Below are 72,089 nucleotides of genomic sequence, written 5' to 3'. Positions count from 1 at the left end.
CCAGTCGCCGTCTCTGAAGGGCTCAAAAATGTTGGGTTTTGGGCAAAAGAGGAAGAGACGGCGACGTTATAGAGGCGATGACTTTGGCGTTCATAGAGAGATTTTTATATATGGGTGTGAATTGGTTGAAAGATTTTTGCTTGGCCAAAAAGAAAATATGAGAGAGATTAAAGGTCGGCGAGATTCGTAATGGGGTTTCTAAGAAGGGGGAGATTGGGGAAGGAAGGAACGTATGATATCACATGGAGTCTAGGGTTAAAGATAAGCTTGAAAGTCAAATCGGAAGGATCATTTTGTCCTCTTCGGATACAACTTTTTTATTCTATTAAAAAATAATTTATATTAAATATAATTATCTAGTGTTCAACACGATATAAATTGAAGTTTGGGTTCGATTTTAGGTTAAGAAGATGGTTTCGTTTATAACTCGGTGTGAATATAAATTGAAGTTTGGGTTCGATTTTAGGTTAAGAAGATGGTTTCATTTATAACTCGGTATGATCATTAGAGCATCGAGAGGGCTTTTCTCCATAACACAAACCATCAAGACCTTACTTATTGGCATATTCATGTTCACTAGAATTGGAATGTCGGTAATAAGCTTGCATACATCATACATAATAAAGAAAGTAAATAGATATACAAAATGTATAATGACTAGCAATAGTAACAAGATAGATCGCTTCAAACGTGTAGTGTCAAAGTGTTGGGCTAATCAATGGTATATGAATCTTAGCGCATCACGAGAAGTAACATAACCTAGCAATATGTTCGGTTGATATGTGATGTTCAACCTTACTACTACAGCTACATGTTCCTCCAACGTAAACTAATAATATCATGGATAAAAGCATAGGAACCCTAAGAGATTGGCGATCATTTACACAACCATTTCAATCAACAATTTTTTTCACATTTGAAAAAAAAATACAATTTTTGAATAACAAGCCCATATCTCCTCATGCCCTTAAGATTAAAGTGATAATATATTTCATCATAAAACAATATTGTGTTTTGATAAATTTTATAATTGAAAAAATTATCTTAGATATGTGTTGTTGATTTTCTAAACTAATCGTTGCTCGTTAACAAGTAGAATAAAATGTAATTGAAGAAATAAATGTAATCTAAGAGCATTTTGTGTATTTACAATAGATGTTCTAAATATATTTCTTAATATGTTGAAGTTTAAATTAGCAAATCAAATTCCTAACATAGTTCCTTCCATATCAATAAGAAAATCATATATTTTTCTATTTATATCATATATTTCATCAATATTCAATATGTATTGATAAATATAATGTAACTAATTGGGAATTAAATTTTTATAGAAAATATTTGTTATGGAAACGTAACTATGCACGTTAATTTTGAGATGTTTTGGTTCTGATTGTAGCATGATAAATTATTAGATGTAAATGCTAACTTGGATGGGTTTTCTTTTGTTGGGATGTTTTTCTATTTGTGCAATGCATCTGATCTAAAATTTTACGTAAAAAATTTTAAGTAAATAAGATTCTATATTTAGGATCGACCAAATATTTATATAATATGTTTCATAGATGATGGTAAAATGATTTAGGTTATATACAAGTAAAAGAAGTACATATATTAAGGTGTTATTTTGTAATTTTAAATAAAAAGTAATATTATTTTAGAATTATAGTTAGATAAATAAGGTATTTTAAAGGGGTGTGAGAGAAAGATTTAACCTTGTAGATTCACGTTCAACATCTAATGATGAAGTTTAAAAAGAATTTTTTCATGTATTATTGTTCTTGTGAATCTAAAGAAAGTGATTTGTGTAATAGATAATTGTTTTATGGTTTAGATTGTATTGTTGTTGTATGTTACTTATGTTAGCAACAACTTATGTGTTATAGGTATTTCTTTACTTTTAATGGTTATATGAGTAATGGATATTTCTTTACTTTTAATGGTTATATGAGTAATGGATATTACGTCAGTACAAGATGGTGTGCATACAGACTTAAATAGTAACAACACATGTATTAAAAGAGTAGGTGAAAATAAATTTCTTAAAAAATTATAACAACTTCTTATTTAATTAATAAATATCAGTTTATAACGAAAACATAATAAACAAATACATTTTATATGAAGGTTAAAACCAAACTCCATTTTACACCTTTATTACATACACTTCTAACTTTTTGTAGAAACATAATTTATAGTTTAAATGGAGTACACTAAAATCATGGAATTGTTTGAATTGGAATAGTTATAGTTATATAGATACTTTTTGGTATGTATGATCGTAGATAATGTTCTTAGGTACGTCAATAAGTTAAAAATGCTTGAATAATTCATTATGCCTAAGGCCCTATGTAATTTACCTTTTAATGTGTTAATTAAGAGGTTGTCTCTTATTCAGTCTAGTAAGAGTGTTTGATACCAACACTTTAGCCTCGTATCAGTTCCTAAAGCCTCTTACCCAATCCTTTTAAAAACGATGTTGATCGAATAAGTTAACAATCATTTCCTTTTTTAACCCTAAGGATACATCGCTTCTTCCTTCCATCATTTTTTGCCTCGATTGCTTCGACATCCACTGGTGTCTTCCTCCATCTGTCAGTACTTCTTCCACCATATAAGTTGTCCATCCCCGCAACTCCATCGTTTTCTACCATGTATATATTTTTAGATGTCAATGTTAGTATATAGCGTACTATGTGTAGCCTATAGTCGGACTTCAGTTGAACCAATTCACAAACTAGACGCATATGGACCTCCAGTGGCTGGCCCCATAATCTTTTGTAGTCTTGCAGGTGCACTTCACTATCCTACATTTACCATAACTGAATTTGCTTTTGCTGTTTGACATATTTGCTTATACATGCATAAACATCACAACTTAAATCCATTCCACTTCGCATCATAATAACTTTACCAAAAAGCATAACAATATTTCGATACATCCTTATCTTGCATCTCCTACTTGATCTGCTCCAGTTCTGGCCTTAAAATCTACGTTCAATATGTGAACAAGTCAAAGTCACAAATGAATTGTTAATTAACCAAAATATACATATATAAACTACCCTTAAATAGCAATATCAAGCATTATGTCAGGAAAGTCTGATGGTGATGAAAATATAACAATGTTTACGAGAACTCGATCCCATAAACAATCAATTTTAGTTGATGCTTCTTATCAAAAAGTTAACATGCATGCCAAACTAAGATATATTGATGTTTAACAAGACAATAACGTAAGCCGCACAAGGACAAACTAAAAGGATCAATGTTGGAAATTTTATATAAATATTTTTACATCAATAAAACTTAATCGTGCACTATTTTCTATCACAATAATAGTTTGCTGCCCAAAACTACCCCAATGAGATATATTTGTTGTAAACCCAAGGACATTTGAATTGTTTTGTAAGATATAGAAATATAATATCGAATATAATTAGAGCCACAAACAAACTTACCATTTAGTATAAGTGTAAAATCCTTCAAGATATTAAGGTTGCAACTTTCATAGATTAATGCGTCGTTGTCTTCATCATTATCTTCTTATTTATCGAATATTTTTGCAATCATCGATTGTATCAACCTCAGCTATGTTCCATGTTCTAGATATCAGTTATATATATATATATATATATATATATATATATATATATATATATATATATATATATATATATATATATATATATATATATATATATATTAGATAAGCTTTCTTATTTATCAAATATTTTTGCAATCATCAATTGTAGCAACCTGGGCTATGTTCCATATATCAATTTTTAATTCTACAAAAAAAAAAAAAAAAAAAAAAAAATCAATATTGAATAAATGAGAACGCACAAATATATATACAAAAAATGATTATGAAACTGCAACCTACATGGACGAATGCTAGTGACTTGGATCAAATGGTGAATTGAGTCCGATTCCATTTAAGATAAACATATTTTATGCCTACGCAACCACCCGGGAAAATGTACGGAATGCCATTTTTAGTTAATGTTTTGTGGGTATTCGTTATACCCACACTAATCACTATAGTGGTGGGTGTCACATTATCATTACACTCCCTACCACTAATCATGGGATACCTACCACTAAACACACCACTATTTTTTATTTTTTTTATTTAAATTTAATTTTAAAATACATTGAAACACAATAAAACATATATTTTTTTTTATTTAAATTTAATTTAAAAACACAATAAAACATATTTGTTAAAAAATAGTTTTTTTATTTGATGAAACAAATATTATATTAATTTAAAATACACAACATAAAATAAAAAAGATAATAATAAAAAAACATAAAAATGCAACCACAAACAACTTAAACTAGTTTTTAAACCTTATTTTTAATGACTAAAATTTTGGGACTCTCTTAATTTTCGTCAAGCTTTGACCTGTTTAAACGGTATGTGTTTCGTGTTTTCATATTGGTGCACGGTCATAGCAAACGGGTTGCATTCGTCTACGTTGTTTATAACAAAGTTATAAATGTCACTGAATTCAAGGCATTTAACCCTCATGTCGCAAAACTTCGAAACTATTTCATTAAGACTACGACTTTGGAGGCATTTCTGAGTCTTTTGAAACAGCTACCCATGCTAATGCTAAGTTCTCTTCTTAATTTTCTGACAAATTCATCCTTTTAGAAACCATTGGTTTTGAATTTATCAAGCAAAAGAAGTGTGTGATTATGAGAAGAAAAGAAAAAAATTGTGTAAGTAAACATAAATGAATAAGTGTGGTATTTATAGAAGAAGTTTAATGTTGTTAGAAAGATAAAATAAAAAATAATAATAAAAGAGATCAAATTGGCCGTTTCCATTCATTGTCGGAGAACGAACGCCTACGAACCACACGGATGGTGTGCACGGTCATGGTCACTTAGACCACGAACTTGTCCCTTACGGCCTAAAGAATTCATTTCCATTTTTTTGTTTAAGGATGATATTTTCCATCCTATAACTAAGTGAAGGAGTTGAAATAAAAACAAAGCCTGAAAATATGGCACATGCAGGTCTCGTACCTGCGACCTTCACCTTATTAGCACGGCGCTCTAACCAGCTGAGCTAATAGCCCTTGCTGATCCTGCATTCAAAATCATCAAAATATTTAGGGTGCGTTTAGTTGCGGAAAAATGAGCCGTTTTCCAGAAAAAATTTCCAAGAAAAATGAGAATTTTGAAAACGCGTTTAGTTCGTCTATTTTTCTAAATTTTTCACGGAAAATGAAAATTTTCCGTTTTCTAAAATTACAAACAAGTTGGAAAATTTTGGAAAACTGATAATCATTGTTTTCCATATTTTTCTAATTCCAAAATTTTTCTATAAACACACACCCATTTCACCTCATCCACTTTTATCTACCCCCACCTTAACACCCCTCACCCACACACACACACATATATACCCACCCCCACACACACACCCGCACACACACACATCAACCCACAAACACACACACATAAACACACACACCGACCCACACACACACACCAACCCCCCCACACACATACATACCCACCCACACACACACCCACCCGCACACACACACACACACACCAACCCACACACACACACATACATACCCATCCACACACACACCCACAAACACACACACATACATACCTACCCACACACACCCACCAACATACACATGCACACACCAACCCACACACACACACACACTTACACATACATACCCACCCACCCCCCACACACACACACATACACACCCACCCACACACACACACACACCCACAAACACACACACATACACACCAACCCACAAACACACACACATACATACCCACCCATACACACACACGTACATACCCACACACCCACACACACACCCACACCTACCCCCACCCTCATAGACACACACACCCACACACACACAAACCTACACCTACCCCCACAAACACACATACACACACAAACACACACTCGCACCCCCACCCACCGAACACCACCACAACAATCATCGACCTACCATCACCACCACCACCACTAACCCGTCACTAGCACCACCACCATCACCACCACTGATAAAATTGACGCCGCCACCACCATCGCCTGTCATCACCACCATCGCTGCCGACCCGCTACCGTCACCACCCCCACCCACACCCTACTACCACTACCGTTTTTTAAAAATGAAAACCGATAGAAAAATAGACATTTAAACACGTTTTCTAATTTTCTAAAACTGAAAATGAAAAATGAATAAGTTTAACTAAACGCGTTCTCTAAATTTTTCAATGAAAAATGAAAACGGAAAACGAAAATCGAAAAGGAAAAACAAAAAACGGAAAATGAAAATTGTTTTTCCGTAACTAAACGCAACCTTAGTATTTCAAAATCTTTTACACCGAAGTCTCATATTAGAATCAGACACATTTTAGCAACAGATGATAAACTTGTGATTTGTGAATAAAGTGTTCTTAATAAACATTGTATTTTTTTTTTTTTACATCGAAATAAATGTTGTAATATCGGTAATTTTACAGGACAAATCATATACATCAATATTTTATATTTCGGATTCATGTCGTAACGAGTATGTGGTTTGTGCAGAGTCATGATTAATCAGATTATGGGTATGTGGTTTGGGTCGAATGGCCTGGCCATTGGAATGAGGTAACACATGGCAATGTCACAATGTGTTTGGATATTGACTATACTTTTGTTTTCATCACAAAAGGTTCATAAAAAGTTTAGTGAGAGGCCCCCATATTGAATAATGTGAGCTTCTGTCGTATAATAAAATTTATATATTTGAAGAGTTATTTTTTGTTTTTATTTTTTATAAATTGCATTCACATATAGATACTATAGGATCATAATGTGTTTGTAGGACTAAGTTCAAACACATCACCTCACATACATTCGTGAGTATCTTCTCATTTTATGCTTTATCATACATTTAAACTTTATTTTTTAAAGAAATATGAGTTTCACTTGTTATAACATGAATAATAAATTAATAAGCACGTTAAACAGATTTATGGTTAACAACAAGAAGGCCCTCTCGCAGTCGGCAACTATATTTCATGATATTTTTTATGTCATAACAATGGAAAATGACGTTGTAGCCTTTAATAATGATTATTGAATTTGTTTTCAGTCTGTATATATTGCTATCAAACATATACAAGAGAATTCATATAATACAGGAAGGAATATACATCAAATATTATAGATAAATACAAATATGCACTCATAAATATCTAACTAATAGCTTGTGACATCTCCATTTTCACGATCAGAAAAGACCGATTTTGTTTATGCTTTATAAAAATCAGAGTATCTCTTTTAATAAAAACGTTGCGAAATTTGTTCACAGTAAAACATGATAAATACGTTATCAAAGCATTTCCGAAGAAAAATATTTTTATTCATTTTAAAACATTTGGGATGTCATCATCAATACAGAAACATAAACATAAACATAACTTACATTCATTATCACTAGTGATTTATATCTCCTTGATCTCTCAGTGTAATGTGACTTCATATCAACACCTATGATATGAATAAACTGAGTGGGTCAGGTTGGGAAACCTGGTGAGTACATAGGATTTTCAATCCACAATAATATAATTATTATGTTTAAACAATCAACCCAATTACCCATCCCCATTATCTTTCTTACTCTTAAGAGTCTACCCTAAGAGTCATTTATCCTGCATTCGTTCATTATGAAGTCCTTTGCTTCCAGGGTTATAGGACTGACACTAAGTCCATAGCTGCCAATGCTCGTTCGTAAAGCACTAATTCCATAGTTGCTAAAGTTCATTCATCGGGTACTAAATCCATATCTACCAGTGTTTAGGTACTAAGTCCATAGCTACCAACATTTATCTATCAGGTACTAAGTCCATAGCTACCATCATTTATTCAATAGGCACCAAGTCAACAGCTACCAATGATCACTCATATCATCTTTTATCTCTCATCATTCATCTACCCATGTTATACCCAACATATTTGTAGATATAAAATACGTATACACTTTAAATAATTTAAAACTTGTATAAAATCGTTCATCCAGCATAAATAGTAAGTATATGGATAATATATACACATAGCACGAAGTGTATATAAAATATTTCATATCTATCTGTAAGATGAAAGAGACCATCTCACACCCCAAAACCGAGAACGGCGAAAACGTTCTGGGGCGGAGGATGTCATGTAATGTATCACAACAATGCAAAGTAGTAAACAAACAACAACATCATCTATTGCATTAATAGTATAATTTTAATTACAATTGTGTTCTTTCATAAAATGAGACAACATAATGAATCATCAAAATATAAGACGAGTCTAAACTGCTCTGTCTTCACAAAACCTGGTCGTCATACCTGTCTATTTGTGACCTGGGAATACAAGTTATTTTGAAAGCGAGTATCAGCCAAAAAGTTAGTGAATTCATAAGTATTAATGTGTCTTTGATTTGTAAAACTGTAAAGCAATGACTTGTAAACCTTTGGAAAAAGATTGTATAAGTATGATATGTTTGAAAGCAGTTGAAAGCATTTGAATACCCTAGCAAATCCCTATGATTTCTATTAGTATAAAGAGTAGCCTTCTTGGACCGTGAACACCCTTTACCTTGTGTTCTTGACTTATTTTCTTGGTGTTTAAATGTAATACTAGCTTAGAATTACTCAAGGATGGAAGCACTTACTAGTAGAAGGCTTGATTTGAGCTAAAAGGCCAAGAACACTTAGTATGTGTTCTTGGTGTTTTGGAAAATCTAAACAAAAACCGGAATTGAATGGATGAATAGATGGACAAACACTAGATTAAGTGTTTTACTAACTTGAAATGGTTAGAACACTTACATGATTGAAGATTTGGAATTAAATCTTGGATGATACTTGAGAGAGTTTTTGGAGTTTACTCTTTTGACTATTGGGGAGTAAACACAAATGACTAGTTTTTGGGGAGTAAACTCATACATATGTATGAGTTCATGGTTTTTGGGTGAATTCTAAACCCAAAACATAAAAGTTTGGTCGGGTGTTTCTAATACGTGAAGTGTTTGCGGTTTTCAAAAATCAAAACCCGAGACGACACTTTCTTTCACCCGTTCGTTTAAAAATAATATTAAAATAATCAAACGAGCTTTATATTTCTTAAAAATAAGAAATAATGATATTAATTTATGATACGGAGTGGTTGACTTTTAGGGTTTGACCAAAAGAAAATTTCGGGTTGTCACAATCTTGGTCCAATAGCAAAACTACTCCAAGCTAACACATACTAACATAGATCTGGACCCTAAACACTCCATGAACACGTAAAGCTTCCACCTTTCACTCCATGCATGGCCTTTTGGAGCTTAAAAGGCCAAAATGACACTCTATGGCCTGCATGGGGCTTTAATGGTCATAAAGTTTACACATTTATGGCATGAAAACCCTCCATGATTTCAGATCTGAAAGCATACTCACTTGGGACGTTCATGTCTCCAAGATCAAGATTCTTGAACCAAAACCCTCAAAATGGAAATAAGGAGATCTAGTGAACTAATAACCAAGTTAGAGATTTGATTACCAGAAAATGATGAGGATGGAAGGAAGTCTCTGGATCTACTATCTTCTCCTTGAACCATCTAGTTCATTCTTCGTCTTCAAGCTTCAAGAACATGCAAATATTACTAAAAAATGGCTCACACACTCACACAAAGCTTTAGGGTTTCGTGGATTAAGGTTTGGGACTTGGAGGCTGGAGATGAGACCATAACCCCGAAATTAGGGTTTCATTCCGGCAGACCTACTCGCCGAGTTGAGGGCTCTTAACTCATCGAGTAGATTGCTTAAAAACCCACGTCCAATCTTGTTTCTACTCGACGAGTCTAGGGCTCCCAACTCGTCAAGTAGCTCTACAAAAGTGAATAAATTATAAATAAATACGTATCATGAAATAGGCGTTACATTTCATATGTCCCAGCTTTGGAAGTGTGTGGCCGATGAGTACGCAATTATTCCTCTGGAAACAAAGGAGTCTACGGCTGTATACCCCTCAAAACACCCCAAAAGGGCCTCCAAAGTGAGAGTCTAGTTCCGATTCTTGCTGAGCAATAGTCCCACAAGCTTCCCTACCATTCAAACACACTTTTGTGCACTTTTTACCATGAGTGTACGGTCGTACACTCTATGACCGCACACCCATGGCCGCACACTCCTCATTGTGGTCGTACACACCCCTTACATGAATCACATGTGATTCTAACACTTAGTCCAAGAGTTTCCTAGTCCACAAGGGTGTTTTCTTGCACGTAGTTGCTTCTAAACACTATATTCATGCCACAATATGCCTTTATATGTCATTTATGACTCTTTTGTGTCTCGGGACTTCATTCGTGGAACTTCTCATCCTTACGCGCATATTCGTTTGAATCACCCACATAAGGTGAGTTCATACCCCTATAACCAATCTTTTATTTGTTTTCAATGCTTTTAGGGGGGGGGGGGGAGGATACAAGTTGAACACAATGTAAATTGTGTAAATGTTTTGCTATAAACATCTTTTAAAGGATTGCTTATGTATTATTAAGTGATCAAAACGTTTCAAAAACTCTTTTAAAGTTATGTTACTTTATAGTTTACAAAACTTTATTTTTAAAGCATAATCATAACTTAGTAGATAAAATGAGTCTTTTCTTCAAGTCAGTACCAATTCAAGTAAACATACTAGTAAACTATAATAGGTATAGTTTAGGGGCTCAAAGCATACTATAACAAGTACAGGGTGGAACATACTATAACAAGTACAAAAGGAATACACTATTACAAGTACACGGAGGAACATACTATTACAAGTACAGGGAGGACCATACTATAACAATTACAGGGAGGAGCATACTATAACAAGTACAGGGAGGAACACACTATAACAATAACAGACGAACAATTCAAGAATTACACACTTATACGATGTTCCTAGTACTCTAGGAAGACATCGTATCCTTAACTCATTGTTTGTAACACATTAAGGTGTTAATATATCTTTTCAAGTTTACGTTAACACCAGTACGATTACACGTACCGGGGTTAGCAGGCACGAGGTGATAAAACATAATAATATATCTTTCCGGGTTTGCGTTAACACCGGTACGATTACACGTACTGGGGTTAGCAAACACGAAGTGATAAAACATAATAATATATCTTTCTGGGTTTGCGTTAATACCAGTACGATTACACGTACCAGGGTTAGTAAGCATGGGGTGTAGGGATGACAAAAAAACCCGAACCCGACGGGGAAACCCGAAACCCGATCATTTCGGGTCGGGTAACGGGTTTTTATCGGGTTTTTTATCGGGTTCGGGGCAGGGAGTGGGTTATCCTCGCCCCGACCCGCCCCGCCCCGATTATATATATATATATATATATATATATATATATATATATATATATATAATATGTTCACAAAATTTTGCTGTTAATTGTACACGTTCAAATATAAAATACTTATCATGGACAATTTTTTAGTTATTAACAATCTGATGTTAATGATCATTTTTATGTGTTTTGACGTATTAAACAAAACTTAAATCAAATAATTTTTTATATAACATTCAGTTTATTTTATTAAAGTGATGCATCATGTTTTTAATTTAAAAGAGTTGCTAGAACATGTATATTTTATAAGACATTAGGGTACCCTAAAAGAGAATAAAGATTTCGTTATCAGTTGTTGTAAACCCGATAAGATACCCGAAACCCGACGGGGAAACCCAAAACCCAATGGGGCGCCCCGATAAGATACCCGAAAGTTATCGGGACGGGTTTGGGAATCCATGCCCCGCCCCGAACCCGCCCCATTGCCATTCCTAATGGGGTGATAGCAATATACTGAATCAAAATTATTTATACAGAGTACATTTGTAAAGTACCTGACAATAATAAATAAAACATACAATTATATACAAAACTCACATCAGTATCAAGTGAGGCGTCAAAGTACAAAGTTTCATTACTTTTAGTAGTCGTCCAAACAATAGAACATTGAGTAAACTAAACTAGAAACTCATTAGTAAATGGTTTAATCCATTTTATTAAACCAATATAACTTAAAGGACCTTAAGTGGTTAGCTCTATAATACCGTATTTTATACATGAGGGCTATACATATCATTAATATATGATATTATATGTTTGTTTGTTTGGTCATACTATTACACATGGTTATGTTTCAAACCTTCATTTATGTTAGTTATTTTAGTTCATTTTGTGTTAAATTGTGTTCGATTACATTACGATATTATATGTTTGTTTATGTTCATATATTTTCAATTATGTTTAGCAAGTTCATAAACATAAAGAACAAAACATTAACAATGTAATTCGTTAACAAATGAACATGAACAAGAAAATTTGTTTGTTTGCTCATTTGTGTTTGTTAATTTGTTCGGCTAACTTAAACAATCGAACATAAACAATCCTTTGCTTGTGTTTTTGATTAGTATATGACCCTAACCCTAAAATACATTTGAACCAACGTGGTGTTTGAATCTGGTGTCATCATTCAAAGGAGGGAACGCAAATGTTTCCTCACTCATCCTTGGTAAGATGTACCATTGTTGCACCTTTGACTATGGTACAACAAGGACTTCCTGAAAAAGTATCATTCATCCTTCAAATAAAGTTTTATTTATTATACCTTTTGGATCTTATTTGTGTTAAAAATGTATCAAAGTTATAAACCTTTATTCTCAACAATAACGACATAACTAGATAAGAGAAAAATGATAAAATATGGCATTATTTTACAGAAATCCGATCTTTGATTATATTCTGTAATCTATAGTTTATAATTGATATGTGTAGCCTCACAAATGGGACAAGACTTTGAGCATGATCTCTCTCATCTCAAATTGTCATTACCAACCCAAACCCACATGATTTTTAAGCATATGATTTCCCAGACAGGAAGAAGATAGATGAGTTGTACGTTAGAGCTCTCTTCATACATATCTCCGTACAAGTAAATAATGCATAGCAAGTATACAAGTACCATTATTCATATACATCTGTAGAGTACTGTTGGAAAAATTGTTTGTCGTTTAGGGGTAGAGGGGTAGTGAAGGTGGGTCCCATCACTGTCAAAACTGACAAGCAATGAAGTCATCAAACTCGCTTCTTGAAAACTTGCACATCTCCCCCTTCACCACCTTCCTCTCTCTCTCTCTCTCTCTCTCTCTCTCTCTCTCTCCTTGAAAACCTGCACATCTCCCCCTTCACAACCTTCCTCCACATCTCTTTCTCTCTCTCCGTCGTTCTCTCTTCCCAGTTCATCTCTCTAAAGATCCTTCGAAACCCAGCTATATAGATTTCCCCATTTTTGAAGAAACTAAGAAAAACCCATATCGGTAGATTGATTGTTAGATTGTGTAAATACATATATAGACAGTACAGATGTATTGATGAGTAGGGTGTCCACCGGAATGTTATAGCGGGGGTGGTGAATGGGTTGTGTAATTTCTCATCTCAGTGCGAAATTCGCCTTCTTTCCTCCGTCTCCGGCTACCTATCAGATCAAGAAACGAGACGACGGTAAACTAACTGCGATATACACATCCTCCTCCATGCCGCTGACATCGGCTGTCGGAGCCGTTGATGATGGCGGTGGTGGGGGTGGCGGTGGTGGTTGCTCGTTTGATGTGTTGTCGCTACGCACTAGAAGAGGCAACAAGATTGTAGCTTTTTATCTTAAGAATCCATATGCGAAGCTCACACTGCTGTATTCTCATGGAAATGCTGCTGATTTGGGTCAACTCTTTGACCTCTTTGTTCAACTCAAAGCAAATCTCAGAGTCAATCTTATGGGGTCGGTTTTTTCTCTTCTACCTAACTTTTTCCCCTAAATTAATGTTCCCAAATTATCGACATTTAGCTTACGAATGTTTGTTTGAATTGAATTTCCTGTTTAGGATAATGGAACTTTCCCTTTTTCTTTTTCTTTAATTTGCAAGAAATCATGATATTCTTTTCTTGAATCTTTGGTTATATAATCTTATCTAGCTTTCTGCAATCTCTAATGTAATGGGTACTTCTCTCTCTCTTTTTTTGTTTATTTTACTTTTACTTTAAAGAAAGTTTTCATCTTTATTTATGGATGTAGTCTCTTCATGATTTTGTTACAGTTTGTTTTGACCCCTTTAGATATAATGATCTCTTTGAATGTCAAATCTCTATTTGCAAAGCTGTTAATAACTCGTATAAAATTTGATGTTTGTTTTTTGTTTTACTTACTTACTTAGATCATGATATTGATTTGACTTCACTTCTTATGCTCGTTGATGTGATTGATTTTGGACTTTTTGGTTTTTTGTTCTTCTCTTTAAAATTTGATTTGGATTTGGATTTTATGAATGCGATATTTAGATTGATGCATGAAGTATCCTTTTCTCCTTTCATGTCAAAATAATGTACAAAAAACTAAAAGATTTCAAGATTTGTTTTCTAAAATATAGAAAATCTTTACAAGATCCTTTTGGTGGATAATATAGATATGTATAGCAGGAAAGAAAAAAAAAAAAGAGAAAGTCGTTAGCTTTTGTAGGATCTTACTTCTTTTCTCTGGTTCTTTGGCTATAAAGTATCTGGAAAAAGTGTAGAAACTGAAACCCTAATTTACCAATTAGGTTTTTTTACTTCTTTTAGTTAAGTATTGGAGATGAGATTTCTACAGTCATTTTTTTTCACTTTCACATTCATATATGAATAGTTTCTTTTTTGATTTTTTTTTTTTCATTAACAGATATGATTATTCAGGCTATGGCGCATCAACTGGAAAGGTAAACTTGTGAACAAACAACATCCAATTACCAAATATCAATAATTTGGGATAATACAAATGCGATTAAAAATTCATTTTTTTTTTTTGGGTTAAATAAATTTCAGGCAAGTGAGCTTAATACATATGCAGACATAGAAGCAGTATACGAGTGTCTTCAAACCGAATATGGAGTCAGCCAAGAAGACTTGATTCTTTATGGTCAATCAGTAGGAAGTGGGCCCACATTGCATTTGGCTTCTAGATTGCCCAGGTTAAGAGGCGTTGTTTTACACAGTGCAATTCTTTCTGGCCTTCGTGTTGTCTGCCATGTCAACTGCATGTTTTGCGTTGACATTTACAAGGTTTTTTTTTTTTTTTTCTTTTTCAAATTCTTAATCTTGTTTTTTGGACTCTTATTATCTTATATTTTGGATTTGCAGAATGTTAACAAAATCAGGAAGGTGAAATCCCCCACACTTGTTATACATGTAAGTCTTGCCCTGAATGGGAAAAATGATGTCTGTCTGGAATCTGGACTCTGGATAAAGTGCTTAAGGGATGACTGCTGAATTATTGTTTAGATGAATCTTTTCTTAATAATTTGATGATGTAAAAATGACAGGGTACGGAGGACGATGTGGTAAATTGGCTACATGGAAACAGGCTATGGAAGATGGCTAAGGACCCGTATGAACCCTTATGGATCAAAGGAGGTGGACACTGCAACTTAGAATTATACCCTGACTACATTCGTCATCTTTACAAGTTCATATATGAAATGGAGATCATGACCACAAAAACTCGTCTTTCAAAGATCAAATTATCACAAAAGACATCATCTGCTTGTGGTTGTTGTTCTTGTTGTATAAAAGTTGGGCAGCCAAGCTGCCCGAAATGCCCTAAACCTCGCTGCCCGGAGTGTTGTGGCCTGCCAAGTTGTTTGAATTGCAACAGTTGTTGTTTGAATTGGAACAGTTGCTGTTGCGGGTCGGTGAAACCGAAATGCCCGGATTTGAAGTTACTTAAATGCCCTTCGTGTTTGGGATGTGGATGTTTTACGTGTTTAGGGAAGTGTGTGAGGTGTTCGTGTTGGTGATATAGGTTTTGGGTGGGTATACATGTTATGTTAGGATTACGAGAAGGGAAGGTTATAATCGTAATTTAACGGTTTGTATAGATTTTCTATGGCTCATGAACAAGTGCATGAATATGGCAAAAACAATAGGTATTTAGAGCGTTGATGATAACTTGGTTTTCTTTAGATTTCTTTCTATTTTCTTCCAACAAAAAAATATTTACATATTTATGGTGATTCGTTCATTTATACCCACGAGTGAAACGTTTATAGATCATACCAAACCGATCATGTTTTCAACCAAAAACCATGATATAGTGGACAATCCGGCTAAGGTTATCTGATTTAAATGACTAGTTTTTCATGTTTCTTTTTTTTAGTCAATTCTTTATATAGGTCTCTTTTCCTTCTATCTTTAGTTTGTGCAATATTAGAGTCGTGATGAAAGATGATATCAAGAAAAAATCAGGTATCTTTTCATGGGCCAATGTTTCATATGATACGAGCTTGTTTTCCTTCAATTGGTGGTTGTCAATGGAAGTAGTCTCCCTACCCTCATCCTATATTTGACCTTCCCCTTATCTCATTTTTATGGGGCTAGGTATTTTGTTGCATTTTTAATAAAATGAGCTCATGTTAGTCCTTGTTAAGATGGATCATTTGATTGAAAAAAAAAAAAAAGTAAATGGCAACATTTATGTATATATCAAATAATGGTTAAAAGCCCAAACCAAATTAGCTGCAACTTGAGTTGAATGAAGTTGTAATATACTACTAATAATATGCAGCCACTTAATACAAAGTTTTCTACTTGAATGAAGATACATTATTCTGATGCCTTTTCTGAGCAGCCAGCTTATGCTTCATTGTTTCTGCATGCTTTGTAACAAGACCACCTGTAGAATCCAATGAGAAACTTAGAACTTAAAACTAACTAATATAATATGATGCTTTCATTATGATCTTGGAAGGCTTAACACATGAATTGAATTAGTCAGAGTTAGGGTTCATAAATCAGAATTTGGATAATGGGACTAATGTCTGGTTATTGATGATTGATTGATGGTTTTACCTGGGCGTGAAATAAGGTGAATACGTGAACGAGGTCCTTCAAACATCCAACTATCTTCATCCAACATTCTTACTTCCTTGTTCAGTGAAGCCATCAAATCAGATTTCAAAGCTGCAATTACAACACTAAATCAGCTTCCATATGAATGTTTCAAAATGCGTTATTGTTGACTCATATTAACCCTAGTATTTTCGAATTCAGAATTCACTGAGCTTTTGTTACAAAATTTAAACACCCACAAGTAAAATTGCAAAGAACATGATTGAAACCTAGAAATCTAGAAGCGAATTAAAACTTCTTCAGATAGAAATGGTTCATTAAAACTAAGTAATATGATCTGTTTGCGATAACATATAGACATGATTATAGATTTTGAACCTCGAAGAGCCTCATCTTTACGATCTTGGATAGTAATGAGATCGGTTGAGAAATGGACCTCATCGGCGGCTAGTGATGAAGACATAACGTTGGCTCCTATTATCGCCGTCGTCGATATCGACGACCTCGCCGGTGATGACGTCAGTGAACTGTTGCTCATCGGCTCTGTTCTCGATTTTCAAACGAACTGAAGTAAAACTTTGTTGGGGATTTTAATTTCATCTGAATCCCTTAAATATATATCCCAAATTCCGAACTAAAATATTATTAATCTTGTCCCTCAGCTTCTGAACGTTACAATACCACCCCCAAACTTTCTAGTTTACCAAGCATCTTTGAAGTTAGCTTGATGATTTAATTAGAGAATTTGAAAATAATAAATATATCTATTACAATAAACTAAAAACTAAACAAAAATTAAGAAATTCCATAATAACCATGAATCTCATAGGTCCAACGAAATTGACCTTATATTATTATTATTATTATTATTATTATTATTATTATTATTATTATTATTACAACAACAAAACGATACTATTCGGATAGGTTTGAACTGGTCAAACCTGCAAAATAATTTTTATTTCTGAACAACATTGATTTAGACATTTCGTAAGTTATATGGTAATTTTTCAAGTTGAATATGTGAAATTAGTGGTTATTTGGGAAAAAAACATGTTATTTTTGCCTAAAACTTCTTCTAATATATTATAAATTTTCTGTTTGAAACATATACTCCAAATAAAAACACAATTTAGATGATGTGTGTTTACATGACCACAATTTAGATGATATGTGTTTACATGACCTTTTACATATTCAACGCCTCAGTTTAGAAAGTCATAGTTAGCTCGTTTTTCGAATTTTTTTAACTTGTCATGTTTAGCAAATAAAAGCTTATTATTATTGGTGTGTTCGTCACGGACCGTTTGATCGCTTTTAGCTTCTAGTGTTTGACAAAACTTTTCATTCTGAACAAAAAACCTCGTTCGACATTACAAGAATCTAGGGTTTATTTTAAACAAAACTCTTCAAATCCAAATGCTACTTCATGTAACGTTTAACAAAACACTCATATTTGTTTAAATTATAAGTTACCTGCTAACAGTTAATTTTGCCGAACACAACCTTAGATTAACCTTCTAGGAGTTTTTTGTTAAAAATTTTCAAATATACCCTTTAATTAATTATAGAAATGCATTCTTTTAAATGTCATTTTAAGTCATCTTATATTTTTCAGATCACCTGCACCTAACATAGCCTTAGTGAAAGTTATGGATACACTTATTTATATTTGTTTTTAATTTATTTATTTACTATCAACTACTATCCTCGTGTGTCTATCATTCGGTCAAGAGATCTAACGAACTCTAAAGTATAACAAAAATTATCTTAAAAACACTCATATTCATCATCGATCAATAAATACCACCACTACCCTTATGTTTTTCAAACAGGAGTTTTAACTAGTAAAACTGTTTTTTCTTTTTTAGATTTTCACAAAACTATAAGACACAAGTCTGTAAAATCCAGCATTAGCCTCTCACTCTAAGGTCAAAATGGTAAAAACGACCATGACACTATTTTATCTAACCACATTTGTACATACTATTCAAACATATAACCTCAACCTTATTTCATATCAGAAGAAAGAAGTCCCATTTGTTGGGTGAGCTCCTGCAGCTCACCCTTGGCACTTCCATTTCCATTCATCGGAGCCGGGCCCATATCCTGTGGGCCCGGTTCCAAAAACTGCTCCCAAAAATCCAACTCCACATCACCACCAGGAGACAAACTCCCATTCTCCAAAATCTTTTCAATCAAATCCCCATTCACCACATCTTCCACCATATCAGCTAGACAAAACTCACCGGAGGCTGGCGGTGGTGGTGGCACCACCTCCTGAATCATAACTCCGGGAGGTGGAGGTGGAGGTGGAGGCTGGTATTTGACAATCTGTCCATCGTCTTCCTTAATCCTCCGTTTTTTATTATTCCCTTCTGTGATAAGCTTTGTAGCCTCGTTTTGTTGTACAAAATGTGCCAAAAATCCGGGGCTATTGACTGCTTTTGCTAGAAAAGACATCATTTGTTGTTGTCTTTGTTCCATGCCTTGAAGACGTTGAACCATTGATTGCATTGTGTTATCCGTGGCTTGTTGTTGTTGTCTTAATCTAACAAGCTCTTGCATTAACACATTTTTGTCTCTTTTTAGTCTTTCAACCTCTTCTTCTAGACCGAATTTTCCAACTTCTACACATGAGGTGACTGAAGGGGTTTGTAATTGTGTGTTTGGTTGGTGGTGGTGGTGGTGGTGGTGGTGGTGTGATGGGGCGGGTTTCCGGCGGATTATGGTTTTGAGAAGGTGTTTTTGACCACGTAAGAATCCTTCGTTTGCAAATTCCCATCGATCGGGGTCCACTTTCCTAAATCCCTGTTTTTCACCACAAAAACAAATGAAAATTGATTATAAATTTATACAATATGTCCTCAAATCAGTGAAATGTTATGTTCAAAGTAATTACTAAACATGAAATGAGGGGATTGATTTGTGTTCTGTTGTCAAACACAGATAACATAATCATAATATTATGACTAAATCAAATGAAGCTCTCGAATTGTTAACCTTGTGATAAGCAACTATAAGATAACCCTACAAAGTGGTTAAGCCAAGATTAATAGCATCAGTAATTTACTTTCAAATCTTCTTGAAAAACCTTGCTATTTCAACAAGGATTCAAAAGGGGTTCTAAGTTTTAACCCAATTCTATCAAAAATGAATGTTCAGAACCTCCTTAACATCTTCCAACAGAGAGATTTATGAAACATATACCTAAGGTGTCCTTTATTAAAATTAACATAGCAATTGAATAAGAATCAATGAAAGAGTAAGGGGAATAGAATAATACATAAGTGTTGAGCTGTCGTACGAAGCTAGAGAAATTGTTGTGTTTGAAGTTTTTGGGCAAAAGATCCTTAGCAAACTCGGCAGGGTCCCGAACGATGAAGCTGTTATTGGTAGCACTCCAGGAAACAATCATATCGGTTGAAGGATCATCCACCATATCGTATGTTTTCACCAAAAACGGTGGAGGAGCATTAGCGGTCGGCATCGGAGCCGGAGCCGGAGCCGGAGTGGATGAAGGCGGAGCAGTACCAGCAGCGTCTACAGCGACAGCGTCAGCAGCACCATTATTACTCTTAGCAGGTTCCATGGTAACAAATGCGTGGCTTCACAGAGGGTTTTGGAACGCCATTGATCGAATTTGAAAAGCCTACGGTAGTTGGGGAGATCTGTGGAAGAAAATTTGTGAATATGCGTTAGGGGTTTTGAGAAGTTAGAAGACGAAAGGCAAACGCAGTGAAGAACTTTGCTTTTAGACCTTGCACATATATGGTCGATCTCTAACTTGGTGTTAAAGTCTTTATTAGTATAATTTTTTTTTTTTTTTAATGCTCTTTTTTATCTTTGAGGTTTTTAACTAAAAAATTAAACTAGAATCCTAATGGTTTGTTGTATTCTAAAACTTAGTTATCATCGTACAATGCAGATGAGAAATACAAGCAGGCAATAAGTATGATAAGGGTAAATACATACAAAAATCAAGATAAGTTTAATTTTTATATCCAAATTATAAATAACCAAAATGATTGACATTTTATTTAGATTAGACATTAACGTTGTTAAACGAGTCATTTAGTTAGAAATTCTTAGAACACCAATGTTTTTTTAATGTTTTATTGTTTTTTATTGTAATATTGTCTTATAGTATTGTTAATGTTCTTGATTTATTGTTATTATTATTAAATAAAATTTTACTCGATGTACTAAACATGTTTTTAGTCGTTTGGTTGGGTGAAACAAGACCCATGTTTTGCAAGCGTAAAAATACACGGTCGTGTAATGCATATTTTGGATACAAAATTACTGTATGCAAACACAATCAAATCCATGCCAAATCTTCTCCTAAGCCCTTCTATGATGTTTAACAAGAATTGAGACCAATAAAATGTTATGTTTAAAAGTAAGACCTTAAATAGGAGATAGTTAATCAAATCCTTATTAACTTTCGGTGATCACTAAGTATTCCAATAACCTCGATAATAAAATGAGTTTGTTCTCCTACATAATGTGAGTTATACCAATAGTACATGTCCCTAAATCTTATTTGATTTGGAATGATTGATTTCAATACGAGTACAACAAGTATTTTACTATAAGTATTTTGTATATTGCATAAAATCTATTTTGAAAGAAACTTATTTCATCTCGAGAAATTTTTGGTTTGTGTTGAGACTATTTTTAAGTATCCTGCTTATACATACACATAAGATTGGTTGAGACTTGTGGCCCCTCATGACTTGAATATCCAAATTAAGAAATGAATGTCCAAATTAAGGGTTGGTGATCTCATATTAGAAGGTCTCATCCACATGAGGGACTCGCAACCCCTTGTGTGGGTTCTAAAGGTGGCTCCTTAAAACATAATTTTAATTGTATTTGATGATTTGAGACTACGAAATTGACTTAAGATTGTGAGTAATTTCATATGAATTGCATACTCTAATTATTGAGTTATTTATATATTTATGAAATGACTTAAAACTCGCTTATGTTTTGATGTGTTCCCTAAATCTATGTTATATTGTTCGTTAAAGATTTAGAAAACCATTTTAAGGGTTTGATTTTTGGGATTGGATGATTGCTCCCATCCTCTGCCCTTGAATAGTTGACTATAAGTATAGTCACTAGGCTTTCCTAGCAAAACATTTGTATTTCACATGCAATAAGTTTGAAACATTGGCAATACTAACTCTTGGATAATTAAAAGTCGTTAAATTTAGATATCGATGGTTGTAACTTGTTTACTTTAACCCGTTGTCTCTTGATTATTTTTGTTACACCCTTGTATGTATTAAAAAACTTTAAAATGTTAACAACTTGTTGGGACTTATGTGACATCCCCAAAATCACGGCCAGAAAAGACCGGTTTTGTTTATACTTTATTTCAAAATCAGAGTTATCTTTTAATAAAAGGGTTGCGGAATTTGTCCCAAAACAATAATATGATAAAGATTTATCAAAAGCATTTCCATAGAAATGTATTTCATTAAAAGACTCGGGATGTCATGTTCGTACAGATCAAAAGTATAAACAGTACAATATAAGCCTTACTACATTATTTCATATCTACAGGCCTATATCCGTAATCCCTCGTCCAAAACATCACACCTATGCTCATGCGCCACTACCTGTAATGCATAAAACTGAGTGGGTCAGGCTTGGGAGCCTGGTGAGCACATAGGGTTTTCAACCCACAATAAATAAGTTTATTAATTTCATCAATCAACAATAACCCGATTACCCGTTCCCGTTATCCTCACTTTACGTCCCTAAACACCTATCATAAGGGACCTAGCCTAAGGATCATCATCGGGACGAACACTACTGCTAAGGGGATTCCTCAACAATAAATGTCCTAATAGGCAACCATGTGGGGGATGGAGTACACCGGTGAACACATCGTTCACAACACCTACAGGTAGCCTGCTAGTGTTCCACTGGACTGTCTAGAAGAGTCCGTGGTCGTCATCTATACTCCGCTAGATGACTGGATCAACAACAACAACATCGAGGCCTCTCATCATTTTATCACACATCACCTATTACATCTACCCATGTTTTACCCCAACATTTTCGTAGATATAAAATACATATACAGTTTAAATCATTGAAAACATGTATAACAACGTTCATCTAACGTAGATAGCAAGTATTCAGATAATATGCACACATAGCACGTAATTTATATAAAATACTTCATATCTATTTGTAAGCTGAAAGTAACTATGCACTCACCGGAAAAGGTGGTGATTCCGAACTCAGACAGCGCTTCGCTTCTTAAAAAGAATTTTTTCTTCGACGAAACCTAGTATTATTACCACTAGAGTTTAGTTTATTATTCGTCGAGACTAATTAATAGTCTAGCTATTATTATTATTATTATATAAGCGTCAAAAAAATACTTATATAACCCATAATAATAGCCCAAGTATTTATTATAAGTTCCTAATAACGTTACTATAATTAAATAAAAGTTATATTAAAAATAGCGTAGGCGTAGCTCACTTACAGCGGGTTTTATAGAAAACCGGGCTTTGCTTGGAGCAGCGTTCCCGAGCCGAAAAGCTCTTCTTCTCAGAGCCTTCGAGCACTCCGGGGCTTCCGCCTCGTGCTAGGGAGGTTCCCTAGGCTTTTCGGGGGATTTCGGGGCTAGAGAGAGGTTCTAGAGAGAGAGAGAGAGTAAAGAGAAGAAAAAATGGGAAATGTGTGAAGAAAATGAGGGTGGGAGAGGTGGTATTTATAGGGTGAAATGTGGCTGAACTTAGTGTCACATGTCACCATCTGGTGGCAAGCCTTGGGGAGAAAGCAATGGCCAAGATTGTGCCACATCATCCATTTTCGCACAGCACACTTCCGACTTCTAAAATCCGTAACTTTCACATACGACCTCCGTTTTTGACGTTCTTTATATCCACGCGTAGGTAATAATAAGATCTACAACTTTCATTTTGACACCGTCAGCTAATTCTCGACCGATCTTAAATTTAACAGTACAAGGAGTTTATATTGTTAAACGTCTGCGTAAAATTAATAACTTCTACATACGGACTCTGTTTTTGTCTGTCTTTTTACCGTTGATTTCCTATTAATGAGATATTCAACTCTCATTTACGTTGCGTAAGCCAAAAATCGCTCGAACTAAAATTCGAGTTTCAGGCCGTGCACTGCTAAGCCGAATCTTAGAAAAATCATAACTTCTTCATACGAAGTCAGATTTGGGCGTTCTTTTTATCGATGTTCTTAGTTTAACATATTCTACGACTTTTGTTTAGATTGCTAAGGCTAAAAAGTCTTCTATCGTAAATTCACTATTTACGTCTCCCGGTGTCGTGCCGGTTTTGCCGTAAAACTTCGGCGGGCCATAACTTCTTCGTTATAGCTCGAATTTCGGCATTCTTTATATGTACGGAAACCTTGAGACATATTCTACAACTTTATGTAGAGATATCGGGATTATCTCACACTTTAATTTTGACGCTCATTTTTATTCTTTATTAATTATACATTTATAATTAAATAATAAACACATAAACACACATAATTCACATAATACTCAAATATTTCATATTTATTACTTCAAAAAGAGTTACAATAGTTGACCTAGACTATTACATTGACAAAAATGCTTAGCCCTGAAAACCCGAGCGTTACAACTTATATCCTGCAAGGTGTTTTTCTTAATATCATTATTTCATAATATGTATTAAAATTATACTTAATATGCCTAATTTATTTGGCCTAGGGTTGCAAAAAATCTACAAAAATCATTAAGTCACTTCTATTTTTTTGTAGAAAATATAATGACATTAAAGGTACTGAAATGGATAAATTAAGTTTATATATCCTTAATTGGTTAATCATGAGTAGTTAAATGATGACTTTATATTAGATTGTATAATATAGAGTTTGCTGATATTCTAAGAAGTTAAGGGAGGGTTATGTGATAACAAATTTTCATTATCAATGTGAGCACATAAATTACTTTGACTCGTTACCTTCTTGAAGTGAGTTAGTTGATAATTTGATAATAATTATTCTTATTGATTTTTGATGATTTTGATAGTTTTTTACTAATGATGGTTTTAGTAGTGAGTACTTTTGTTTATTTTTGATGATATTAGTAATGGATATTATTGTTAATTATTAATGATCTTGATAGTGAATATTTTTATTCATTATTGATAATATATATGATTTGGATGTAATTAATTGTTTACCATGATTGTTTTATGAGGGATAAATCTGAAATTTGATGAGATGATGATTTTGTATTTAATCCTACCTTATTTACTAGACTTTATATTCCAATGTATTCTTTTATATGTGTAATTTAAGAATGAAGTGTTATTAGAAGCTTTGAATATGGAAATATTAGAACTTAGAAGATTGAAAACCTTTGGACTAGATGTCGTAAAAGATAATTATGCTAACATTAAAAGGGAAGTGATTCGTACACAACAGTTTTTTGTCGTACACAACAATTTATGCATTATAGAGTTGTACAATACAACACTTTAAAGCACAAATTGTTGTGTATGGAAAAAAAATGTTGTGTACGAATCAGTTCCCTTTTAAAAATTCTATTAATAACAAATTGATATTTCATTATGTAATACTTTTGCTTCTGAAAAGGTGTTTATTTATTAAAAAGAGTTTTAAAATGGTTAATTTATTCAATCTATATATGAGATGTTATACCAATCAGATGAATACTGCCAAATAGTCAACATAAAGTACACCCAATATTTTTAGTAATTTTAAAACATCACACGGTTTGATAACCATTAAAGTAGTTATCATAAATCCAAAACATACAAAACATGCCCAAGGATCAAGTCGGGTTTACAATCTTACAACCAACATTTTTTTAGCTAGATTTAATCTCGATCACTCCATAACACCTTTTATTTTTCTTCCATATCCTAAATCTTATAACTACCATCACAAATCAAGTGTACGCTTAAAAAGCTTAATGAGTAATAATCCATACAAGTCTTTAACAACACTCAACATCAACAAGGCAGTTTAACTACATCAGTAATTATTTCACATTCTCATAAGTTTTCACACCAATCAATATCGACTAGACATGCAATAGGTTGTATCAAAAACCACCATTTCATACAAACTAGACACACAACAAGTCGCATAGTTGGATACCGACTAGACATACAGGAGGTCGTACCCACAACCACCATTTCATACCTTTGGATTCTCAACACCCAAGTCCGAAATCATTGTCATATAAAACATGTACAAAATGATACATATATCAAGTATGATCTAACATAGTCTTAACACCATGTATGATTATCTACTCACCTTAGTAGTTAGGTATGTCTAGCTACACTATTGTAATATCCCCATTTTCACGACCAGTTTAAAACTTTTTCTTTATGCTTATTAAATTTAGAATATTCATTAAATTATGGAATTTGTTCCCAAAACATAATATTGAAATATTTTCCAAAGAACATTTTTCATTAATATATAAAACCTTGGGATGTCATCATTCGATACAGAGAGCATGAGCATAAACTTGTTTTAATAGGCCTTACGACAATTTATTATATTATGGATTAATAACTCCTCAAATCACTCATCATCCTTGTGTTACATGTGATACAAAGAGACTAAGGTAGTGTTTGTTTTTTGTCTGCAGATCTGCGAGACGTCTTCTGTCTGCGTCGCGCAGACCACGCGCAGACATTAGTTTTCGCAGACTGTTTGTTTTTTTGAAGACTGCAGACCTAAAAATGTCTGCGCGCCCTCTTCTTGGCGCAGATGTGGACCAGAATCTTCTAACATCTTCAGACATCTTCTAGCTTAAAAAAACATATATATCTTTATTTTTTTAAGTTTTTTTTTTTTTAATTTATATTTTTTCCAACTTTATTAATGATAAACAATATGAAAAAAAAAATTACAAAACTTAAAAAAAAACATTTGACGATACAAACATGATATTTTTAACAAATTTATAAATAAAAATTTATTATAATAATAGTCGTTGAAGTTGTTTATATAAATATGAAAAAAAAAATCATAATATATTCTTATATTTTTTTGCCAAAATTTTGTAAAACTTTATTTAATAGAGTATCATCAATTTCTCAAGAAAATATTTATCGTACGTTTTTAATAGATTTATTTGAAAAAATCGAAGTTTATTTCCATCTATTTATGTATCAAATTCTTTGATCACTAATTATAATGTTTAGTTATAACTTTGCAATCAAAGTTGTTGGTTTTTATCAAATATGTATATGAATTAATACCATTTTTATTTTTATTTTTTATATAATAATACATAAAAGTTGATCTAGATTCGTTATATATTTATAATAAAGTCGTAAAAATATATAAAAAATTCGCTTTGAAGTTTAAAAAAATCAGTTTATTTAGATTTCAGTTTATTTTAATAGCCCGCAGATGTTAAAAAAACAAACAGTCTTCTTTTTTCAGACTGCAGACGTTTGGTCCACCTCTTCTACTGCAGAGGTCTACAGATATGGTCCGCAGACTGCAGACATTTTGCCTCAGAAAAAACAAACAGCACCTAAGTGTGTCAGGCTTGGGAGCCTGGTGAGCACATAAGGTTTTCAACCCACAATAATTAGGTTGTTTAATTAAATATTTCACATCAAATAATTCATCCGATTACCCCTTTCCCGTTATTTTCTCTTTCTGATCCTAAAATGTTGATCTTAAGGGACCTATCATAAGGATCATCATAAGCAACTAGTAAACAATATTACTTCGGGAATTTATTTAGCAATATATCTCAATGCGACAACAATATGGGGATAATTTTCATTGGATCTCGGTTGTTCTTAACATCGATGGCTATTCATTTAAGTCTTTGCATAGCACCACTGTAGAGTACATCAAATTAATAGATAGTTCATTAACATCTACAAGTTACTAGCCTGCCAGCGTTGTATTGGACTATCTAGAATAGTTCGTAGTAGTCATCCATACTATGCTAGATGATTGGTTCATCAGTACACTAGTTCTATAGTAGTCAAGTCCTCTCATCATCATTTCATCTTTCATCACACACCACTACCCAATATTATATATATATATATATATATATATATATATATATATATATGTATATATATATATATTCAATTAAATCAAGTATTTGCTCCTCATTTATTCTCTACAATATTCATACTCTTCAGGTTGGTCAATCTACTATACTCATACTCTTCATGTTCTTTGTCTTCATAGATCTTCAACCTTGGGTCTTTAGGGTTTTGGGCTTTGCCTAGTTGTGTCATGAATGAGAAGGGCAAAATGGTCTTTTTCCCTTAGATAGACATCAGATGAACTAGAAATTCATTTATAGGTTAATCCTGATTTTAAAATAGGCGGGTACCCGTCGGTTCCGGTTTCGCTTAACCACCGGTTTCGGGTACTTGGTATTGGAACTGGAACCGGCGGGTATCCAACGGGTAGCGGGTATCGATTTTGTAAAAATGAGAATCGAAACCGAAACCGCTTAAGGCAGTTCTGCAACTTTAAGAACCAGAACCGGAACCGCTTAAGATAGTTCCAGTTCCAAAACCGGTAGTTCCGAGACGGTTCCGGTTCCGAAAGCTGGTACCCGCTTCTACTTCTCATCCCTAGATATAGATAGATAGACGATTCAAATATATAGTAGGAATGTTATAGTTTATATAGGTATTTTGTAACATCCGGAATTTCAGGTATTATATTTATTCATTGAATTTCAAGTTTTGTGGAAGAACTCGGCGAGTTGATGCGTAGACTCGCCGAGTAGTGACGCGAATCATTATCCGGGTGGATGGATGGACTCGGCGAGTCGCCCCGAGGACTCGGCGAGTCCACGCAGTTTAATGAAACCCTAATTCCTCAGGTTTGGGGCCTATTTAAAGGGCCTTATGGTCGTCATTTGCGGCTACCAGACCCCAAAGAGAAACCCTAAGTGAGCTAGAGCGTTTGTGAGAGGAAAGGAGTCATTTCTTGATCATTTGTTAGTGTTTTTGCAAATAGAAGAGGACCAAGTCAAGAGGAGGCTGAAGAGGGTGCTAATCCAGTGATTCTAAGGCTCATAGACTTCATTTTGAGGTATTCATTCGACCCTTCTTCAGTTTATGGTGTAATTCTTAGAGTTAGGGCTTTTAGCCCCTTTAGAGGATGGTTATATGGAGTAATTGGTCCCTTCTCGTGTTTGTGCTGTAGATTTGAACCCAAAGAGGTCCAGAGACCCTTTTCCATTAAGCTTTATGGGTGTTAATGGGAGTTATGAGCTTAGGATGTCATTTTAGAGGTCATATCTTCAAATAAGGCCTTTGATCCTTTGCATGTCCACCAAGATGTTAACTTTACGTGATTATAATGCTTTGGGAAGTTGGATCTACGGTTTAGAGGAGCGGATCTGATCTCAGGAGGTCAGTTCAGCTCGAGCATGGCATGAACTCGCCGAGTCCAATAGTCGACTCGTCGAGTAGGACGAGGGTTTTCCCGAGTCAGAGATTTACTGAGATATCCGAGGTGAGTCTTCTCACTATACTTTACCTTGAGTAGGTAATCAGAGTTATGTGATACCGTGTTTGTATGCTATATATGTGTTATGTGTTGCACTGTATTATTCTATGTGATTTATATTGTGCATGTTTACAGAGTTAGAACCTGAAGGTTCGCAGAGATAGAACCTAAGGGTTCACAGTGTTGGGTGCACGGACCCACAAAGTTATAGCCTCGAGTGGCTAATATATGTTATATATGGTATTTTGGGGAACTCACTAAGCTTCGTGCTTATAGTGTTTTGTGTTATGTGTTTCAGGTACGAGTGAGGACCGCGGGAAGGCGTCGACTTGATTAGTACACACATGGGATTTTTATGTTATGAGATCTTGGGATTGATATATGTTATAAATTGAGTTTTAAACAATGATGTTTTTATGAATAATGAATGAATTATGTTTTTTTATAAAATGCGAAAAATTGTTTTGAAATTTACGGTGTTACATATTTTATCGTTTATTAGGAATTTTCATAGATAAAATTGATAAATTATTATTATAAATTGATTCATGACCATACTGGTTGATAAAAAAAACCATACCTATATATATATATATATATATATATATATATATATATATACACACACACATCATCATTATCATACATACTTATAAAGCTAACATTTTTTCTTGAATCTCATGCATTTGAAACCCCATTTTTTAACTTCCTCAAACCATATTCATTTGAAACATATTTTTTTAACTAATTCAACTCAAAAGTTTTCTTAATTATGATTTACACTCAAAAGTTTTATAACTTATATTATATTTAATTAGCATTTAGTGAAAATTTTACTATAAAAAGACCAATTTTTTTGGAAGACATGCATATAAATCATATACAAATTTCAGAAAGAAAACAAACTTAAAGGTTTTTGTGTATGGTTGAGGTCTTATGACCACTCTTGGAGATATGATATTATATTAGAACTTTTAATTTGTAACTTTGTTATACTAATTCGTTTTTATATTTTCTTCGTTTTTTGGATTATTCTAATACATTCGTTGTATATTGTGGTTTAATTGTTAATATATTGATCATATGTTATATAGGGTGATGTCGAAAATATTTAATTAAATATTTTAAATATGTTTTTTTTTTTTTTTTTTTTTTTTGTATTTGTACGGTTTCAAAAAGATAATTAATTAAAACTCATATATATGTTATACTTTCCATCTCTCTCTCTCTCTCTCTCTCTCTATATATATATATATATATATATATATATATATATATATATATTATAATAGAGGTCAAAACACTTCAACCAAAGTTCATTTAAAATCCAATATTTCAAATGTTTTTTAATAATGATTGTAAAAATTTCAATATGTGTTACTTAATTAATTGATTAATAAAAATATTAATGTTTTGAAACTCCTAACTCTTAAGCTTATATTATTTAATTTGTTAGTTAATTAAAATATTTTTCCTACATAAAGATAGCATTTTTATGTTTGGTTATTCATAGTTGTTTATGTAATTAGAAAACAAAGTGTACATAGAATGACTATTTCAATTTCACATATGAATCGATACCACTGGAGATGTATGTTGCCTTTAACCAATGGTAGGAAATCCACATATCATTTTTAATTATTTATATTAATGCTTAGTAATATCTATTTTATATTCTTATTCTCCTTAAATTTTTAGGTACAAATTAAGAAAGAGGATTCCCGACGCATCAATATAAAGTCAAATGTACGCCTTGTAAAATATGTAACTAAAATTAAATACCATATTTACTAATCTATTTATTTTAAAACTCTTTATAACATTTATGTATAATGATATATTTTGTATGACATCATTCATTTGAAACATTTTTGTAAAGACTTTAACTATATAGGTGTTTTTGCGCAACGTGCAAACATTCGTCTAGTATACTTATAAAGGAAACATTTTTCCTTTCACCACATTCATTTGAAACTCACATGAATTTTTCCTTTCACCATATTCATTTGAAACTCCCATGATTTTTCAATTTCTTTCTAATAATAATTATAAGTTGGTTACCAAGGTTAAATAAATATCAAATCTAAAGTGTAATCATATATAAACTAAATTTCAATATTAAAATAATATATTTACTTCTACTTATAAAGTTATGTTTTTTGAGTTTTTAACATATTATACTTAATTTATTAGTTTTAATATATTATTGGATGTAAATCATTATCATTTTAAAGATACAATTTTAGAACAATTTGTATAAAATACTTAAATTATCAATTTAAATATAGTATTACAGAGTTAACTTAAATATAAATTTTAGTTTAACTTAAGCAACCCAAAAAATATTTGTAAATAGTTAAAAGTGATAATTTGTAATTTCTTTCTGATAATGATTATAAATCGGTTAATAAGGTTAAATAAATATAAATTCTAAAGTGTAATCATAGTTAAACTAAAATTCAATTTTAAAATAATATATTTACTTCTACTTATAAAGTTATGTCTTTAATTTTAACATATTATACTTAATTTATTAGATTTAATATGTTGGTATATATAAACCATTATTAGTTTAAAGCTGCAATTTTTGAACTGTTTGGACAAAATACTTAAATTGTTAACTTAAATATAGCATTACAATGTCAACTTAAATATAAATTTCAGTTTCACTTAAAAAACCAAACAATATTTGTAAATACTTAAAAGTGATAAATTGTAGCAATAAATGTAAAAACTAAATTGTAATCTCACTTTAACTAAAATATTTTCTAAATATATTTTTATAATCGTTAAAAGTTTTCAAATAAGTAGTTTAAAATAACTTACAATAACAATAGTTAAAAATAAATCTATATAAATGATTATATTGTTGACTATAAAATCAAAAAACAATGTTTGATGTTTTAAACAATTATAATGATATAAATTAAAAAATTAAGCAAATGAATTAAAAAAAAAATTAATTAACAATAACAACAATTATAAATAACATTAATTTATATATTATATTTAATTTTATTCATGTGTAACTCACGGTTAAAAGTCATTCAAACGATTAAGATTATGCAGTTATAATAATGTATATATTATCATATAATTCAAAATAATCAATATATTATATCAATTTAGTATATGAATTATTATATTAAATTTGACAACAACGTTACTGTTATTAAAAAACATATATTTGTAAAGACTTCAACTATATAGATGTTTCTGCACAACGCGCGGACATTCACTTAATATCTTATAAACCAAGTTTTTTTTCTTGAACCTCATGCATTTGAAACTCCAAAGACTATTCAACTTATACAAATTAATTTATGATTAATTCAAAATATTATGATTTGTAACTCCCAAAACTCTTCAAATCATGTAATTTAATTGATGAGTTAAATGAAATATTTAGACTATATAAGAAATTTGTAGATTACATATTGCATGTATGTCCACACAAAATGATAAATTATATTTGTAGGGTTTGAAGGGTTATGCGAGTGGTTCCATGAATGTAAGAAAGCATTTGCAACTTTTCCAAATATAAATTAATGTAAACTCAAATTTGGTGCATGTAAAGTTTTAGATATTGACCAATATTCAAATTTAGGAATGTTTGTAAATGTATAGTTGAGATCATTTTTTAAGTTTATGTGTTATGCATCTTTTTATAATCACGGGATGATGAAGTGGGAATGATGCTTACTTCTCACGAACTTTTGGTAAATCAACCTTCAAGCTATTTATCAGTTACAAAAACTAACTTTGTTAACATGTATGTATATTTATGTTGTCTCTCTCTTTTTTATGTTAAGAAAATATATTTTATGTCAATTAGAATATTATTCAACATGTATTTTATGCTATTATAAATTATATATTGTTTGGTTTCTATTGCTTATTTTGTTGTGAATAACATCGATGTAGTTTTTATAATTGATTTTGATGAAAACAGTTTATAATTTATTATTCCAAATTGTTGGTGATAATGAAGAATTAAAACAAATGATTTTTAATATGATATGACTTTATTGTTGAAAGCCAATGATTATGTGTGTTATAAAAATGAATTATTTATGTTTTACCAAAACTTATATAGTCGTATCCATTTTAAATGTTTTTATAGTAATAAAAATAAATTATTATCTTATTATATTTGTTAGTTTCATTTTTTTCTCTATTCGTTCTTTATCGTAAAAAAAAGTAAAATAAATAAAATATTAATATTTTCATAAAAATATATAAGGATTAAAAATTTACCTCAAGTGTAACACTTATTCTCCTCTAACCTATTCTTATATATATATATATATATATATATATATATATATATATATATATATATATATATATATATATATCTTTACTATCTTATAAAAGAAATCTAACTATTTCTAAAAATAGATTGATTATAATAATAATATTTTTTTAAGACGTCCAAATGATGAAGCTAATAGTACAAATAACCATTAATAAAATAATATTAAATTTTAACCACATTTTAAATTCAAAAACTTTATCATCAAATCTCCTTATATTTCTCATCAGTTTGATAAGGTTTCCTCAAATCCCGGATTCATTCAAATTTTGAACCCTTTTAGATATCCTTAAATTTAGCATGTTGATTCAAATATCACTCCAATCGCATATACCTCTTTGTTCCCTCCTCTGCTATAAAGCCTACCGTCCAGGAACAAAAAATTACCTCATCTCCCAAATAACACCATAGTTTGATTATTTTGTCTTCGACATATACTTTTTTTTGTAACATAACATTTTTGTAGAGGAAACATATCACCAAAAGAATTTACACGTCCTGCCGCTTTGCGCGGGTACACTGCTAGTATATATATATATATATATATATATATATATATATATATATATATATATATATATATATATATATATATATATGTCGCAATACATAACTATTAATATAGTTTAGAAATTCAAATCACCATTTTATTTGGACCGTTCATTATCTTCTAATATTTCATATCTTTAAGGACAAAAATTAAAGTACGATATAGAAGTAGTTTTTTAAAATATAATGATGAAAAATTTTCAATAAGTAGTTTTTAATTAACTAAAAAATAATAATTGGTTAAAATAACATAAAACTAAAGAATAGATTATATTGTATTAAAAAGTTATTGTTATTTGAAATAATAATAATAATAATAATAATAATAATAATAATAATAGGAAATACAAAATATTCAAATAAATTATTTATAAATTGGTTAAAAGTACATATAGTTTAAAATAATTTCAAATAAAAAACTTAACTCAGTTTGATTCAAACACAACTTTTTATATATTTCTTATCGTATACATAAAGCTGTTATACTATTAATTACAACTTAGTATATATAAAATATTATTTCAATGATAAATGCTTATAATATTGTTTTTTTAGTATATAATTGTTAATATTTATATTATATTATTAGACACAACTCAAGAGTTTAAAACTCTCACTACAACTCAATAATTTTTTTAGTTTAAATGTAATTGTAGTTTTAAATATAATGTAATTATCCATGTCTTTATATTTTCCACTACATTCAAAAGTTTTTTAAACTTATGGTTATTAATGTGTTAATGTGCTATGCCTTTTTATTTTCCATTTATTTATTATACACATTGTGGCTATATTAATAGTATATAAGTAAGTTTTGATTAAAAAATCATATGTTTGAAAAGATTTATGATTCAAAATGAATGAGTTGAAAAAAAATGTTTTGTCGCATCAATGATTATTTCAACTCAGATTTTTTATAACAATGTTTCTGTGGTCAAGAGTCTTTTTAGATAATAATTAGTTTTGTGGATATCTTGTATGGTGTATATCCGATAGTTAGTTTTGAAGGTAGATAATTATCCTGTATTGTATACCCTATATATGTACTTGTTGGTTATGTGAATAATAAGAAAAAGAAAAAACCCTTCATACGTATTCTGAGTCTATATGGTATCAGAGCATACCGTTTGAAACCCACATCAAAAACAAATCGAAGCACGAATAACCTCGAATCGCAATGACTGATAAGGATACCACCGCTCCTCAAGAACCTCGTCTCATCGTCCAAGATGCTCCTTTTCCGACGGGGATCATTCTGGACGAAACCAATTATCAGTTGTGGTCCCAACTGATGGAGATGAGGATTGGCGCTCGAAACAAACTTGGGTTCTTGACGGGAACCTCCAAGAAACCTGAATCCGGCGCGAAACAGATCGAAACCTGGCTAATGGATAATAATCGAGTCAAGAGTTGGCTCATCGATTCCATGAGTCCAACCTTGATCTCGACGTTTATCCGGTTGAAGACGGCAAAAGAAATCTGGGACGCCGTGGCGAAAACCTTCTACGATGGAACGGATGAAACGCAGTTGTTCGAGTTAAATCGAAGATCGTTCAGCACGAAGCAAAGTGGACGGCCACTCGCAGCATACTATAACGAATTGGTTTGAATTTTTCAGGAGATTGATACCCGACTAATGGGTCATGAAGATGAAGTTGATAAGATCGTATCCTTGAAAAAAATCTTGGGACGACTCCGAGTGCACATCTTCCTCGCGGGATTGGACGCTGAATTCAATCAAGCGAGGGGAGAGATCTTGCGTAAGGACCCTCCAATGGACCTAGAAGCTTGCTATGCTTTCGTTCGCAAAGATCAGCAACAACGATCTACAATGGAGGACGTGAAACGCGAGACCGACAGTGTCGTGAACTTGGCTACTCGGAGTCGCACCGTGAAGGAGAAAGAAAAGGAGAAGAGTTCCAACAATAAGAAGAATAATTTTGTGTGTACCCACTGTGGTGAAGAGGGACACTCAAAACAAAGGTGCTATGAACTAGTTGGGTACCCCGAATGGTGGGACTTCTCAAAGAGGCCACGAAGGAAGGTGGGACAGACATCCATGGCTACAACAAAAGGTGATGATGGGACTCCGGTTGCGGCACATACCGAGTCATTTAGTGATCACGGTAAGCCTACTATATCCCGATTTTTTAGTCATGAATGGGTCATTGATTCCGGCGCTACGAATCACATGACAAACGATCCTTCTATATTGGAAATTAAAACCCAACCAACACAAAGTTTAATTAAAACGGCAAACGGAGGATCGGCTGACGTAATTTCCGAAGGTTCAGCAAAAATTTCGGAATCAATGAATCTTGAATCAATCCTTGTTGTCCCATCCTTATCTTCAAGTTTGTTATCTGTTAGCCAAGTTATTGACCAACTCAATTGTTATGTCTCGTTTTGGCCAAATAAATGTTTCTTTCAGGATATCGCGACGGATCAGATTCTTGGCTATGGTACTAGGAGGGGCAGGTTGTACTATCTCGAAGAAGAAAGATTAGCGGAGGCGTATAACGTAGAAGGAAGAAACGAGTTAGCGTGGTTATGGCACCGTAGATTAGGACATTTGTCGTTTGGGTATTTAAAAAGATTAAAACCTGAATTATTTTTGAATAATAAAACATTTGATTCTAGTTGTGATATTTGTGAATTGGCTAAGAATCATAGAGTCTCATATCTTCCCAGTGAAAACAAAACAACAATTCCATTCATGAAGATCCACTCGGATGTTTGGGGTCCGGCTAAAATTGCAACCCCAAGTGGGTATCGTTATTTTGTAACTTTTATCGATGAATTCTCACGTATGATTTGGGTGTCGTTATTGAAAAACAAGAGTGAAGTACCGCATGTGTTCAAGGAACTATATCAGATAATTAAATCTCAATTTAAATGTGAGATCAAAGTGCTCCAATCCGATAATGGAGGTGAGTATGTTAATCAGGAAATGGAGGCATTTTGTAAGGCAAACTCCATTCGACATCAAACATCATGCGCCAATACTCCTCAACAAAATGGGCTCGCGGAAAGACGGAATAAACAAATACTCGAGATTGTAAGAGCATCTCTTTTCGACATGAAGGTACCCCGTCAATATTGGGGAGAAGCTGTGCGGAGTGCGGCATACCTAATGAATCGGACTCCTTCAAGAGTCCTCAATTTCAAAACACCTTTACAAGTAGTACACGAAAAACTGGAATTAATCATCGAACCCAATCTCGAACCAAGAGTATTCGGGTGTTCGGCCTATGTGCATAGTAATGATGGAAAATTGGAATCACGGGCCAAAAAATGCATGTTCATTGGATATGCTGATTACAAGAAGGGGTACAGATGTGTTGATCCGAAAAGTGGGAAGGTTTATGTTACTCGTGATGTTAGCTTCCATGAAAAAATTCCATATTTTACACCTGAATATTTCCCTCAGGGGGAGAAATCTAATGAGGGAAATATACAGCCCAATGAGTTGGGTCCATCCGGAAATGCGATTTATGAAGATGGACTAAGCGAGAATGGGCCGAACGACATAGGTAATGGCGGATCCGATTCAGGGGGAGATGGACAAAACGGTAGTGAAGCCCAAACAGATAGTACACCAACAGATAGTACAACGAGCCCGATACCAAGCGAGTCTGATCCAAGCGAGCCTGTTAACGAGCCTCATCCAAGCGAGTCTGATCCAAACACGTCGCAAGGTATGTTTTTTAATGAGAACTCTAACGTGTATGGTGAAGTTGTGGGTGAACAGGAACATGAGACACCTGCGTCTAGGTATCCAGTTAGATGTAATAGAGGGGTACCACGTAAACAATATCAACCGGATCTAACATCGAAGTCTCGATATCCGATCAATAACTTTGTCTCGACGGCCAAGCTAGCCGACACTCAACGTTGCATGGTGGAAGAGTTATCATCCGTGGTGATTCCGAAAAACATACAAGACGCAATGAAACACCCTGAATGGAGAAAAGCGGTGTCTGAAGAGGTTGACGCTCTCAAAAGAAATCAAACGTGGGAAGAGGTGTTACTCCCAACTGGAAAGAAAACCGTAGGGTGTAGATGGGTGTTCACTGTGAAGCTCGATTCAAATGGAAAGGTGGCTCGGTACAAAGCAAGGTTAGTTGCAAAGGGTTACACGCAAAAGTTCGGTATTGATTATGAAGATACCTTTGCACCAGTGGCTAAAATTAATACTATTAGAGTCCTTGTGTCAATTGCGGCAAATCAAGACTGGCCACTTAAGCAGTTCGACGTGAAAAATGCTTTCCTCAATGGTTATCTAGAAGAGGAAGTGTTTATGGATCCTCCTCCTGGAATGAATTATGGCGGCAAGGTGTGTAAATTGAACAAAGCACTATATGGGCTGAAGCAATCCCCTAGGGCGTGGTTCGGAAGATTTTCAAAGTTCATGAGAAAGATCGGGTATAAACAATCAGACGCAGATCACACTTTGTTTGTGAAGAGTTACGGTGATAAGGTCACAGCCCTAATCGTGTATGTGGATGATATGGTTGTTACGGGCAACGATCCAGACGAGATTAACACACTACAAGGTTTGTTGAGTCGCGAGTTTGAATTGAAGGATCTCGGGGACTTACGGTATTTCTTGGGAATTGAAGTTGCTAGATCTAAGCATGGGATAGTAATGTGTCAATGAAAGTATGTTTTAGACCTTCTTGCAGAAACGGGAATGTTGGAGTGTCAACCGATTGATACTCCTATAGAAGTGAATCATAAGCTTACAGAATCGACAGGTCAAGTTCCAACCAATAGAGAGAGGTATCAAAAATTGGTCGGAAAATTAATCTATCTTGCACATACACGACCGGATATTGCATATGCGGTTAGCATTGTAAGCCGTTTTATGCATGCTCCTAGTGAGAGTCACATGAAGGCTGTTTTCCGGATTCTACGTTATTTGAAGTCGTCGCCAGGTAAGGGTTTGTTCTTTGGCAGAAATGGAAGCGTAGAAGTGAAAGGGTATACGGATTCTGATTGGGCAGGAGACAAGTCTGACGGTAAGTCCACGTCAGGTTATTTTGTATTTGTTGGTGGTAATCTTGTAACGTGGCGTAGTAAGAAACAGAAGTTTGTGTCACGCTCGAGTGCGGAGGCAGAGTTTCGAGGTATGGTTCACGGTGTATGCGAGTTACTTTGGGTCAAACGGGTGTTAAAGGATCTGGGCATAAATGTGAAGGGTACTATGGAGTTATTTTGTGATAATCAAGCGGCTGTGAAGATAGCGAGTAATCCAGTTCAACACGATCGGACTAAACATGTTGAATTGGACCGACATTTCATTAAAGATCATCTTGAGAAAAAGACGATTAGTCTACCGTATGTGAATTCGAATGAGCAGTTAGCTGACATGTTAACCAAGGCTGTGTGTGTGCGAATATTCAACGACTCTTTGGACAAGCTTCGAATGATCGATATACATTCATCAGCTTGAGGGGGAGTGTGGTCAAGAGTCTTTTTAGATAATAATTAGTTTTGTGGATATCTTGTATGGTGTATATCCGATAGTTAGTTTTGAAGGTAGATAATTATCCTGTATTGTATACCCTATATATGTACTTGTTGGTTATGTGAATAATAAGAAAAAGAAAAACCCTTCATACGTATTCTGAGTCTATAGTTTCTATATATCAAATGTATGTTGATTTCTAAATATTCATTTTGAATGATTTATAAATGTTTAATAAGTTTTGTTTGATGTAAGTGTTATAGTAGATGTTGTAATGTTTTTATTTTATTAAAAGCTATGTGCTTTTCTATACTATTTGTTATTAGTTTTATATACAAATCAACATACGGTTTATATATAATTGTCACAACTCAAAACATTCTATAAAATCATCAAAAATTTTAGTATTTATTTTTTCAAACTACTTTGTATTTGCTATATATAGAATTCAATATACGTGTGATATATAATTTACACAACATAAAACGATCTATAAAATTATGAATTAATAGTGGAAATAACTAACGATATAAATTTATTACAATTAATAAAACTAATATGTTAACTATAAAGTTTGTTTTGCTAATAACACAGGTTTTTTATGTATAAATTAGCCCTGTCGAAGATACCCGATACCCGAATTATCCGCTCGATTTTTTTCAGGTATTGGGTAAATTTTTTGGGTATTTGGGTAACTCGTTTTTTTTTTTTTTTTTTTTTTTTTTTTTTTTTTTTCAAGTAAGGTATATGGTACATTTGTTGGGTTTCATGTATACCCGAATTATCTGAGTTCCCCGAATTATTATTATTTTTTTCGTAGAGTTTTTTGATCACGTTTAAAGTAACTATCATTATTGTAAAATATGAATCTCTTTTACTATGACAATATGAAACTAACAATATTGAAAACAATTGTTTATATATCAGTATGCTCTTTAAAACATAACTGTTTTATAAATTATAGTTTTTATTGCAACTAACAAACTCGTTATCTTGACGAAACTTCAGAACATGACAAAACATATGACTATAATTATCTTAAACATTTTAAACTTTTAAACTAAGATGTTTAAGTATATTTTTTAACATCTTATTAGATTAGATTAAACTGTTAAAAGATTACTTGATATTTCAAATATTATTGACTAAAAAATCTCAGTGTTCAAAGTTTGAGTAACTTCGTTTATGTCTCGTTTGTTTATATAAACATGATTAATAAAGTACGACATATTTATTTTATTAAATTTATTTTTGTATGCAATTCAAAAAAAAATTATATATTTCGAGTAATACCCGAATGACCCAAATCCGATCCATTACCTGAATTACCTGAATTTAATTTGGGGTAACGAGTTTTAACATGAAAATCCCGAATTATCTGACCCAAATTACCTGAAAACCGAAATAATTACCCAATCAACACCTCAGTATAAATACTGAATCACAATTTGTTAAAATTTATTATTTTTATTAAATAATTATATTTGTTAAATGTTATTAATAAAACACATTGCTGTATTGTTACCCTAGCCAAACAAGACACCGCAAGGTTAGGGTTTAAGTCGAGAGCTCCAAGCCATCCACCTCTTTCTTGAAGAAATGGGGAAGAAGTCCAAAGAATCCAAAGCTGAAATCCCTAATTCTGCAGCTTCCGCTCCATCAGGCAATATTTTCAAATCCCTTTTTGGTGGCGGTCTAGAAGAACCCGATAATCCAACCTCCGATTCAATATTCTCGGATTCCAATCCGTTCCGAAGCAAACCCACCAATGAATCTCAATCAATTCCTCAAAAACTCCAAGAAGTTCTTCGATTAGACATCGATAGTCCACAAAAGAATGACGCCAAGATCCCCGATGCTGTAAACACATTGCCGAGCAAGAGGAAAAGGAAAGAGAAGTTGCCGGAATCCATCGACTCAGATGATTCTGACATCGAAGGAGATGTCAAGAAATCGAAAAAGGAAAAAGGGGTTGTTTCAGAAGGTTCCAAAAGCTCGAGCTTTGATGAGGAGAAGAAGAAGAAGAAAAGGAAGAGAGGCGAGGTTGAGGCAGAGTACGAAGAAAGAAAATACGGGGCGATGGATGTGGATTTGAAAGAAGATGAGGGGGTTAAAGGAAAAGTTGGCGGGAAGAGGAAGGAGTTGGATAAGGGAGAAGATCAACTTGTTCCCAAAGAAGGATTCGATGATGAAGAAAAGTTATTAAGGACTGTGTTTGTGGGAAATTTGCCATTGAAGGTGAAGAAGAAGGCATTGATGCGAGAGTTTAACCAGTTTGGAGCAATAGAATCCGTTAGAATTCGGTCTATTCCTTTGTTAGACGTACGTTTTCTTATACATGTTTAAAATAGTTCCAAGTTTATTTAGTTCATCTAAAATATGAATCTGATTTAGTTTATTGTTTCTTTACAGGACAAGACTCCAAGAAAGGGTGCTATAATCAAGAAGAAAATCAATGATGCTGTCGACAGGTTATTTAAACAAACAACATATTTCTTCATATCGATTTGTAATCCATGTCAATTTGTTCATTAAAGTTAAAATCCTTTGTCAAATTCAGGGTTAACGCATATGTTGTTTTTAAGACGGAGGAATCTGCCCAAGCTTCTTTGTCACATAACATGGCAGTTGTAAGTTTACTGTTTTGATTTCAATTTTCCCCAAGTGAAGTTATTATTAGCATACAGAAGTAGTCAATTAAATTGTTGGAAAAAACTTAAAAATATTATGTTGGATATATGTAGGTGGGAGGAAATCATATTCATGTGGATAGAGCCTGTCCACCTCGCAAGAAATTGAAGGGAGAAAACGCACCACTTTATGACAGCAAAAGAACTGTGTTTATTGGCAACCTTCCTTTTGATGTCAAGGTAAACATTTCTCTTACCAATTCTTTTATTGATGAAATGGAATCAACCATTCTTGAAGGAATGTGATTCCTTTCCTTTCATTCCTTAGCCAAACCAGTGTTTTTGTTCCCATGCTCTCAAGTCTCATGGAATAGAAAATTGCAATAAAAAAAAAGTTTAAATGACACACAAATATATATTGATACTTATTCCAGGATGAAGAACTGTATCAGTTGTTTACCGGTTTCAACAATCTAAAAGACTGCATCGAGGCAATTCGTGTTGTCAGAGACCCGGGTACAAGTTTGGGAAAGGGCATTGCTTATGTTTTGTTTAACACAAGGGTATGGATGTCTTTTCACGATAACCCCCCCCCAAAAAAAAATTAATAATAAATATATCCAAACATAAAAGTGTTTGTTGTGTATTATTTCAGGAAGCAGCAAATACAGTTGTTAGAAAACATAAACTGAAGATTCGGGACAGGGAGTTGAGGTTGTCCCATGCCATGAAGTCAAATCCAACACCGCCGGAATCATCGTATGGCAGGAAGGCGGCGGCTGTGGGCGGCAACACCTCTTATCAGGGTGTACGAGCCACCAAATCTGGCGGCGAGAAGAAGTTTGCTACAAGAGTGACTAGACCTGTGAGGAGTGAATCAAGAAGTGAAAATGGGGTGAAGAGGAAGGTGCGATCGGAAAAGAGGCCGGCGGTGTTGGCTAGGAAGGCGGCGGCAAATGCAGCTAGAAATGGCGGCGGCGGCGGCGGCAGTGGTGGTGTGAAACGCAAGACAGAAAACCGAACACCACAGAGTAATGGACAGAAGAAGAAAGCCAGGACATTTAGATAGGTGTTATAGGTTTTATTTGAATTTGTTGAATGATTATGTTACAAAGAATTAAATTTGATATATCAATTTCTTTTCATGATATGGTTTTTTCCTTGCTCTTGTTTGATTCTGGTTTTTCTTTCCCTTTACATTAATTACATCATTTTTGTTATGAGATTTTAATTGTTTTAAAAACCGACTTGTTTCGAAACTTCCATAGCACCGATATGAGTGTGACAAACACAAACATCAAGACTAAACATGGGGTGAGTTTCCTTTGGGGTGAACTTGATACTCTACACTATAACGTCAAAATTAAAAATTTCTTTTAAAACAATTAATAAACGCGAATACCTTTGAAAAGAGTATTTAAAACCATAGCTTTCATTGTTAATTATAACAAAATCACTTGTAAAATATAACATTCTTGATATCAAAAACTTCTAAACAACAATTTGTTTAAACTTTCAAAACACATTATCAGAGTTACTAAAAGTGTTTCATAAACCAAAATGCGAAAGTCATATCCCAGGTTGCATACTTTAATGTCATAATGATAATATAGCCAAAAATCCTAGAGAATGTGAGCAAACGCCTGCAATCATGCCGGATTCTTTCATGTATCTATCCTAGAGGGTCCTAAAAAAGATTAATAAACAACCGCAAAGCGAAAACGTTTAATGAGCATACACAATACTCACCATTATATCTTAACAAAACACATACTTTCACAAAATCAAATAACACATCTTGTTGGTAAATGGTAACAACTACATTCATTAGTTTATATACTCTTATTTTCATGTACTTATCTATTTGTGTGTTTTTAATACGTATATGATCGTATTACTTTTTCTTCTTCCTTCAACATTAAATACTATTGTTTCCACATTAAAGCTTATATGATCCTTTTGTGTTTCAAGCCCACACCTCACTTTATTTCATATTTTCATCCTTTTATTTTAGTAATTCAACCATATGTATACTTGTTAAGTGTTAAGTATTATTTTACATGCTTTTACACATAATATAATAATTTACCAACATTTAGCGATGATTCATATCACATTGCTTAACATCTTCAGATCATGCATACAACTTTTACACCTTTATAAGCATTTCATTGCACTTCTAGTAATACATACACACACACACAACCATAAACTAAAGCTTATTTCTTGTTTTTAACACTCACACCCATCCAAACTTGTAAGACACGTATTGGTTTTATTTTTAAGAGTTAAAGATGAAGTTAAAACACATATTTCAAAGGCCAAAGACATTCACAAAGTGTAGCTCTGGGTTTTCGAGTATGAAATCAACTATGTCATTGTTGATGAAGTTAACTATGTCAACAAACAATGCCTTCTCCTTTAGACGGTTTGAAGCCTCCCAACCTTAGTATGACATTGTTGATGCATTTATTTACCAAATCCTCCTTGTGCGGGATACAACATGCAACATGCTCCCTCCTGAGCATTAATGCCAAACGATTCATAATGGCCATATTTTGTAACCTATGTTCTCATCACACCGATAATGTCTGATGATGAGTTAATACCGAGTCACCTAAGACTTTGTGGACACCTTACATTTCATTCTTTTGTAGGATACACTAATATCTGACGTATCAAAAATTATTTTGTTAGTAGCAAATCTCCTTATGAGAAGGACATTATAAGGGGGAACGTATAGAAACCGAGAACTCTTTGGAGAAACTTGAAGGTGGATATAAGTGAAACTTTTAAGAATAAGGTGGTCTTGTAGGTGTAAGGCCAATTTTTTTTAAATCTACATTGCTTTATTGAGTTTTTATAGTGTTATGAATAAGAGGAAAAAGGTGGGGTGAAAGAAAGATATAAGTATTAAGTGTAAGAAATATTAGGGTTTGTAGTCGAGATCTGGATACCAACTTGGATCGTGAGAACACTTTCTGAACTAATATTTCTACCGTATGCCTGAGTTGCAAGAAATTCAGCCTAGGATAATCCAAGTGGACACTTACGATTCTAGGCACAAAAATCGTAAACCAAGAGATTCTGTGAGAATTTGATGAAAACGATAAGTAAAATTCGTAAGCTTCTACTGAAGAGGAAGAACCGTTTATATATTAAACGAGATTAGGGTTTCATTAGGGTTGGGGCGTCATTAGTTGCTTTGGAAGCAAGTCAGGATAATCCAGATTAGGGTTATCAAAACTAACGAGTTTCGTTAGTTTTACCATAATCACCCTTAAGAAATTGAATTTTCCACTATGTTCCCATATGTAAAATTCAGTGAGGTTTTGGGGCGCTGCCCCTTTGGGAACCCCAGACTCAGGGGCACTTCCCCCAGACCCCCGATTAGTCGTCGAACCGGCTTCTAATTCGATCTTATACATGCGGGCACTCCGCACAACCTCATACATATATTAGCGTACAAATTATGAAGCCCCTTAGCTCACATGTCAGTTCCAGTTACTTAAAATGACATGGTGACACTAAATCACCAACATTAAGTTACTTAGGCATACCACGAAATCTATATGAGAGAGTTCTAGAGGCCAATTTAAACCACATTACGATCAATTTAGAAAAACAATTTAGTTTCATACCAACAAGGTTAATGACTAAGACGATCTACCTCCTTATATGGCTAATAGAGAAATATAAAGAAAAATATTAAGGACATCGAAATGGTGTTCATAAAATTGAATAATGCCTATGATAACATATCTAGTGAGAAAATTAGAGGACCTTGGAAACTAGAGGTGTTCTACATAGTTATGTCATGCCGGTTCATGACATGTATTGTTGGTCTACCACTTGTTTGTAGACCCTAATAAGTGTTATATAATATTTCATGATGAAAATTGGACTTCATTAGCTTGTATATCTTTGCTTAGAGGATGAGGTGTCTAGTGATATTCAGTGGGATGTGCCTTAGTATATGCTTTTTGTAAATGATATCATATTGGTCATTGATGGAACTAAGTTGAATACTAGGTTGGATATTGTGAGAATAAAATTGGAAGGGAAGATGTTACTAATCAACACTGCTTAGATAGAGTATTTGTGGTGCAATTCAATATGGAGATGAACGATATAGTATATGTATGTATTAGGGATCAAATTCCACATTCAAATGAGAGTTTTAAATACATAGGGGGAGTTGATATGTAAAGGAGGGGCGTAGAGGTTGGCGTTACCCACCACATAAAGGCAAGTTGGTTAAAATGGAAAGGGACCATACAAGTCTTGTGTGATAAGAGGGTCCCAATAAAATGAAAGGAAATATTTTCAAGGTGGAAGTTAGACCGACTACAATGTATGGATCTAAATGTTTTCCAAGTAAGGAGCATGTAAAGAAGATGTAAATAGCATAAATGGGGATGTTGAGGTACATGCACAACATTTTTTTATAAGAATTCAATTGTGACAAGTAGAAATGTGTTGGGAGGGGTACCAATCATCAAAAAAGTTGAGGGAAGAAACACTTCTGGACATGTCCAAAGCTACTAACGAAGGTGGTTAGAAAGGCGGAGTCGATCATAATGCATGTGACAACGAAGGGAGGACACCAAAGAAGGAAGTAAGAAGATATTGTGAGATTATATAGAAAGAAGCTGACGCTTCCAAGTGCATAACCTCATATAGGAAGGTGTGGGGGCGCACTATTGGATCTTTTTGTATACATGCCCCTTGTTTTCTTGTTCTCATTTAGAATGTTCTTTCTTGCTTCTCCTTCCATTTTACTCGACGACGTTCCCTTTTTACCCACTTGATCACTATATGTATTTTCTTTTGTTCATGTTTTTTCTATACCTTTTTCTACAACTTGCATATGCTAACTAATCGTCTTATATGATCTATTACAAATTCCCCTTACAACGCTGAAGGTCATCCATGCACATTATCGCTTTACCCTAGGTAAAGGAATAACCAAAGATATCTATCCCTTCTTACACCATCCTAATGAGATTATATCCATGTAGCTGTATAAAGACAAAAATACACATACAAGATTTGCACGTACCACTGCAGTTGATGTTTCCAGAAAGACAATAAAAAGGTGTTTTGAAGGTTCAAGTGAACTACTTTGGTTTTGTGTCACCATGTTCACCGTGTTGGCCCAATTTCAAGGGTTGCTTACCCATATCAACTCAACGAGTTTGTCCTTATTTTGTAGTATGAATCACTCGTTAATGGAGTGTCCATTAATCTTACCATGGTCGCCAAACTTTCTTTTGCCCTTGAAATACGATCCGAATTCTCAAAGCCCTATCATTACGTTTGCAATTCTAAGAATATCCTGTCCCATCTTTTATTTGGAACCTAAAGATGCATACGCCTCATCTAAGAATCACAACTATATAAGAAAATATCCTGAAAATTTGAAAAAAACAATAGCCAATTACATAAAAAAAAAATCAACCCAAATCCATCCCCATCATATTTGGACATCCATGTTTCCAAATCCATAAAAATCTCAACTTCAAGTCATTACCATAATCGGGACCACTTTCAATAAAACGACGATGAGAATATAAATATCCTTTAGATACAACGTATAATAATTATTGCGTTTATATTCAAAACGTCTTGCAAAATCTCGTTACATAAATGCAAAGAATTTGTTTCAAATCCTTCATTTACTTTTGTTCAATAGACCACCGGCATTTTCTCAAAACCAAACAAAACTATGTTGATCACATTGAATGAAAATGTCTTTCATCTTTACGTCCCATAAAAGAAATTTTGTAGTCCTATCTAAAAAAGGAATTCAAATATCATAGTTGCTATTTTAATGAAGAACCCAAATACGAGAGATGCTACTAAAATCAAGAAACTCTGAAATGCTAATTGGATACCACTTGTTGATAATAATAATGAGAACAACCGATATAATATAATAGGAAGCATACCTCTATACTCTTTCTATGTATGCGTCATGATCCTATGAATGTGTACAAAAGATTGTCACAATGTTTTGCATCTACGATTAAAAGTTAAAAGTTTCCAATAGCAGAAGATTTAAACACGTAATTATCCAGACAATTGCTAATTAAAAAAAACTAAACTGCATTCCAACGCTTATCCTTAACATCACTACACAAAACACAAGTCTTTTAAACATAAACCGGGTTCCAATTTGATGCTAGATCTGTACGACACCACAAGGAAACACTATGCTTTGTTCTTGTTGCTTATCAATGTAGGTGTAATGGAAACAAGCCCTATCAGAAACAAAGTCCCTATAGAATGCATGTCATACAAGTCCCCAATTGACCTCAATTCACCAAGAGCAATTCCAGCCTATAAATATTAAAAAAAAAAAAAAAAAACACATTTACAAATTACAACTCACACTCATAAAACAAATCTTACAAAGTTTAAGACAATTAACGAAAGAAAAGAAAAATTACCCGAACAGTTACATAAGCTGCTGGAATGAGGCCGAGTGAAGTTGCCAAGAAGAATATATGATATGGAACATCAACAATTGGTGATGCGACATTAATAAACGTATTTGGCAAAGTTGGTGTCACCCTTAAGAAAAGCATGTAATTGAGAAGCCCACTTCGTCTTTTTGCCACCTGAGTATATATATATATATGGAAAGAAGAGCATCATATAATAAGATGATAACATCGAGAATTGGAGTTGAGAACTTGAAATGACTGTTTTGTCCTCACCTGGTTTTGGAAGAAAACAAGTTTATCAGGCCAGAGAGATGAGATTAAGGGTCGCCCGATTAACTTTGATAGAAAGTAGCAAGAAGAAGCACCAGCAGTTGCAGCAAAGACAACCAAAGCTACACCTTTTAAGACACCAAAAAGGGATCCTGCAAGTAATGACATGAACACAGTTCCTGGAATCATGAATGTTTGCATGAAGATGTAGACTGTGCAATATCCAACAAGGACTTGCATTGTGTAGTCGCTTGTGTAGCTCTCGAGATGCTCCCTATCATGAAAAGGGAATGTACTTTCAGAAACACACACTAGAATTGTGATGAAATCGCCATGGATTTGCAGATATAAGGTGTTTTCATGTGAAGAACTTTGATCTAATTGACAATTCAACACCCATTTTTGAAACCCCCAAATATGACTAGAGATCGATCAATGTGAAAAATCTTTACAGGTGATTGGGAAGATACTAAGCAATTAAGGCGAGAATACAAGTAAGAAGATTGCGATTCATAACAAACTAGTAACGTCGTAAGTTTAAGGGAAAATGTTAAATCTTGGGTGAACCCCATTATGAATAATACAGTAGATCCAGGTTTTAATGGTGATTAAGTAAAGGGTATGTGGGAAATCGAATACCGGAGAATATGAAGATCTTCGATGGTTCTTGGAAGCTTGAGGAAGCTGTAATCGGAATCCGGCAATGTTAGGTAAACTCCAGCGAGACCAACGACGAAGCACAAAACGACGCCGGATGCACCGGCCATTTCGAGAAACGTTAATGGGAATCTCGAGTCTGCTGATTGTTTGATTTTCCCTTCATTCTTATCATCAATTGATCTCATTGAAGTCGAAGAAGAAGAAGGAGAAGTCCCAAGCTGTTCTTGTTCCATGGATTACAATTCTTCTTCTAGTTTTCTATTTCCAAAACAAAAGGATTTATAAGAAGATCATGAAATAAACTAAATTGAAGAATGATGAAGATTGTTACAAACCAAAGCAGTGAGTTGAAGGCAAGAAATCCAAAGGGGAGAAAGAAGAACACCCTTCTTCCTGGATTAGATTTCAAGACCCTCTTCTCTCACTTATACACAACGTTTCAAGAAAATATGTATTTTTGTAGAAATTATATTTTGTTATTTTTATTCCTTTTTAATGTTTAATATGATTATTTTATTTTCAGATTAGTTAGAAAAATAGTATACTTTTATAATATTATTAATAAGTGTAATATTATTATTTTTAACCATTTGGTATAATTAATTTCTTATTTTTCTTATATTACATAAAGATGACCACTAACTTGTTTTTTGTTTCTTTCTTATTTAAAAATAAAAAATGGAAACAAAAAGCAAATAAATGTGTTGGAGTAATGTTTCCGCCACCCCCACTTTGAAAAGCAAGTATGAACACGAATTAAGTTTATCACATTTTAAACTAGACTTCATGCATATCACAAACTTATATATATTATGCATTATTAACATTTTATAAATAATATTAAATTTTTTTAAGATACAAGTGTTAAATATCACCAAGGCACCACCATGACATGAACTCGACAGAGATATAATTAGGTGCAGTTCGAGAAGATATAGTACCTGTCATTGTTTTATTTGAATGTTTCGTTTGTTTTATTCGGGCATTAAAATTGCTTATGAGCTATTTAGTCATTTCAAACATCTTTGGTTTCTTTTTTTGATAAAATAAACCCATTTAATAAGATAACCTTGTTATAATAGTCTAACAAGAAAAAAAATTGATATGTACAAATCACAAGGGGTTTCCTTGACTCCATAATGACTCAAATGAACTTTGGTTGTAAATGGAGATCGTGGATTAGGGGTTGCCTTGAATCGGCTAGGGCTTCTATCATTATTAACGGGAGCCCCACTGCCAAATTCTCAATGACTAAAGGTGTGAGACAAAGAGATCCTCTATCTCCTTTTTTGTTCATCATGGCGATGGAGGGACTAAATGTTGTAACGAAGACTGCGACTTCCAAAGGTATATTTTATGGTATCCATATCCCTAATGCTAATGTATGTCTATCTCACCTCCTGTACGCATATGACGCTCTATTTCTGGGGGATTGGTCACAAAGGAATGTTGCAAACCTTGCTAGAATCCTTAGATGTTTCTATGTTTCATCCGGGTTAAAGGTCAATTTCTCCAAGTCTAAAGTTTATGGCATTGGGGTTCCGTCCCAGGAGGTTGTTAATTGGGCAACCCCTCTTGGATGTGAACCTGCGGTGCTACCCTTCACCTACCTTGGAGTCCCGGTAGGTTTAAATATGAATCGAAACGCCTCGTGGAACACTATAATAGAAAAATTGAGGTCAAAACTTTCAACTTGGAAAGCTAAAACCCTCAGTTTCGGTGGAAGAATCACCCTTGCCAAAACGGTACTGGGAAGCATTCCCACATTCTTCCTATCTGTCTTTGGCGCCCCGGAAGGAATCATAAGATCATTGGAGAAAATTCATAGACGGTTTATTTGTGTGTGTTGGGGGGGGGGGGGGGGTACTTGCAAGAATAACATAAAATGGGTGGCCTGGGAAAAGGTTATTGCTCCAAAAATTGTTGGAGGTTTGGGTATTGGCTCTATTCATTCCCTAAATTTAGCATTGCTAACTAAGTGGTTATGGCGGCTGAAAAACGAATCCAACTCATTTTGGGTCCAAATTATCAATGGTCTTCATAAATTGGTGGATGCAAATAATAGGTTTGGAGCAAAACATCCTTGGAGCAGTGCATGGAACAATATAGTAAAAAACATAAAAAAGTTAGAAACAATTAATATTTCATTCGACGATGTAATGCATCAGGAGGAGGCTAGTGGCACATGGGTATCTTCTTTTGCTAGAGATTGACGGTTCTGTGTGGCAGCTATATGGGAAAGAATTGAAAGAGCGTCCTTTCCGGTATGTGACGGAATCTTCACGTGGATTAAACTGGTTCCATTAAAAGTATTGGGCTTTATTTGGAGAGCGAAACAAAGTCGAATACCTGATAGCTTCATTTTATTTACTTCTTTTTATAGTTTATTTTAGTACATTTCATTCGCATTTTAGTTAACTTTCATGCATATTTTCCTTTTTGTTATTTTTATGACCATTTCGGGGTACTTTCTAGTTTCTTGAGCATTATTGCAGATTTTCTTGGAAACTAGCGGGGCGGCACTCTTGGGAGGCGATTGGGCTTGAAGGGAATTGGAGATTTCATGCTTGATGGCTATGAAGGTGATTCATGGGGTGGACTTGTCAATTGCTTGAAGGCTTGGAAGAATTGAGCTTTAAATTTGAAAGATGCGGGAGAATTCTTGAGTATGCAAGATCAATATTTGGGAGTTTGCGGAAGTTTTGAGTGATGTGGAAAGATAAATTGGGCTCAAATTGAAGAAACATTGAAGAAAAATGGGCTAGAAGCTGATTGGACTCGAACTGGGCCAATGGATTAGCTGTGGGGGCCCAAGACTTGAAGAAGCCCAAAATTCCCGTCAGTACCCGCGGCCCGCGTAAGATTCCCCGCGGCCCGCGTGGATTCCTGACAAGGGCAATTTCGGGATTTTGCTTAGAGCTCTATATTGGGAAGGTTGGTGTGCCTCTTTAGAATAATCTGGGAGGTCCAATTTTGAGCTTTTCTCTCTGGAGTTTGGAGCACTTTTGGAGGCCAAGAACACTTGAAGAACATCTTCTTTTCACCTCTTGAATCTTGTCAAATGTTTGGTACAATCTTATCTAACTTTGTTCATTTGAGTTTAGCCATGCTTGGCTAAACAAATCTTGGTTGACTTTTTGTTGAATCCTTTGAACTTTTGTTGGATGTTGAAGAATCTATGAACTTGTTCTTGAATCTTTATGGAAATGTTTTGTGTTTCATCATATTATCATTACTAGTATGTTTTTATTCATGAGTTTAAATATGTTTGTGGTGATTAGTTGGCTAATTTCTTGATTAAGTAAATGATCCTCAAATTAGCAAGCAACAAGTGATTTTTGTATTGTTTTTGCTTCACACAATCATAAAAACAATTCCTCCAACATGGTAGTGAAAGCAATTGACTCCTCTTGGATTTGGTGATTTTTTGGTTCTTAATGCTAGTTGACTTTCACTAATTACATGCTATTTGGAATTAGTGACTTTGACTAAGGAAATTGTTATGAGCTTCTCTAGCCATTTCAACAATTAAGAAAAGTCTAGGTAATCTCAAGCTCTTTGGATTACTATAACCAAATTAAGGATTTAAATCAAAGTATTGCACTATTGGATTCTAATGATATGTTCATCAAAAGTCAAAGTGAGGAAACTTTAAGTCAACCATCTCTCCCTTATTGATTTTACATCAAACTCTTATTTTTGTTGCATTTGTCTATTTAAATCATAGTTAACTCTAGTTTGTTTCAAGTATCTCAAAACACCAAAACCCCCCATTTTATTTTTATTGTCATTTTACAAGTATTTTTACAAAGAGATTTTTCATAGAGTTATAAATCGAACCAATCTCCGTGGATTCGATCCCTTTACCACTATACACTATTTTAGTGTGTAATATTTAGGGTTTTTATTTGTGTTGGCCTCGACAACCACCAATACCCTCAGCTGGAGCACTCAAAACCAGGGGAGTTACAATGGACTCAACTATTTGTAGTGCCTGTAATATGACAGATGAAACAGGTGACCATATTCTTGCAACATGCACGTTGGCGAGGGATGTATTACGGATGATCCTTCATTGATGTGGTTTACCGGAGACGGATTTTCATTCAATGTCGAGCATAATTGATTATGCATCTAGATGGGGAAACTGTCTTAAGAAGAGAAGTAGATTAACTGCGATCTTATTTGGTACCATATGGTGTTTATGGAGAGCCCGAAATGATAGGATCTTTAAAAAATTGTCTTAAATTCAGAAAGAATAGTGATGGCTGTAAAATCTTTGACATATGTGTGGATTAAACATAGGGGAACAAATAATAGTATAGATTGGAAACTCATCCCTTTTATTGATGTATTGTAACTGTATTCTCTACTAATTGCTAGTGGGGTTATTTTCATTAATATATATCTCGTATTGCCGATTAAAAAAAATCATATTTCATATATCATATGATACATATCACTAAAATGAGATTTGAAAAAAAAAAAAAAAAAAAAAAAAAATTGAAGGGATATAACGCCGTTCATCGAAGAATATTCGATAAAATCGAGGTTGAGATAGCCAAGTGAGCCATGATGTTTTCACGTGATGCTAAAAATGCTCCAATACCGACAAAATACGCACATGGCCGACACCCTTTTCTACATTTTATTTTATATTTTATTAATAAACGTGTTTGGTTTTATTTTAAAACAATCCTCTATAATAATATATAGATCGACTAAAAAAAACAATTCATTTTACTTTATAAACAGTCTAATTAATTTTAAAAATATTTTTGAAGTATTTGGTGAGTGATTATAAATTTAATTATATTCTCTATCTTTATTGCTGTAAGCCTGATAATTGTCAACGGTTTCAGTATCCATTCAAATAAAATACGATGAAACTACTGATATTTATGTTTATACAAACGAATAAAACATAAATATAACAATATAATAAAATTACTTAATTTGAATGAGTTACTGTGTTAATCTGTTGCAAATTTTTTCCCATGCAAATACTCAAAGATTCGAAAGAATTGACTGCAGTCGTTACAATATTATTATTATTTAATACAAGCTTTAAATTCAAAGCACAATATCAATCTGTTAATTTTAAAATTAACTATAATCATGCTAAACTACTATATAACTGTTGTAGTAATTAATTAGTATGTTTATTACACGTATCACAATCTATCCAAGACGTCTACATGTGTCAATGCAAGAAATAACAAGTGTTATCGTTTGGTTCATATTGTTGCATCATGCATGGATTTTAGCAACGTGAACCATAAGAAAAAGGACGAAATTTATGATGATACCTGATTGTGTTGCATTAATTGTGTCTTCTACCTCGTAAATTCAACTTATTTAATTTTATGGGTTTTAAATGGTTTTGTCGTAAGTTAAAAGCGGACCAACATCGGAAGAATAATCCGTCCAAGCATTCGACCATTTACGGGCAAACCTGTTTTTCCACGAAGGACATACCATTACGGTTTTTCTTTTTGGATTCAACCAAACATTTTATATACACCAAGATGTTTCCACGAAGCAATCTGAAATACTAATTTTGAGAATTCATTCTTTGTTAGTTAATTAGTGATCGAGTGTTCTTAATCAAAGCTTTATATATTGCTTTGATTTTGGGTTTCGGGAAACACATTTATAACATACTTACTGGAGAACCATTTCGGATAGTTTTAGGGTTGTTAATTCATAAAAAGGAGAGCTTGGGCATTCTCATCCATCCGTGCATGAGTTCTAGAGCAATGGATAACCTTATAGACGTGCATGAGTTCTAGAGCAATGGATAACCTTATAGACCTAGGTTTTGATTTTGTGCTCTTTATGGCCATGCAAATATATAAAGTCAGATATATTATCCATTAAGACGTCTATTTGTTATAGATCTTAAAGGATGAGGGGCTAATCTTCTATTTTAAGGACTTAATGAAAGATTTGGACATTATGTGCTACATTGGGCGTAATCCGCCTTACGCAGGGCATATCCTCGTTTTTTCCCACTCAATCATCTTGTGCTCTATGTTGAGCATAGAGTTGCATGCTACGTTGGGTGTAGGTGGTCTAGGGCTGATAGTTGACTTTTGAAAATCGACTTTGACAAAGCTTGACTTTGGGTCAAATTGAGAATTTTGAGTTGTATATTGAGACTTGATCCTTGTTTTATAAGTGACATGTAGAGATAGTTATCTGATCAGATTCATTACTTTTATCTTCTAAATTGTGATGTGATTTTCTCACTATACTCATGGGTCGAAAGCACCAATGTTGACCCACTTGATGGTGTTATGTATTCTTGTGTATACGATGTTGTGACAATTGAGAATTTCCCACCACCAATCGACACTAGTGATTAGCGTTAGTTGATGATAATGATATAACTTTTAATATTGAAGGAAACTATGATAAGTTAAATGATAATAATAGGGTAAAAAATGAGTGCTCAAAAAGTTATATTACTTTTTATGATGGTTAATGTATTTGGAAAGTACACAACAAAGTGATCCCAATGATATAAGTATCGCGAAAATCGGACTCCGATTGGAGGAGTTACGATTTTTAAAAGATTGTAAGATCCCTTGAATGATGATGAATGTGGAAATGTAATGATTATGTGAATCAAACAATATCAAGAACACAAGAAGTAAATCAAATGATTTAAGCTCTCATTAGTCTAAAAAGTTATTACAAAGTGGTTCATGCAATATTTCTCTTACTAGACTAATCTCTCATGTTGTTACACAAATGGGAGCATCTCACTTCCTATTTATAGGAAAAGCTCAAACCATTACACATTTCTAAGAAAGTAAGCCTACATCACATCCAAGGAGAACTTTGTACCCCAACATTCTTCCACTCAAAGTTATTGTGACATCCCCAAAATCATGGCCAGAAAAGACCGATTTTGTTTATACTTTATAAAAATCAGAGTACTTCATTTTATAAAAAGGTTGCGGAATTTGTTCCCAGAAAAAACATGGTAAATACGTTATTAAAACATTTTCGAAGAAACGTATTTATTTCATTTTAAAATGTTTGGGATGTCATCGTTAATACCGAAACATAAGCATAAACAGAACTTACAATGATTTACACTAGTGATCTGCATCTCTTTTAAATCTCTCAGTGTAATGTCACTTCACTTCGTCACCTGTGATATACATAAACTGAGTGGGTCAGGTTGGGAAACCTGGTGAGTACATAGGGTTTTCAACCAGGGGTGTTGAACGGGTAATTTTTTCGGGTTTCGGGTAATTCGGGTTTTTCATGTTAGAAAAATTACCCGTTACCCTACCCAAACTAAATTCGGGTAATTCGGGTTTGGGTAATTCGGGTATCGGGTCGGGTTTGGGTAATTCGGGTATTACCCGAAATATATGATTTTTTTTTTTGAATTTCACCTAAAAATAAATTTAATGAAATAAATACGTCGTGCTTTATTAGTCTTGTTTATATAAACAAACGATACATAAACGAAGTTACTCAAGCTTTGAACATTAAGATTTTCTACTCAATAATACATGAGATATCAAGTATTTTTGTAACGACTTAATCTAATCTAATAAGATGTTAAAAAAACAAATACCTAAAATTCTTAATTTAAAAGTTTAAAATGTTTAAGATAAATGTAGTCATAAGTTTTGCCATGTTCTAAAGTTTCGTCAAGATAATGAGTTTGTTAGTTCTAATAAAAACTATAATATAGAAAACAGTTAAGTTTTAAAGAACGGGATAATATATAAAAATTACTTTTAATATTGTTAGTATCGTATTGTCATAATAAATATATTTATGTTTTATAATAATGATATTAGTTTAAGCGTGATCAAATACCTGCTATATAGTACAAGCTCTATAAAAAAAATGAAATTTTAAAATAATTTGGGTAATTCGGGTATACCCGAAATCCAAAAAATGTACCCTTTACCCGACCCGAAAAAAAATCGGGTAACCTGATTACCCGGAAAAATTTACCCGACCCGATTTACCCGGTACCCGAAAAAATCGAGCAGGTAATTCGGGTATCGAGTATTTTCGACAGGGCTATTTTCAACCCACAATAATATAATTACTATGTTCAATCAAACAATCAACCTAATTATCCATCCCCATTATCTTCTTTACTCTTTAAGGATTTAACCTAAGAGTCATCTATCCTGCATTCGTTTATTCCGAAGTCCCTTACCTCTAGGGTTATAGGACTGACACTAAATCCATAGCTGCCAATGTTCGTTCATAAAGCACTATTTCCATAGCTGCTATAGTCTATTCATCGGGTACTAAATCCATAGCTACCAGTGTTTATCTAATAGGCATTAAGTCCATAGCTACCAATTCCTTAACAGGTACTAAATCCATAGCTACCGGTGTTTGTCCAATAGGCACTAAGTCCATAGTTGCCGATGTTTATTAGTTAGGCACTAAGTCTATAGCTGCCAATGTTTACTCACATCATCTTTTATCTCTCATCATTCATCTACCCGTATCATACCCAACATATTCGTGTATATAAAATACGTATACAGTTTAAATCATCTAAAACATGTATAAAAACGTTCATCCAACATAGACAGCAAGTATACAGATAATATGCACACATAGCACGTAGTTTATATAAAATACTTCATATCTATGTGTAAGATGAAAGTAACTATGCACTCACCTAAGAAGGTGGTGACTCGGTACTCGGACAACGCTTCGTTTACTTTAAAATAATTTCCTTTGACGAAACCTAGTATTATCACCACTAGATTTTAGTCTAATATTACCGTGACTAATTATTAGTCTTATTATTATTATTATTATTATTATATAAGCGTTTAAACAATACTTTCCAACTACTATGTACAGACAGAGGCCATACATAAAACACCAGAGGGCAGGACCATTTTGGCGTATAGCACTTCTGAAATCCAACAACCTTATGCGGCCCTTTAAACCAGATTCCCCGTACCGCGAGTAGTTAAAAGATATTATAATGACACTTATATAAGTCATAATAATAGCTCAAATATTTATTATAAATTTATAATAACAATAATAATTTTAAATATAAACTATATTTAAAATAGGGTAAGCATAACTTACTTTCAAGGGGATTTTAGCTAGGAGTCGGGCTCTGCAGGGGCAGAACTTCGTCGCTGAATCTTTCTAAGAAAGATTCGTGCAGCGCTTCAGCGCTCACCTTACTATACTAAAACTACAGAAAGAGAAGTCGAATCACGAGGGACCGAAATGCTCAGGGGATAAGGAGAGAAAGACTCTTGAATCAAGAGAATGGTGCAAGAAATATGAGAGCCCAAGGCTCTTATTTATACTAATTGAATTTTCAAAAACTACCCTTCATAATTACTTAATGACCTTTTAGTTATATAAACAACTAAACACCCCTCTATAATACTATTTTAAATGGATTTAATGATATTTGTACTAAACTAATGTCGAAAGAACTCAACATTAGTCTTATAATGACCGCATCGTCGATACCTTTCTAATGATATATACATATGTATATATATGTGTACGTATACATGATTTATACTTTATTTTAATACGTAAATATGCTATTATAAATTGTAACTCGTTCATACGAACTCCGTTTTTGACGTTCTTTATATCCACGCGTAGGTGGAGACGTACTCTACAACTTTCGTTTAGACTCTGTCGGCTAATTTTGACTTTATTTTTAAAGTTATATTTTTAACAGGCCGGGACAGGATTGGTCCGTTAAAATCTCATAACTTCTTTATCCGATGTCCATTTTTGTCTGTCTTTTTATCGTTATGCTACTAATAACGAGATCTTCGATTCTTGTTTAGGTTGTGTCGGCTAAAAATCAACCGATCTAAAATTCGAATTTCGGGCTGTACACCGCTAATCCGAAACTTCGAAAAATCATAACATCTTCATACGAAGTCAGATTTGGGCGTTCTTTTTATCGATGTTCTTAGTTTAACATATTATACGACTTTCCTTTATAGCTCTAAGGCTAAATCTCTCTCTATCATAAATTTACTATTTACGCTTCCCGGTGCCGTGCCGGTTCCGACGCGAAACTTCGACGGGTCATAATTTCTTCGTTATAACTCGGATTTCGGCGTTCTTTATATGTACGGAAACCTTGTGACATATTCTACAACTTGGTTAAGATTATTTATTCTAAATAATCTTTTTGTTGAAAAGTCGTTTTCGACCCCTATTGCCTTTAAATTGACTAGCCCGGATCTGCGGGCGTTACAATTATCTCCCCCTTAGGATGATTACGTCCCGGAATCATCAACGAAAAAAAGGGCTTGTATAATGACTCCATACGTCATCTCTTCATCCTAGGTAATAATTATAACTTCTATATTCCTTCAAGTCTATCTCTTAGACTCATTGACTGTAAGCAATACTCGATCGTGCACCTGCTTTCTACCTCAGGCTAGACTTCAAATTATGACCTATCATCACGTGATGCATGTTTAGACTTAGGTCTCTTAGAGTTAAATTCTAAAATAGACTATGCCTTCCTTCATGTTCTAATGTGATATAAACACACTTTAATATGTAGCGTTTCTGGCTACCAACTTCTTTAACAACGAACGCGATACTTCTATTGATCGCTTTGATTTCAATTGTTTGGTTTAAGTCGGACGCTACATTGAACTTGGTTCCCTGAACCACGCAACATACTCATCGTAGTCGGACTCAATTTGGTATGACCACTAGGATCGGAAATCAACAATCTTTTTAGTCATTATCGAAACGATGGTAATGACATACTTGAAAAAAACTAAATCAATTACTAGCTTATTGGTAACCTTGTGACTTTCCCCGATCCAAGTGTGAGTCCTGTGCTTCCGGTAGTATAGGCCTCTACTACCATTCACACCTACTCATACTAGTCCCAAGTATTGTCTCGCAGTTTCCCAAGTCAGCATGCAACAATTGATACAATTATTCAACACATCAGATAACAAAATGAAGGTTTTATATCATTTCTTGAAACGATTACATAGGTGTTCAAGTTCACCCTAGACTATGCCTCTACTAGGCTACATCATACGAAACTATGACTACTGCATAACCCGATCCTTGGGTAAGAAGTCCTCATTCTTGATTCCTCGCACAGTTCTCTGCTTCGTCGAGGATCATGTGAAAATGCCCTTGGCCTTGGTGGCGTTTCTGGTCTTGCTGCTTTATTTTTCCTTGGGCAGTCTCTGGACATGTGCCCCTTGCCTCCACATCCGTAGCATACTTTGTCATTATGCGTGCAGTCCTTGGAATAGTGACCAGTCCTCCCACACTTGTAACAAGTCACTTCTTCGTTGCACTTTCCACCATGCTTCTTCTTGCATCTATCACACCATCTTGCTTCACCTCCATTTGCTCCTCCAAGCTTTGAGAATTTGCTTTCCTTGTTCGGCCTCGAAGATCATTTAAACTTCCGCTTCTCTCCTACCTTATCTTTTTTCTAGACCCTTTTCTCTTATCTGGGCCTCTACGTTCTTAGCTGCCCTAACAGCTGCTTTCAAGGTAGTTGTCATTTTGACCATTGGGCCAAAGTCAATGGGCAGCCCGTTAGCAAACCTATCAATCTTGGAGAGTTCAGTAGGCACCAAGTAGGGGAATAGCTTCATCCTCTCAGTGAATGCGGTGGCATACTCGTCAACACTCATCTTTCCTTTCTTTAGGTTCTGAAACTCGTTGTTTAGGTCTATCAGATCTATCTCCGAGCAGTATTGCATTTTCAACTATTCCAAAAACTCTTCCCACGACATCCTTAAGGCTTCTCCTCGTGGCATCGTATCTGCCAATAGCTTCCACCAGCTCAAGACTCCAGTTTTCAGCTGTCTTACTGCGAAGACAATCTTCTGTTTCTCGTTACAGCTGCAACTCTCAAACACCATCTCCATCTTAGAGATCCAATCCATAATCTCAACCGGCTTCGGGCTTCCTGAGAGACTTGGTGGTTTCGCACCCAAGAAATTCTTGTACATCCACCCATCCTTGTTGTTTCTCCCTTCTGGGCCATCCCTTTGCTCACCTTGAGTCCCTACTTGACTCACTTGGCGGCTGTAGTTCCCTTCCTCAGATTGCTCGGGAACTGGCTCCGTCGGTTCAACATGTACGGTAGGTTCGTCCCTGTTCAACATTTGTCTCATTTCTTCCCTTTGTTCAGCTAACATAGCCCGAATCATGGCTTGAACTCCAGCCATGGTGACTGGCTCAGGTGCAACTTCTTCAACAACAGGTATTTGCTGAACCACTGGGGGTTGGTTTCGGTTCCCATTCGCATTTACGTTTCCGCTACGAGTTCTTGCCATCTTGATCTCTACACCGAATAAGGTGAATCTAGGTCTTAATTTAGGATTGATGTCTTAAATCATCCTTATCACCCCGAAACGTTTATATGCTAGTTCTAATATCGTAGTTAAACGCTTAGAATCCTAAACACATAAGGTTTCCAGATCCGATCGGCAACAGACCATAGATCCGAACAAATCATATCATGCGCAAAGCATTTAGCACATAAAAGCAATTTAGGCATTATTCCTAAAATAAGCTAGTGCTCACACCTCACAATCATCGCTTAGCATTCTAAGTTTAAGTCTAGAAATAAATCCATATTCCTAGTTCGCTTAAACTAATGCTCTGATACCAACTGTGACATCCCCAAAATCACGGCCAGAAAAGACCGATTTTGTTTATGCTTTATAAAAATCAGAGTACTTCATTTTATAAAAAGGTTGCGTGAAACGACCCAAAAATACGACCCAAAAATTTTTGTTTTTAATATAATCAAAACTGTAATCAGAGTATCATATAATAAAACCATGCGTGATGTATTCCAAAATATGATAAGATACTGTGCGGAAAACTGTATCATACTACATCAAATCAAACAACTAAATCAATCCCAGGCTAAAGCTGAGGCGGTGGTGTGTGCGATGCCGTCATCCCGAGCTCTTCCCTTTGCTTGCGGAAGTACCTGAAACCAAAACTGAAACTGTAAGCACGAAGCTTAGTGAGCTCCCCCAAAATACCACATACCATACAATAACAATATCATATAAACACATATCGGGCCTTGCCCACTGCATCGGGACAAGCCCGAAAACTGCATCGGACCGAAGCCCGGAACTGACTGGGACCTTGTCCCCTGCATCGGACCAAGGTCCGGAACTAACTGCATCGGACCGAAGTCCGGAACTGACTGGGACCTTGTCCCCTGCATCGGACCAAAGTCCGGAACTGGCTGCATCGGACCGAAGTCCGGAACTGACTGCATCGGACCGAAGTCCGGAACTGAGCATAGCATAGCATATTATAACAACTAGCATGAACACATATACTGCATACTGCATCGGGCCGTAGCCCGGAACACATAATACATAACACATAAAACATAGTTCACAAATCCTGTCTGAGCCACGAAGGCATCAAACATACTAACTACTGCATCGGATCAAGTCCGGAAACTACTGCTATCTGGACGGGCCGGCATTGTGGCCTTAGACCCGTCCCTACTGGAAGGAAACTCACCTCGTAAACTGGCGGCTGAGTGTGTGTCTCTGAAAGCTAACGGCTGCTGCTCCTGAATCTCCTCGGCTACAAGTCCATGAACACACTCAATCAAATACTAAACACTGCACTTGGGTAAAATGACTCTTTTACCCTAGGTCAAAGTCAACTTATTTTTGGGGCTGACTCGCCGAGTTGGGCCGCCCAACTCGCCGAGTCTCACTCTCACTTCCAACTCATACTTACCGCGACTCGTCGAGTGTGGCATCGACTCGACGAGTACCCTCTTGATCCAAGAACTCAGACAATCTTCATCCGACTCGCCGAGTCGGATGAACAGACTCGACGAGTCGTTCTTGATCCTAAGGAGATTGCCTTGGACTCGCCGAGTTGTATGAACAACTCGTCGAGTCCCTCCATCACTGAGTCTACCCTCAACTCGCTGAGTCCACTCTCTAACTCACTCGGTGCACTCGGCACTGCTAAAAACGAAGGAATCGGGGACTCGCGACCCGACTCGCCGAGTCGCTCATCCCGACTCGCCGAGTCGCTGCCATGCAGCTAGTTTTTACTCGATTTCTCTTGAATCCAACACATGCCAATGATAGATCTGGGTCCAATAAGCTGTTTTACCACGTAAAGTTTCCAACTTTACGTGCACAACCTCAAGAATAAGGGAAATAAGGCTAAAAGATGCACAAAATGAGTAGATCCATGGCTAATATGCAATGTAACTCCAAAAAGATAGTAGATCTGGGCTCTACAACACCCCAACATTCAGATCCAAAGGTATTTCGACTTATTAAGACATTCATGCAAACATAAGGCTTGGGACAAACATCAAATAGCTCTTAGAAGAGCTCTAATGGAAGTTTAAAGCATATAACAAGAAGGGAACTCCGAAAATACCTCAATAAACTCAGATTTGCCCTTGGATCTTTGCACTACAACTCGTTTCCTTGCTTCTTTCTTCTTCTCCTTCTTCACACCGGGAACGGGTCGTTACAAATCTCCCCCACTTGTCTCAGACTTCGTCCTCGAAGTCTGCTACGGCTGGATCTACGAATAACTCCGGGTAGTGCGTTCTCATCTCTTCCTCAGCCTCCCACGTCCATTCAGATCCCTTCCGGTGCTGCCACTGCACCTTCATTAGCTGAATGACCTTGTTCCTTAAGGTCTTGATCTTCCGATCCAGAATCGCGACCGGTCTCTCAATATAATTTAGGCTGCTATCAACCTGAATATCCTCTAGGGGAACGACTGCTGACTCATCCACCAAACACTTTCTCAACTGCGACACGTGGAAAGTGTTGTGGATCTGACTAAGCTCCTCAGGAAGATCTAACCGATAAGCAACCCGACCCACCCGGGCCATAACCCTGAAAGGACCAATAAATCTGGGGCCCAGCTTGCCCCTCTTCCGGAACCTGATGACACCTTTCCAAGGTGAGACTTTCAGAAGAACCATATCTCCCACCTGGAACTCCAAGTCCGAATGCCTCCTGTCAGTGTAGCTCTTCTGCCGACTCTGCGCAGTCTGCAGCCTACTACGGACCTGCTGGATCAACTCAGTCGTCTTGAGCACCACTTCAGTGCTCCCGATGACTCGCTGACCGACCTCGCCCCAGCAAATCGGGGTCCTACACTTCCTACCATACAGCATCTCAAAAGGAGGTCGATCAATACTCGCATGGTAACTGTTGTTATACGAGAATTCCGCTAACGGAAGATACATATCCCAACTGCCCCCAAAATCTAGAACACATGCCCTAAGCATGTCCTCAAGAGTCTGAATCGTCCTCTCGCTCTGCCCGTCAGTCTGAGGGTGGAAAGCGGTGCTAAAATGAAGACGAGTACCCATCTCGTCGTGGAACCGCTTCCAGAATCTGTAGGTGAAACGAACATCTCGGTCTGACACCACCGATACCGGCACTCCATGACGTGCCACTATCTCTCGCACATAGATATCGGCTAACTTTTCCGCCGATATACTCTCCTGGATCGGGATAAAATGGGCACTCTTCGTCAACCGATCCGCCACTACCCATATCGAATCCACTCCACGTGCGGTCCTGGGAAGTTTGGTGATAAAATCCATGGTGATATCCTCCCATTTCCACACGGGAATGTCCAACGGCTGCATCTTGCCGTGAGGTCTCTGGTGCTCCGCCTTGACCTTCCGGCAGGTCAAGCATCTCTCAACGTACCAAGCGACGTCTCGCTTCATGCAGGGCCACCAATAATCAGGTCGAAGATCTCGATACATCTTCGTCGCCCCTGGGTGGATAGAAAATCGAGACTTATGAGCCTCATCCATCAATACCTGCCGTACTCCACCCCAGTACGGTACCCACACCCTACCATGGAGCGTCAACAAACCCCGACTATCGTAATCAAACGATGCTACTCGACCCACTATCCTCTCACATTTCTGCCTCTCCTCCTTGAGGCCCTCCACCTGAGCCTGCTTGATCCGCTCCAACAGCGGAGTGATCACTGTCATCCTCATGCACAGATCCCTGATAGGGGCCGCCGACACTTTGCGGCTTAGGGCGTCGGCCACCACGTTGGCCTTCCCTGGATGATAAAGGATCTCACAATCATAATCCTTTAGTACGTCCAACCACCTCCTCTGCCTCATGTTCAGACTCGGCTGATCCATAAGATACCGCAAACTCTTGTGATCCGTGTATATAGTACAACGGACCCCATACAGGTAATTGTTGGATTAATGTCTAAGTCAGTAACCATATTTGGTATATACTTGACCCGAGTGTGCATGGTCCTTTTGGGTTGCCTTCACCAAAGCAACTTGACAAGGTGATTTGATATGAGATAGGAGATATTATGATTTATTAATATATTATAAGAATAATATATTAAAGGAGAAATCATATTTATTTGATTAGTATTAGTCATAAATTAATTAGGAATTAATTTGGTGACTAAAAGAGACAAATTAAATAAAGGGGTATAAACTGTCAATTGTGTGATAGTTGAGTTTTGGGCTAGGAAACCTAATGGACTAAGGGGGAACGAAATTATGATGAAGGATCATCATATTTTCGTCCAAGGCCTCATTCCATAAGGTTTCTTGGGCTGCTTGGTGGCTAAGCTGTCCATTAGGGTTTTGACTGAAACCCTAGCACCCTATAGTATAAATACATACCCTATGCTTCAATTTAAGGCCACTTGATTCCAAGGGAACCCTAGGGCCGAAATTAGCATCATTCCCTTCTCTCTCTTAGTTGCCTTCTTGCTTCAAGGTGTTTGTGAGCCATTAGAGGCACTACAATTGTGGTGCTTGCTTTCAAGAGTTCTAGAGAGTTCAAGAGATCAAGGAAACTAGTTGTTATTGCTATATAACAACAAAGGTATGTTTTCTACACTTCTATGTAAATTTCGAAAATTATAGAAGCATGTTAGGGTTTATTTTGTGTTCATAAAGTTGTATGTCTTATGGTGAAAACATAGATCCAAAATTAGGGTTGCATGCACACATAGGATTGTTTGTATAAAACCTAACAGTGGTATCAGAGCCATTGGTTTTTTGTTTTCAATTGGATTTGATGCATATTATGAACTTGACAAATTAGGGTTTATGGCAAGTAAACCCTAAGGCTTGGTGATTTTCGCAAATTAGGGTTGCCAAACCCTAGTTGGCGATTTTTTGATAGGGTTCTTGAAACCTTTTTGCCTAGCCTCCAAATTTCGAAATTAGGGTTATGAAACCCTAGGGATTTCGAAAATCCCTTGTCCCCATGATAAGGTCCCAAGATTTTAGGGATATGGATAATACTATCTTTGTGATTATCAATTTAATTGTTTAAACTAGATAATTGAAGATCTTGTATTATCCTTTCCATATATTTAAAAATAAAAGGATTAAATAAATTAATAGTTTAATTTTATGATAATCCCTAAAGATTTAATATTTCAAATTAATTGTTTGATTTTGATAATTATTAAATCAAAGATTTTTGGTGTTTAAAATTTTAAATTAAATAGCCTTAATTCCGAAAATTTTAAATACACATTAAGATACTAGTATTTTTGAAATGTTTTAAAATACACCCTTATACAATTATGATATTATAAGATTAATTATTATATATGTATAAGAATAAGCTAGTCTTATCGCTAGTAGGCCTCATTCACGAAGCCGGTCTATAAGGTGGGTATAAGGTTGCTGCCTATAAAATGGCGCTTAATGGATGTACACTCACATCTACCGCTTGCTTGACTGGTGGAGGGTCGTTAGCCGAACGGATAGGATAGGGCGTTTAATTCCTCATTAAAAGTATAATGGAAATATTAAAGTAACTACATTGTTTTACAAATTCCCACTCTTAGTTACTTTAGGGTAAAATGTGAAAATGATGCTAATCCATGGAATTACACTTCGTACCCTTGTCAAACGTTGATGGAGCGCGTGTGGTTAACCGGCACATCAATTTGGGGATGACATTGGTAGCGAAGGGTGACTCGATGTTTGTCATAGATCAATGGAGCGTGTGTGGTTCACCGGCACATTGATTAGGTGATAAAGACATTGAGTGCACCGCGTTGATTCGCATGGTTATTCACAAATTTGTTTGCGATCCTCGGCATCCCAGTCGCAAATTTGAAATGCATATCGAGATTTAAACATGCCATTGAAAAGTTCAATGAATCTCAAAGATCTAGGAGTTTTCAATACATTTAAAACCTAAATTGCTTTTTCGTTTTTCATGGTGAGAATTAGTGAATCGTCATTCACTTACCTTCAAATTATTTACTTTTAGAGTACGGCATCCCTTTCTAAGTTGTAAATAATGTTGTTGGATCCTAGCCCTAATTACTCATTTGGGTGTTTAATTAGGGATTCATTTCTAATCAAACTTTGTTCCTTTTCAGATGTCAACAAACAACAACAACAACGCTTCTGGGTCATTCTCGTTGATGAACTTGTGTCAGAAAGTGACATTTGATGGTTCAAACTTCACCGAGTGGATGAGGTATATCCGCATGATCACACGCTACGAGGACAAAGAATATGTCCTCGATGAAAAGCTTGAGAAGATCATCCCAGATGTTGCTACTCCTGAGGAATTGGCCGCCTTTGAGGCCCACGAGCGTGATGCCACGAAAGTTCACTGCATCATGCTGGCCACCATGAATCCCGAACTCCAAAAGTCCTATGAGGACATGTATCCATATGAAATGCATCAGGATTTGCTGGAAAGGTATCACCAGAGCGCGAGGCAAGAGCGCTATGAGATCATTACTAACATGATCACCGCTAAGATGGGGAGTGGAGAATCCCTAACCTCTCATTTGCAGAAAATGCAGAGGTATGTTGATCGTCTTCTCAAACTTAATGTTAAGTTTGATGAGGATTTGGCTATCGACATAATCCTTCACTCCTTGCCCTCCTGCTACAATCAGTTTAGGATGACCTACCATATGAATAAAGAGGAGGTCTCCTTGAGCAAGCTCCAAGGACTCTTGAGGACTGCTGAGAGCAACCTCAAAGACAAATCCATTGCACCGTCCCCTACTGTGGCCGCTCCTGTGATGGCGATAGGTCAAGGAAAGGGTAAAAAGAGGAAGGCTCCATGTAAGAGCCACCATAAGGGGAAACCCCGTGATGGTTCGTCATCAAGTGGGACCAAAGTAGGCCCCGCTAGACCCTCTTCCGATCCTAAAGAAGCAGAGTGCTTCTATTGCCACCAAAAGGACCACTGGAAGCGAAGCTGCCCACAATATCTGCAGGACATAAAAGATGGGAAGATCAAGCCCACATTTGCAGGTATGTATTCTATTAAATCTAATAACTCATCATTTGCTACTTCATGGGTTCTTGATACAGGATGTGGTTACCACATTTGTTCTGATTTGCAGGGCCTAAAAGGAAGTAGGGAAATGGAGCATGGGAAGATGAACCTGATTATGGGAAACAGAAGATCATCGCCTGTGACCAAAGTCGGTGTTTATTCTTTAGTGTTGAGAAATGGGTTAGGAATAGATTTAGAGAATTGCTGTTATTCGCCAGATATGGCAAGAAACATTATTTCTTTTCACGGGTTGTTTAGACAAGGTTTCAGATATTCTTTTGATAATAGTAATGGTTCTATTAATGTTTATTTGAATGGTGTCTTTTATTTCAATGCATTACCTTGTAATGGGATTTATGAATCTGTGATGATTGTTGATAATTTCGGAAATAATGTTTTGAATATTGATTCGTCTACTAGTCTAGACAAAGCATGCTTGTGGCACTGTCGTCTTGGCCATGTCAACAAGAAACGCATAGCCCAACTCCAAAAGGATGGAGTGTTGGAGTCATTCGACCTTAGGGATGATGATACGTGTGAATCTTGTTTACTTGGGAAGATGACCAAGTCACCCTTTACTGGCACTTGTGAAAGGGGTGAGGGTTTATTGGATCTCATACACACTGATGTGTGTGGGCCCTTTAGATCCACCACAAGGGATGCTTGCCGCTTCTACGTGACTTTTACAGATGATTATAGCAGATATGGATATATCTACTTGATCAAGCAAAAGTCGGAAACCTTTGAAAAGTTCAAAGAGTTTAAGAGTGAAGTGGAGAATCAGCTGGGCAGGAAAATCAAGATGCTTCGGTCAGACCGAGGAGGAGAGTACCTAAGTCTTGAGTTTCACGACTATCTAAAAGAATGTGGAATCGTTTCACAATTGACGCCTCCAAGAACACCACAATTGAACGGTGTGGCTGAGAGACGTAATCGGACCCTGTTGGACATGGTTCGTTCTATGATGAGTCGGACTTCGTTACCAATAGCTTTCTGGGGGTATGCCTTAGAGACTGCCGCCCGTATACTTAACTTGGTTCCCACTAAGAAGGTTTCCAAGACTCCTCACGAGATGTGGATAGGGAAGGCTCCCTCGTTGGCACATATTAAGGTTTGGGGCTGTGAGGCTTTCGTAAGACGAGAGACTCACGACAAACTTGAACCTCGTAGTGAGAAGTGTTATTTCATCGGCTATCCACAGAAGTCTTTTGGCTACCTTTTCTATAGACCGAGTGACAATGTTGTCTTCGTAGCTAGAAGAGGAGTTTTCCGAGAAAAGGAATTGATAGGCCAAGAAGACAGTGGGAGGCAAATTGAACTTGAAGAAATTCAAGATCAAAGCGATGAAGGAACCTCTGACACTGGCACTCAACTTGAGGAGGAAACTCCTGTTGAGCCTGTTGACGTGTCCTTACCTCTTCGACGTTCCTCTAGGGCTAGTGTTCCACCCCAGTTTTATGGTTTTCATATTACTACTGAAGGGGATACGTTTATTAGTGATAGTACACTAGTAAATTTGGATGAACCTAGCAACTATAAGGAAGCCATGGCAGGCCCAGAGTCTGCAAAATGGAAAGAGGCTATGGACAGCGAGATTCAGTCCATGTACGACAACCAAGTTTGGAATTTGGTTGATAATGTACCAGGTCGTAAGACAGTCGGGTGCAAGTGGATCTTCAAGAAGAAGACGGACATGGATGGGAAAGTGCATACTTATAAAGCGCGATTGGTTGCGAAGGGCTTTACTCAAACTCCCGGAGTTGACTATGATGAGACCTTCTCACCAGTTGCGAAGATAAAGTCTATTAGGGTAATGCTTGCCATAGCTGCGTTTCATGGTTATGAAATATGGCAGATGGACGTAAAGACCGCTTTCCTTAATGGAAAGTTGGCTGAGGATGTCTACATGAATCAGCCAGAGGGTTTTGTCGATGTGAAGCATCCGAATAGAGTATGCAAGCTTGAGAGATCTATTTATGGATTGAAACAAGCATCTCGCAGATGGAATCTTTGTTTTGATGAGAAGGTTAAAGAGTTTGGCTTTCTGTGAAGCGAAGATGAATCTTGTGTGTATGTCAAAGCCAGTGGGAGTATGATAAGCTTTCTCGTATTGTATGTCGACGACATACTACTCATAGGAAACGATGTCCCAACCTTGCAGGAGGTCAAGTCCTGGCTTGGGAAATGTTTCGCTATGAAGGACCTCGGAGAAGCTGCTTATATTCTGGGAATAAGAATAGTAAGAAACAGGGAAAAGAGACTGATAGGACTCAGTCAGGATACATACTTGGAAAAGGTGCTAAAGCGTTTTAGTATGGAAAATTCCAAGAAAGGGGAGTTGCCAATCCAAAGCAATACCAAGCTGAGTAAGACTCAGAGCCCGAGTACAGAGACAGAGATAGCTGATATGAGCCGAGTACCTTACGCTTCCGCAGTAGGCTCTATCATGTACGCTATGACTTGTACTCGCCCTGATGTGGCCTTCGCTTTAAGCATGGTCAGCAGATATCAAGGGAATCCTGGTAGAGCACATTGGATTGCAGTTAAGAATATTCTTAAGTACCTTCGGAGGACCAAGGAATGGTTTCTAGTCCTCGGTGGGAGTGATGACTTAAGGGTACGAGGGTACAGTGATGCTAGTTTTCAGACGGATCGGGATAACTTCCGATCGCAGTCGGGCTGGGTCTTTACCCTAAATGGAGGAGCAGTGACTTGGAAAAGTTCCAAACAAGAGACCGTAGCTGATTCAACGTGCGAATTAGAGTATATTGCGGCGAGCGAAGCGTCAAAGGAGGCTATATGGTTGAAGAACTTCATTGGAGACCTTGGAGTTGTGCCATCCATAAAGGAGCCCATGGAAATTTTCTGTGATAATGAAGGAGCGGTTGCCTTAACCAAGGAACCAAGGGATCATGGCAGATCTCGACATAT

General features: G+C 35.1%; 7 protein-coding genes and 1 pseudogene across 9 annotated transcripts in view; 4 read left to right on the top strand and 4 right to left on the bottom strand.

Annotated features, from left to right (window-relative positions):
* The window catches only part of LOC145000708 (inactive poly [ADP-ribose] polymerase RCD1-like), a 4,399-nt gene extending 4,153 nt beyond the window's left edge, over positions 1–246 (bottom strand). For all 3 annotated transcript variants that reach the window (XM_078959974.1, XM_078959975.1, XM_078959973.1), the window contains exon 1: positions 1–246. This exon is cut by the window's left edge and continues 107 nt beyond it. The gene's annotated coding sequence lies outside the window, so the exon portion shown is untranslated.
* Positions 247–13,091: 12,845 nt separating this feature from the next.
* Positions 13,092–16,073, top strand: LOC144999719 (uncharacterized). The gene is made up of 5 exons (XM_078958891.1): positions 13,092–13,861; positions 14,795–14,831; positions 14,938–15,174; positions 15,253–15,300; positions 15,435–16,073. The coding sequence occupies exons 1-5, from the start codon at positions 13,500–13,502 to the stop codon at positions 15,906–15,908; spliced, it is 1,158 nt and encodes a 385-aa protein (XP_078815017.1). The 5' UTR covers positions 13,092–13,499; the 3' UTR covers positions 15,909–16,073.
* Positions 16,074–16,569: 496 nt separating this feature from the next.
* Positions 16,570–17,539, bottom strand: SAMBA (valine-tRNA ligase). Its single transcript, XM_078958894.1, has 3 exons — positions 17,338–17,539; positions 16,960–17,070; positions 16,570–16,783 (listed from the first exon to the last, which is right to left on the bottom strand). The coding sequence occupies exons 1-3, from the start codon at positions 17,495–17,497 to the stop codon at positions 16,695–16,697; spliced, it is 360 nt and encodes a 119-aa protein (XP_078815020.1). The 5' UTR covers positions 17,498–17,539; the 3' UTR covers positions 16,570–16,694.
* A 1,185-nt stretch (positions 17,540–18,724) lies between these two features.
* LOC144999720 (heat shock factor protein HSF8-like) lies at positions 18,725–20,721 on the bottom strand. The gene is made up of 2 exons (XM_078958892.1): positions 20,246–20,721; positions 18,725–19,770 (listed from the first exon to the last, which is right to left on the bottom strand). The coding sequence occupies exons 1-2, from the start codon at positions 20,549–20,551 to the stop codon at positions 18,970–18,972; spliced, it is 1,107 nt and encodes a 368-aa protein (XP_078815018.1). The 5' UTR covers positions 20,552–20,721; the 3' UTR covers positions 18,725–18,969.
* Positions 20,722–35,522: 14,801 nt separating this feature from the next.
* LOC145000734 (uncharacterized) lies at positions 35,523–35,954 on the top strand. Its single transcript, XM_078960003.1, has one exon. It carries the CDS (start codon positions 35,523–35,525, stop codon positions 35,952–35,954), a length of 432 nt encoding a protein of 143 aa, XP_078816129.1.
* A 3,084-nt stretch (positions 35,955–39,038) lies between these two features.
* On the top strand, positions 39,039–39,800 carry LOC145000731 (secreted RxLR effector protein 161 pseudogene; annotated as a pseudogene).
* Positions 39,801–41,336: 1,536 nt separating this feature from the next.
* Positions 41,337–43,593, top strand: LOC145001288 (RNA-binding (RRM/RBD/RNP motifs) family protein). Its single transcript, XM_078960660.1, has 6 exons — positions 41,337–42,137; positions 42,228–42,286; positions 42,376–42,445; positions 42,560–42,685; positions 42,880–43,008; positions 43,101–43,593. Exons 1-6 carry the CDS (start codon positions 41,415–41,417, stop codon positions 43,512–43,514), a joined length of 1,521 nt encoding a protein of 506 aa, XP_078816786.1. The 5' UTR covers positions 41,337–41,414; the 3' UTR covers positions 43,515–43,593.
* A 4,855-nt stretch (positions 43,594–48,448) lies between these two features.
* LOC145000914 (putative membrane protein At4g09580) lies at positions 48,449–50,283 on the bottom strand. Its single transcript, XM_078960218.1, has 5 exons — positions 50,160–50,283; positions 49,804–50,082; positions 49,168–49,438; positions 48,898–49,068; positions 48,449–48,787 (listed from the first exon to the last, which is right to left on the bottom strand). Exons 2-5 carry the CDS (start codon positions 50,055–50,057, stop codon positions 48,659–48,661), a joined length of 825 nt encoding a protein of 274 aa, XP_078816344.1. The 5' UTR covers positions 50,058–50,082; positions 50,160–50,283; the 3' UTR covers positions 48,449–48,658.
* Positions 50,284–72,089: the final 21,806 nt, after the last annotated feature.

The sequence above is a fragment of the Lactuca saligna genome, chromosome 6 (genome assembly GCF_052625555.1).
Source record: "Lactuca saligna cultivar CGN05327 chromosome 6, ASM5262555v1, whole genome shotgun sequence".
In the NCBI taxonomy this organism is placed as follows: Eukaryota; Viridiplantae; Streptophyta; class Magnoliopsida; order Asterales; family Asteraceae; genus Lactuca; species Lactuca saligna.
The sequence above is the reverse complement of the archived record's forward strand: the minus strand, read 5'-3'. Positions and strand labels throughout refer to the sequence as shown.

What these genes read in the sequence shown, in the direction of transcription:
- LOC145001288 (XM_078960660.1), top strand. Translation starts at nt 41,415, where the DNA reads ATGGGGAAGAAGTCCAAAGAATCCAAAGCTGAAATCCCTAATTCTGCA. An exon ending in TGTCACATAACATGGCAGTT is followed by an intron (nt 42,446 to 42,559) that starts GTAAGTTTACTG and finishes GGATATATGTAG; the next exon opens with GTGGGAGGAAATCATATTCA. An exon ending in ACCTTCCTTTTGATGTCAAG is followed by an intron (nt 42,686 to 42,879) that starts GTAAACATTTCT and finishes TACTTATTCCAG; the next exon opens with GATGAAGAACTGTATCAGTT.
- LOC144999720 (XM_078958892.1), bottom strand. Translation starts at nt 20,551, where the DNA reads ATGGAACCTGCTAAGAGTAATAATGGTGCTGCTGACGCTGTCGCTGTA. An exon ending in TACGACAGCTCAACACTTAT is followed by an intron (nt 19,771 to 20,245) that starts GTATTATTCTAT and finishes GGTGAAAAACAG; the next exon opens with GGATTTAGGAAAGTGGACCC.
- LOC145000734 (XM_078960003.1), top strand. Translation starts at nt 35,523, where the DNA reads ATGACTGATAAGGATACCACCGCTCCTCAAGAACCTCGTCTCATCGTC.
- SAMBA (XM_078958894.1), bottom strand. Translation starts at nt 17,497, where the DNA reads ATGAGCAACAGTTCACTGACGTCATCACCGGCGAGGTCGTCGATATCG. An exon ending in TAAAGATGAGGCTCTTCGAG is followed by an intron (nt 17,071 to 17,337) that starts GTTCAAAATCTA and finishes TTGTAATTGCAG; the next exon opens with CTTTGAAATCTGATTTGATG. An exon ending in TCACCTTATTTCACGCCCAG is followed by an intron (nt 16,784 to 16,959) that starts GTAAAACCATCA and finishes TGGATTCTACAG; the next exon opens with GTGGTCTTGTTACAAAGCAT.
- LOC145000914 (XM_078960218.1), bottom strand. Translation starts at nt 50,057, where the DNA reads ATGGAACAAGAACAGCTTGGGACTTCTCCTTCTTCTTCTTCGACTTCA. An exon ending in GAAGATCTTCATATTCTCCG is followed by an intron (nt 49,439 to 49,803) that starts GTATTCGATTTC and finishes TTTTCATGATAG; the next exon opens with GGAGCATCTCGAGAGCTACA. An exon ending in CAGCTTATGTAACTGTTCGG is followed by an intron (nt 48,788 to 48,897) that starts GTAATTTTTCTT and finishes TAATATTTATAG; the next exon opens with GCTGGAATTGCTCTTGGTGA.
- LOC144999719 (XM_078958891.1), top strand. Translation starts at nt 13,500, where the DNA reads ATGGGTTGTGTAATTTCTCATCTCAGTGCGAAATTCGCCTTCTTTCCT. An exon ending in ATGGCGCATCAACTGGAAAG is followed by an intron (nt 14,832 to 14,937) that starts GTAAACTTGTGA and finishes AATAAATTTCAG; the next exon opens with GCAAGTGAGCTTAATACATA. An exon ending in TTTGCGTTGACATTTACAAG is followed by an intron (nt 15,175 to 15,252) that starts GTTTTTTTTTTT and finishes TTGGATTTGCAG; the next exon opens with AATGTTAACAAAATCAGGAA.